The sequence below is a fragment of the Aegilops tauschii genome, chromosome 6 (assembly GCF_002575655.3).
Source record: "Aegilops tauschii subsp. strangulata cultivar AL8/78 chromosome 6, Aet v6.0, whole genome shotgun sequence".
NCBI lineage: Eukaryota > Viridiplantae > Streptophyta > Magnoliopsida > Poales > Poaceae > Aegilops > Aegilops tauschii.
Genome location: NC_053040.3, coordinates 127,638,865 through 127,710,953, shown reverse-complemented (window position 1 = coordinate 127,710,953; position 72,089 = coordinate 127,638,865). Strand labels below are relative to the sequence as shown.

The 72,089-nt window shown below is 44.4% G+C and overlaps 1 protein-coding gene across 2 annotated transcripts; it reads left to right on the top strand.

The window, feature by feature from the left end:
* The first annotated feature begins 21,275 nt into the window (after positions 1-21,275).
* Positions 21,276-26,636, top strand: LOC109781670 (uncharacterized). 2 transcript variants are annotated; one of them, XM_020340263.4, is made up of 5 exons: positions 21,276-21,907; positions 23,501-23,581; positions 24,100-24,162; positions 24,271-24,330; positions 26,054-26,636. In XM_020340263.4, exons 1-5 carry the CDS (start codon positions 21,524-21,526, stop codon positions 26,219-26,221), a joined length of 756 nt encoding a protein of 251 aa, XP_020195852.1. In that variant the 5' UTR covers positions 21,276-21,523; the 3' UTR covers positions 26,222-26,636. The 2 variants fall into 2 exon arrangements, with proteins under 2 accessions (XP_020195852.1, XP_020195851.1); XM_020340262.3 differs by having other exon boundaries at positions 24,100-24,330.
* The last annotated feature ends 45,453 nt before the right edge of the window (positions 26,637-72,089 follow it).

The following is a 72,089-nucleotide window of genomic DNA, read 5'->3' as shown; positions in this document are numbered from 1 at the left end:
GAAAGTATGGACTAAACGGACACATTGTCATATATCGACAATCACTCCAACATGTCGTGCCATCCATCCAAGTCACGGAGATAGTCCCCGAGCCTAGTGAAAGGCTTCAGGTCGAGACGCTGAGAGGCTACCCGTGTTCGGACGTCTTCCCACGACATTTCTCCTTCTTCGTAGAACATCCCTGTTTTTCCGACGACCTCCTTCATGATGATTTAGGCAAGTTCGCGCTGGATGTGATAGAACTCAGCTCAAAGTCGATGATCCTCGATATCTCCTACATTCTTTACCCATTGCAGAATATGGGCATCACCGGATGTAGGTGACATGCGAAGGTTCTGGTGATCCCGTCTGTACTCCAGCATATGGTGTAGGACATAGAATCCATCATTAAGAGAATCACTCGGTTGCTGGATGCAGCAGAAGTCGGTCTTATGGCCGAAGGCGGGCCTGCCGCCCCTTCTCTTCTTGTCCTTGACCTCTCCACCCCGTGCGTCGTAGTAAAACATAGCATTGTCGAGAACATCCTTGATGTGGGTGTAATCCTTTTTGTTAATGTTCTTCGACGAGTCCAAGTAAATAGCATGGGAGTATAGGGGGTAGAGGATGATGAGGACGGCGCGCCCGCCGCTGCGCAAAATAAGTACACCTCAAATTAATTAGCCTCCACCATGCAAATGAATGATTGAAATCGAAGGAAGGATATCCGCGCGGATGACTTACACGGGATGATAAGGCACGAGAATCGCCTCCTTGTCCTTATTGGCGAGCATGAAATTGACGATGTATTCCCTCGCGTGTTCACGGTGCTTTGCGCAGACTCCCAAGAAGCCCTCGTGCATGAAGTACGCGTCAGCGGCACAGATATGAGGTATCTGCTCAACCCCGATGATGTAGTTCATGTGCAAGGCATAAAGGCGGACAAACGTAAAATCCAGCTTCTTCACGTGAAACATGTCGAATATGTAATCGAATCAAAGGAAGAAATTATCCGTGGGGAAGAAGTCAACATACGACAATTGCCGTGGAACGTTAACCACGTAGAGTGGGTATCCTGGATCTTTCGAGGCGATGAGGCCTTTCTCTATCCGCAACACATCGTCATGAAGTCTCCTTAGATCGCCGAATCTGGCCCCTAGCGCTGTTGCAGGTAGGATTGGTTGACCGGGGATATGCCATTTATCCACACCGGGGATATCTATACGGTCTTGAACCCGAGGCTGCTGAGGCGGCTGGATCATAGAATCAGCTTTCTCGCCTTTCCTCGGTCTCTTCCTAGGCTTCTTTGCCGGAAGGTCGTCTATAATACATTGAGCCTCCGGAGGCGGCAATTCAGGCACCGACTCATGACGCTCAAACCCTGAGTAGGCGCCAGTATAGACATACTGTTGAGTGCCATCGTCATCCTCATCATCATCCATGGCGACGTCATCGGTGACTAATGGAGCCTCTTCCTTACCCCGTCCTCTATCACCCAACCCGACACCCGACGCTAATTGGGTAGGTGGGGTGTTGATGTTCATACCTTGCTGAGGCTGCGTGCTCGTGGGTGTGCTCCCGGCCGCCTCAAGACGAAGCAGACTCTTTGGCCACAACAGGACCCACCCATTGCAACAATCACCAAGCCGCCGCGGGGTCTCATCATCATCCCCCACTAGTACCAGAGGAGGCAAATTCTCGTGGCCCGGTTTGACACTGGCCACGAAAACCTTGAAGACGTTCGGGGGATCGGTCGGCTGTGGAACAATGGTTCCTTTGGCTTCATTATCGTCACCTTCCCCACGTCCACCTTCTGGTTGCCGATGGTGTACAATATGGTGCATGGGGTTTCGTCGGCCTGTAAAGAAAAGTCTGCGACATGAGACATCCGAAAGGCAACGAAAACGGGAGATTATACATTTATTGAAGGGGGCCGGTGTGAAAGATACCGTGAGGGCGTCGAGCTCAGCCAAAGACGAAGCATCGCCGAGCACGTCCGGTGCCGGAGCAGGTGCGGGAGCCGGTGCGGGAGCAGGTGCTGGTGCAACGCTAGTCGAGCTGCTCCCCAAGAAGTCAGCAAGCGGAAAGTCTGCTGCATTTTTTTTCTGGATTTTGCCTGGTCCAATTGAAAACGGCCGGAACCAAGGAAGTAGACATATCTACAACCGCCTGTTTTGCGGCAGCTACCGCTGTTGCGACTGTCTGAGATGATTTCTTCTCAACCTTCTTGTCGATGTTTTCTTCAGTTAACCTCGTCTTTCCTTTCTCTCCTCCGTGGTCTCACGGTAGTACTTCTTCCACCTGGCGCCGTCTCCGACACCGTGCACGCGTCCATACGACGGTCGAGTCTCCACTGGGAGCTGTTTCAATATGTTCAACGCCCGGTTGAATGGAGTGTCCCACTTGGGCCTCGCCAACGCCTCAGACGGAGAGTCGCTTTCGGCCGCAATCCTGTGTTGCTCTCTCTGCAAAAGGCACAAGGATCGTTTACAAATATAACCAACGTGCAGTCGAATTGATCAGAAACTAAAATTACCAGCAGTCTTATGAACTCCGTCGTGACCGCGTTCGTCTCGAAAACCTTCTTCACTGGGTCCCAACGGTGCCGGGCCCTGAGGACGTCACGCTCCTACGGGGCGGTGAACTCCGCCAAGGGGTCTGGGATGCCCAGACTCACGGCTTCCGCGTCCTCCTTGGCCCATATGGACCTCTTCCCGCCGTAACCACGGCTTCCGAGGTGGTGGGACCCAATGTTCCTCTATTGAAGCCCCTTCATGTACTTCGAATTTTTTTTGGCATCTTCGGCCTCGCAAGCTGCCTTGAATATTTCAAAGTGCTCTACCGTGATTGTCGGATTATCCTTTACAATCTCGGAGTAGGGTTCCTTTTTGTCGATCTTTGCTTTCACCCTTGCTTTCCAGGCGGCCAACGCGTCGCTAAGCTTGGACATGGCGTGTTTGTTTATCTTCTTCATTGCCGGGTCCTTATCTGGATCTTCATAATCCTTTTCATTCCGGCCCGGGAACAAGAATATCTAGTGCAGCTTCTTTAGGAGGGAGGGCCTCATATTATCTATCTTCTATAGTTTCTCATCGTTCATGGTGGCGGTTGTCCGTACGATGCAGCCTATTTGATTGTCGTAGCACGCGTGCGGTTGGCTTAAAATTGCCGTCGTCCACCTCCGTGACCACCAGTCTAGTAGTCATGAGTTTGTTAGGAAGCCGTTGCCTCTTTGCTTTCGGTTCTACACCGGCTCCGCTCCCCGAGGCAGCGCCGGTCTCAGTCTCAGCGCCGGTCTCGATGCCGGTCTGAGTCTCAGCGCCGGTCTCAGTCTCAGCACCGGTCTGCGTGTCGGTCTCAGTCCCCGATGTGACCGGTGGGCCCAGCAACAACATCAGTTGATCGTCGGCAAGGCTCAAAAATTCGCCTGCCGCCAGGTAGACGTCGTCGCAATAACCAAAACCCTGTCCTTCATTGTTGCTAGCCATGTTTCCTACGATTAAATCTAGTCAATTAATTATAGACCTAAAAATGAATAATGACATAAAAAAGGCCTATGTTTTGCAGGAACGTTGACTCCTTCCCGGTGCGGCAAATCCCGGGCACTCGATATGTCCTAGTTTGTAGCACAAGTCATGCCGAAATTCACGGAAAATTTCGGCATGACCTTTGCTAAAAAGTGGACAAATCGAGAACTTGAAATTTGCCGGAACGGAAATGAATCAATATTCCGGCAAAACATAGGCCACTCAGCTTCATTCCCTGGAAACAACAAAAGGCCACTTGGGCACAATCGAAACATGGGCAAACACAATTGAGGAATTTGCATATATCCTGACCATTTCAAAATTGCATGTCCTAGCGTTTGACACTTCAAGAAAATCTACACAAATCTCATGCTCTCTCAAACTCAATTCAAAAACCAAATATAGATTATATTTAGTTAACTACTGAACTAAACTTTACTCTAAACTAAACCCTACTGCCCTAATTAACATCTAGTTAAACAAACTCAATTCAAAAACTAAACCCTACTGAACTAATTAACATCTACATTGTCTGCTACTTAACATCTATTATTACCCTAACTAAAAAACATCTACTATTAACCATACTGCCCTAGTTAACTAGTACCATCACTACTACTAATTAACATCTACTACTACTACTAAAAATCATTATGTATGAACCCTAGTACTAATTAACATCTACTACTACTGCTAATTAACATGGCAGAGGAAGAAAAAGCAGAGAGAGGGGGGGTGGGGGAGGGGTGGGGGGCTTACAGAAAGGGGAGAGACGGTGGCGGGGAGGTGCTCGGCGGCGGAGGTAGGGGCGGCGAGGGCGGGCTCGGGATCGGGAGGCGGCGGTCGTGGGCGGGCTCGGGGGCGATGAGGTCGAGGACGGCGGCGGTGAGGTCGAGGGCGGCGACGGTGAGGTCAAGGGCGGCCCGAGAGGCGGCGGTGAGGCTGGGCGGCCTCGGGCGGCGGCGGTGAGAATGAGCGCGGCGTCGACGCCGGCAGGAGACGGCGGCGAAGTGGGGGCGACGGCGAAGTGGGGGAGACGGCGGCGAAGTGGCGGGGCGAGGGATTTGGGGGAGAAGTGGTGGCCGGGGGGAAACCGTTTTTGCGTTAAGTCAAAAATAATGGTAGCGCGTTTTAGCAAACGCGCTACTGCTATTCCTTCATCCTTTTTCCCTCTTTCGTTTACTTTTCTTTACATTTTATATTTTCCTCTCTCCTTTTTCTATTTCTTTCATTTGCATTTACTTTTTTATTTGTTTTTCATTTTATTTTATTTTCGTTAGCAGTAGCGCTTTACACATAAACGCGCTGCTATAAGAATATTAGCGGTAGCGCTGTTTTCCAAAGATCGCTACTACTAAGTGTAGCCCATCGGCTTAGTGGTTGGAATTTTAGTAGTAGCGAGTTTTCGTCGAGACACGCTACTGATATATATGCATCTGCAGCACGCTTATTTTACACTCGCTACTGCTGTCTAGCAGTAGCGGGCGTTTTTAACAAGCGCCACTGCTAAAGTTCTACGTATAACGTTTTCCCTAGTAGTGCATGTTTACTCATATCAATGGCATAATCAACTAGCGAGCAATAATAATATATCTCGGATGACAACACTTTCTCAAAACAATCATAACATGATATAACAAGATGGTATCTCGCTAGCCCTTTCTGAGACCGCAAAACATAAATGCAGAGCACCCCTGAAGATCAAGGACTGACTAGACATTGTAATTCATGGTAAAAGAGATCCTGTCACAGTCATACTCAATGTAAATTAATAGCAATGCATGTGAATGACAATGGTGCTCTCCAACTGGTGCTTTTCAATAAGAGGATGATGACTCAACATAAAAGTAAATAGATAGGCCCTTCGTAGAGGGAAGCAGGGATTTGCAGAGGTGCGAGAGCTCGAGTTTTGAAACAGAGATAAATAATATTTTGAGTGGCATACTTTCATTGTCAACATAACAACCAAGATATCTCGATATCTTCCGTGCTACACACATTATAGGCAATTTCCAAACAGAATGGTAAAGTTTTACTCCCCCACCACCAACAAACATCAATCCATGGCTTGTCCGAAACAACGGGTGCCGTCCAACTAACAACAATCCTGGGGGAGTTTTGTTTGCAATTATTTTGATTTGATTTGAGCAAGGGACTGGGCATTCCGGTTACCGGCCATTTTCTCGTGAATGATGAGCGGAGTCCACTCATCATGAGAATAACCCACCTAGCATGGAAGATATAGACAGCCCTATTTGATACCTGAGCTATTCGAGCATACAAAACAGAATTTCATTTGAAGGTTTAGAGTTTGGAACATACAAATTTACTTGGAACGGCAGGTAAATACCGCATATAGGAAGATATGGTGGACTCATATGGAATAACTTTGGGGATTATGGAAGTGGATGCACAAACAGTATTCCCGCTTAGTACAAGTGAAGGCTAGAAAGAGACTGCGAAGCGACCAACTAGAGAGCGATAACAGTCATGAACATGCATTAAGATTAATCAACAATGAGTGCAAGCATGAGTAGGATATAAATCACTGTGAACATAAATATCGTGGAGGCTATGTTGATTTTGTTTCAACTACATGCGTGAACATGTGCCAAGTCAAGCCACTCGAATCGTTCAAAGGAGGATACCACCCTATCATACCACATCACAACCATTTTAATAGCATGTTGGCATGCAAGGTAAATCATTATAAACTCCTAGCTAATTAAGGATGTCATGAGCAACTATAATCTCTAACTGTCATTGCAAACATGTTTCATTCATAATAGGCTGAATCAGGAATGATGAACTAATCATATTTACAAAAACAAGATAGGTCGAGTTCATACCAGCTTCTCTCATCTCACTCAGTCCATCATATATCATCATTATTGCCTTTCACTCGCACGACCGAACGGTGTGGATAATAATAATAGTGCACGTGCATTGGACTAAGCTGGAATCTGCAAGCATTTAATAAGGGGGAGAAGACAAGGTAATATGGGCTCTTGGTTAAATCAACAATAATGCATATGAGAGCCACTCAACATTTTCATCATGGTCTTCTCCTCTCGACCCCCAAAGAATAAGAAAAGAAATAAAACTATTTACACGGGAAATCTCCCAACAAGCAAAAGAAGAGCGAGAAATCTTTTTGGGTTTTCTTTTAATTACTACTACTACAGGCATGGAAAGTAAACTAGCTAAAAGCTACAACTAGTTTTTTTTTGGTTTTCCTCAAGGTTTTTCAAACACACAAGAAGAAGGCTTAGAAAAGAAAATAAACTAGCATGGATAGTACAATGAAAAAGTATGAGCACCAACAACTAGAATGAGTGTGTGAACATGAATGTAATGTCGGTGAGAAATACGTACTCCCCCAAGCTTAGGCTTCTGGCCTAAGTTGGTCTATGGCCACGGATCGAAGCTACTCTCTCTGGTGTACTGAGGAGGGTCCTCAGGGTGCCACTGGTTGGCGATCTCCTCCGGATCCCACTGATAAACAGACTATCGATAAGGGTCAAGTGGTGGCTCAGGCTCAAGCTCTGGGACTTGTGTCAGCCTCCAGTATGCATAAATGGTCTCGGGTAAGATGAGGTACGTGCCTGAAAGTATGTTAAACAAAGAGGGTGCATGCAAGGTAATAGTCTCATAGTGAGTTTTATCAAATATCAAATTATACTTAAGCATCTTCTTCTTATTTTTTAACAATAAATTCATGTGCTACCATACTCTTATAATCTAGAAAAATAGGGGGCATCAACTTTTCCTCTTTCTCATAATGCCTAATAGGTATCTCAAAGTGTTTAGCAAGGCGTGAAGCAAAGATGCCTCCGAAGATGGGGCCCTTTGTACGGTTTAGACTTAATCGTTTAGCAACAATAGCGCCTAAGCTGAAAGTTGTATCACGAAACAAAGCATGGCGCAAAATGACAAGATCAGGAGCACTAAGATTTCCACTGTTCCCGCGACCAATTAAGCATCTACTAGCAAATATCGCAAAGTAACGTAGAACAGGAAAATGTATACTAGTAATTCTTGCATCGGAAACTTTCCTCGTTTCCCCTACAACAATTCTATCAATAAATCCATCCACATCACTACGATGTGGTTCCTCGATGCTGCCCACAAAGGGTATCTTGCAGACCCAACAAAAATCATGGAGTGACATCTCCTTAACCTCATCATATAATTGAAACTCCACTGAAGGTGGTGATTTCTTAGCATGGAAATAAAAGTTTTGCACGAAAATATTAGTGAGTAGGAGATACTGTTCGCGCTGGTCGTGGACGAAATTGGTGAGGCCTGCATTCTCAGCCAAGTAATAAAAGTCATCGTAAATTCCGGCGGCTCTCAAGAACGCATCACAAGGCCATTCGCACGGCCAAACCTCCGCAGTGAGAGGAAGATTGTATTTGGGCTTTTTATTCTCCTCATTCTGCTTATCCTTCGAGCTTCGGCTCGAAGAGCTCCTCAACAATCTCTTCAACATTTTTGTTCTCTGAAAAATTTCTGAAATTTTTTAGTGACTCAAAATAAAAGTGAACCAAACTCAACAAGATTGATAGCAACTACTCCCACAGGTGCCTAGAGGCTATATCATGCATTAAAACTACTTTGGACCATATAAATTTGACACGCAAGCTCAAGAACAGGGTCACCTTGGCAGCAAAAGTTTGCAATAAATAAAGCACTAGAACAAAAACTAATTGGACCTTTGGAGGAGTCACATACCGAAGAACAATCCCCCAAAACAGTTTTGTGAATGAAGCTTTGAGCAAAGAGATCGAAAATGGCAGAAAGATGAGCTAGAACACGGGTTTGAGCTATGAGAGGATTTTTTCTGGAGGAAGACGAAGTGAGTGGGTGCTGGAATAAGTGAAGGGGGTCCACGTGGGGCTCACGAGGCAGGGGGCGCGCCCTGTGCCCACGTGGCCAAATGGTGGGCCCCCCTGGTGTGTTCTCAGTGCCAGAAATTCTTAAGTATTCTACAAAAAATCATATTTCATTTTCAGGACATTTGGAGAACTTTTATTTTCGGGGTATTTTTATTGCAAGGATAATTCAGAAAACAGACAGAAAATATTAGTTTTGCTTTATTTAATCTAAATAAGAGAAAGTAAAAGGAGGGTACAGAGAGTTGTGCTTTCTAACTTCATCCATCTCATGCTCATCAATAGGTATCCACTAACAAGGTTGATCAAGTCTTGTTAACAAACTCTTTTCGAATAACATGAAACCGAAGAATTTTCGAATAACACTATGTTACCTCAAATGGGGATATGCATGTCCCCAACAATAAGAATATCATATTTCTTCTTGACAGTAGGAAGAGGGAATTCAAAACCTCCAATAGTAATCGTTGAAATTTTTCCAATAGAATTGATATTGTGGACTTGAGGTTGTTTCCTCGGAAAGTGTACCGTATGCTCATTACCATTAACATGAAAAGTGACATTGCCTTTGTTGCAATCAATAACAGCCCCTGCAGTATTCAAAAAGGGTCTACCAAGGATAATCGACATACTATCGTCATCAGGAATATCAAGAATAACAAAGTCCGTTAAAATAGTAACGTTTGCAACCACAACAGGCACATCCTCACAAATATCGACAGGTATAGCAGTTGATTTATCGGTCATTTGTAAAGATATTTTATTAGGTGTCAACTTATTCAAATCAAGTCTACGATATAAAGAGAGAGGCATAACACTAACACCGGCTCCAAGATCACATAAAGCAGTTTTAACATAGTTTCTTTTAATGGAGCATGGTATAGTTGGTACTCCTGGATCTCCTAGTTTCTTTGGTATTCCACCTTTAAAAGTGTAATTGGCAAGCATGGTGGAAATTTCAGCTTCCGATATCTTTCTTTTATTTGTAACAATATCTTTCATATACTTAGCATCAGGATTCATTTTGAGCATATCAGTCAAACGCATACGCAAAAAGATAGGTCTAATCATTTCAGCAAAGCGCTCAAAATCCTCATCATCCTTTTTCTTGGATGGTTTAGGAGGAAAAGGCATGGGTTTCTGAACCCATGGTTCTCTTTCTTTACCGTGCTTCCTAGCAACGAAGCCTCTCTTATCATAACGTTGATTCTTTGATTGTGGGTTATCAAGATCAACAGCAGGTTCAATCTCTACATCATTGTTATTGCTAGGTTGAGTATCAACATGAACATCATCATTATCACTAGGTTCATGTTCATTACCAGATTGTGTTTCAGCATCAGAAATAGAAATATCATTGGGATTCTCAGGTGTGTCAACAACAGTTTCACTAGAAGCATGCAAAGTCCGATTATTTTTCTTTTTCTTCTTCTTAGAAGGACTAGGTGCATCAACATTAGTTCTCTGAGAATCTTGCTGAACTCTCTTAGGGTGGCCCTCAGGATACAAAGGTTCCTGAGTCATTCTACCCCCTCTAGTCATAACTCTAACAACATTATCATTTTTCTTATTATTTAATTCATTGAGCAAATCATCTTGTGCTTTAAGCACTTGTTCTATCTGAGTGGTAACCATAGAAGCATGTTTACTAATAAGTTTAAGGTCACCTTTAACTCTATACATATAATCACTCAAGTGTTCAACCATATAAGCATTACGTTTCAATTGTCTACCAACATAAGCATTGAAGTTTTCTTGTTTAACAATAGAATTATCAAACTCATCCAAGCATTGGCTAGCAGACTTATTACGAGGAATATCACCTTCATCAAATCTATAGAGATAATTTACCTTTACTACCCGTGTCGGGTTATTAAGGCCATGTATTTCTTTAATAGGTGGTAAATTCTTAACATCTTCAGCTTTAATACCCTTTTCTTTCATAGATTTCTTTGACTCTTTCATATCTTCCGGACTGAGAAATAGAATACCCCTTTTCTTCGGAGTTGGCTTAGGAGTTGGTTCAGGAAGTGTCCAATCATTATCATTACTCAATATATTATTCAATAGCAATTCAGCTTGCTCAACAATTCTTTCCCTGAAAACACAACCAACACAACTATCCACGTGGTCTCTAGAAGCATCGGTTAGTCCATTATAAAAGATATCAAGTATTTCATTTTTCTTGAGAGGATGATTAGGCAAAGCATTAAGTAATCGGAGAAGCCTCCCCCAAGCTTGTGGGAGGCTCTCTTCTTCAATTTGCACAAAATTATATATTTCCCTTAAGGCAGCTTGTTTCTTATGAGCGGGGAAATATTTTGCAGAGAAGTAATAAATCATATCCTGGGGACTACGCACACAACCGGGAACAAGAGAATTAAACCATGTTTTAGCATCACCCTTTAATGAGAACGGAAATAACTTGAGGATATAGTAGTAACGAATTTTTTCCTCATGAGTGAATAGGGTGGCTATATCATTCGATTTAGTAAGATGTGTCACAACAGTTTCAGATTCATAGCCATAAAAAGGATCAGATTCAACCAAAGTAATTAACTCAGGATCGACAGAGAAATCATAATCCTTATCAGAAATACAGATAGGTGAAGTAGCAAAAGAGGGGTCATATTTCATTCTAGCATTTAAAGACTTTTCTTTCAGCTTAGCTAACAGTTTCTTAAGATCATATCTATCTTTGCAAGCAAAAAGGTCTCTAGCAGTTTCTTCATCCATAACATAACCCTCAGGCACCTCGGGCAATTCATATCTAGGGGGAGAGTCTTCATCATCACTTTGATCAATATTATCTGTTTCAATAATTTCATTCTCTCTAACCCAAGCAAGTTGTTCATCAAGAAATTCACCTAATGGCACAATAATATCAAGCATAGAAGTAGTTTCATCATAAGAATCATGCATAGCAGAAGTGGCATCATCAATAACATGCGACATATTAGAATCAATAACAGGTGTAGGTGTCGCAAATTTACTCATAACAGAAGGTGAATCAAGTGCAGAGCTAGATGGCAGTTCCTTACCTCCCCTTGTAGTTGAGGGAAAACTTGGTTCTTTCATCTTTCAAGTTCCTCATAGTGATGAACAGATATAAATCCCAAGTGACTCAAAGAATAGAGTTATGCTCCCCGGCAACGGCGCCAGAAAATAGTCTTGATAACCCACAAGTATAGGGGATCGCAACCGTTTTCGAGGGTAGAGTATTCAACCCAAATTTATTGATTTGACACAAGGGGAGCCAAAGAATGTTCTCAAGTATTAGTAGTTGAGTTGTCAATTCAACCACACCTGAAAGACTTAATATCTACAGCAAAATATTTAGTAGCAAAGTAGTATGGAAGTAACGGTAACAGTGGCAAAAGTAACAGTAGTAGTTTTTGTAGCAATCGTAACAGTGGCAACGGAAAAGTAACTAAGCAAAGATCAATATGTGAAAAGCTCGTCGGCAATGGATCAATGATGGATAATTATGTCGGATGCAATTCCTCATGCAACAGTTATAACATAGGGTGACACAGAACTAGCTCCAATTCGTCAATGTAATGTAGGCATGTATTCCGAATATAGTCATACGTGCTTATGGAAAAGAACTTGCATGACATCTTTTGTCCTACCCTCCCGTGGCAGTGGGGTCCTATTGGAAACTAAGGGATATAAATGCCTCCTTTTAATAGAGTACCGGACCAAAGCATTAACACTTAGTGAATACATGAACTCGTCAAACTACGGTCATCACCGGGAGTGGTCCCGATTATTGTCACTTCGGGGTTACCGGATCATAACACATAGTAGGTGACTATTGACTTGCAAGATAGGATCAAGAACTCACATATATTCATGAAAACATAATAGGTTCAGATCTGAAATCATGGCACTCGAGCCCTAGTGACAAGCATTAAGCATAGCAAAGTCATAGCAACATCAATTTTAGAACATAATGGATACTAGGGATCAAACCCTAACAAAACTAACTCGATTACATGGTAAATCTCATCCAACCCATCACCGTCCAACAAGCCTACGATGGGATTACTCACGCACGGCGGTGAGCATCATGAAATTAGTGATGGAGGATGGTTGATGATGACGATGGCGATGGATTCCCCTCTCCGGAGCCCCGAACGGACTCCAGATCAGCCCTCCCGAGGAAGATTAGGGCTTGGCGGCGGCTCCGTATCGTAAAATGCGATGAATCCTTCTCTCTGATTTTTTCCTCCCTGAAAGTGAATATATGGAGTTGGGGTTGAGGTCGGTGGAGTCCCAGGGGGCCCATGAGGCAGGAGGCGTGCCCCGGGGGGCGCTCTGCACCCTCGTGGACAGGGAGTGGGACCCCTGATGCTGATTCTTTCGCCAATATTTTTCATTAATTTCAAAACGCGTCTCCGTGGATTTTCAGGCCATTCCGAGAACTTTTATTTCTGCACGAAAATAACACCATGGCAGTTCTGCTGAAAACAGCGTCAGTCCGGGTTAGTTCCATTCAAATCATGCAAGTTAGAGTCCAAAACAAGGGCAAAAGTGTTTGGAAAAGTAGATACGTTGGAGACGTATCAGCCACTATTTGAGATTTCAAAAACTGCTATGGTCCTAGCCCATTAATTCTAACAATCCTCCACCGGATCTCAAATACCCATTTAGAGATTTGCCTTCTCTCACCACTTGTTTAATATACCAGTGTTTCAGCAGAGACTGTTAAGTTGAACTTCTACCTAGAACTTTAAGCTGCATCCATTCACAACTTGACAATGGACCATGCCTTGAATTGCTAGTTTTGTGTGAACAGGTTTCACTCTAAATCTTAACCAGTACCTGACCGCCAGTAGGCTACCCCGCGGTTTGGAGCTTATACGTCATACTCCCTGGTCTCTTCGTGAGCTTACTAGAGATCACCCAAATCTCATAGACTGCGACGTTTAGAGCCGGAACTCATATAGGTGTGTTCTTTCAAGACTGCTCTCTAGGACAGCATCTTTGCTAAATATAGCCAATAGAACCACATTTAAGGCATGTTGCCAACCTGCCTTACAACTCTGAGCCTTATAGCTCTGAGAGTTTTGCATCTTCATTTAGAGACGGTCATTAGCTATTACTCTCCTCAGTTAACCAATAGCTTGTTCTTCCCAGATCCTAATTCACGGGATCTCCGATCACAAAGGTTGGGTTACTACTATGGTGTAACATCTATGGGTCTCATACCCATCTCCCTCGATGCAATATCTATCACATTTCGTGATAGTCCCTTTGTAAAGGGATCTGCCAGGTTTTTGTCTGTTTGAATATATGTAACTATTATTACTCCGGAGTTTCTCAACTTCCTGACAGACTTCAAACGTCTCTTCACGTGTCTTGATGACTTCGCATTATCTTCAGAATTGTTCACCTTCGCGATAACCGTTTGGTTGTCACAATTCATAAGAATAGCTGGTACAGGTTTTTCACCACAGGCAAGTCCATCAAGAGCTCACACAGCCATTCTGCGTGAACAGTAGCTGTGTCCAAAGCAGTTACTTCTGCTTCCATAGTTGACCTCGTCAATATGGTTTGCTTGCAAGACCTCCATGACACTGCGCCACCTCCATGAGTAAATACATACCCACTTGTTGCGTAGATTACATCAACATCGGAGATCCAATTTGAATCACTATATCCTTCTAGCACAGCAGGATGCCCTAAATAAGTAATTCCGTAACTCATAGTACCTCTCAGATAGCGCAAGACCCTTTCTAGTGCATGCCAATGATCATCACCCGGGTTGGACATGAACCTACTCAGTTTGCTCATAGCAAAAGAGATATCTGGTCTTGTAGCGCTAGCTAAGTACATGAGTGAACCGACAATTTGAGAGTATCTTAATTGATCTCTCGTTTCTTTCTTGTTCTTTCTGAGTGTCACACTGGGATCATAAGGTGTTGGAGAAGGCTTGCTATCGATAAAACTGAATCGGTTCAAGACCTTGTCAACATAGTGAGATTGCATTAACGTAATCCCACTCTCATCCTTAATAAGTTTGCTGTTTAGAATTACATCGGCTTCTCCCAGATCTTTCATGTCAAAACTTTTTGATAGATAAGACTTGACCTCATTAATTGCATTAATGTTTGGACCAAAGATCAGTATGTCATCCACATACAAACATAATATGACACTATTGCCCCCACCATGGCGATAGTAAACACACCTATCAGCCTCGTTAATGACAAATCCTGCAGAAGTCAGAGTTCTTTCAAACTTCTCATGCCATTGCTTAGGTGCCTGTTTCAGACCATACAAAGATTTTAACAACTTGTACACCTTTCTCTCTTCACCCTTTACCACAAACCCGTCAGGCTGATCCATATAGATTTCCTCTTCCAAATCTCCATTGAGGAAAGCTGTCTTTACATCCATTTGATGAATGATAAGACCATAAGAGGCAGCCAAGGAAAGTAACACTCGAATGGTGGTCATTCTAGCAACGGGTGAATAGGTGTCAAAGTAATCTTCGCCTTCTTTCTGAGTGTAGCCCTTGGCCACTAGCCGCACCTTGTACTTATCAATAGTACCATCAGGCTTTAGCTTCTTTTTGAACACCCACTTACAGCCCACATGTTTACAACCATATGGTCTATCAGTTAGTTCCCAAGTTCCATTAGAAAGAATTGAGTCCATCTCATTATGAACAGCTTCTTTCCAATCATCTACATCCGGAGATGCATATGCCTCTACAATCGTCTTGGGAGTGTCGTCCACAGGGTATACAATGAAATCATCACCAAAGGATTTTGCAATCCTTTGTCTCTTGTTCCTTATAGGAACTTCATTGTTATCCTTCTCAAGGACTTCCTCATGTGATTGTTTGAAATATTCATCAGTTGTACTAGATTCAGGAATTATTTCAGAAGAAAATCTAGCAATGCTATGCATATCTTTCATAGGATATATGTTCTCAAAAAAAGTTGCATCACGAGATTCCATTATAGTATCAACATGCATATCAGGTACTTCAGATTTTACCACTAAAAATCTATAAGCAATGCTCCGTTGAGCATACCCTAGAAAGACACAATCCACTGTCTTTGGTCCAAGTTTGCGTTTCGTAGGAATAGGAATATTGACCTTTGCCAAACATCCCCAAGTGCGCAAATAAGAAAGTGAGGATTTTCTCCCAACCCACTCCTCATAAGGGGTTTTCTCCTTATTATTGTTAGGAACTCTATTCAGGACATGACATGAAGTCAATAGAGCTTCCCCCCACCATGCCTTAGATAAACCAGCAGTGTCTATCATGGTATTCACCAAGTCAGTCAATGTGCGGTTTTTCCTCTCGGCAACTCCATTTGATTGGGGTGAATAGGGAGGCGTCCTCTCATGAATAATACCACGTTCCTCACAAAATTCATCAAATACTTTGGGAAAATACTCTCCATCACGATCGGACCTAAGACGCTTGATCGTTCTCTCTAGTTGATTTTCAACTTCAGCTTTATAGATTTTTAAAGTAGTCTAATGTTCATCTTTAGTTTGCAACAAGTAAACATAGCAAAATCTAGTCGCATCATCAATCAAAGTCATGAAATATCTCTTTTCACCTTCCTTAGTTGCACGATCTTTCCCGAAGTAAACTTCAGATCCACCGTGCCAATGCCACGAACAGAAGCATGTGACCCATTCCCCATTAGGATGGAAGACTCCCTTGCGACCTGATAAGAAGTAAACAGGCAGACGTCAGCACACACATGAACGTTAGCACCCGAATCAATCCACCACGAAGATGATTGAAATACTGAAAGCACAATAGGTAAATTACCATACCCATCAGTATTGCTAGTGGTCACCATGTTGACAGTCTTGGAGCTTGTTTTCCCTCTGCGGTCTGCACGTTCAGGGCATTCCTTGGAAAAGTGTCTGGGCTTCCCACAGGCGTAGCACTCTAGCTCAGCCTTGTTGAACTTCTTCTTCTTGAGGGTAGTATTCTTGGTAGGCTTTTTATGAAAATAGGTTTGTTCTTCCCTTTGTTCTTGTTCTGTGGGTACCTCTGCACCATATTAGCGGTAGGCTGAACCTCACCTCCTTTCTCAGTAGTGTCTTTAGCCCGAGCTTTTTCTTCAACATCAAGAGATGCAATCAGAGTTTCAACTGATATCTCCTGTCTCTTATGTTTCAGAGTTGTGGCGAAATTCCTCCATGAAGGAGGCAACTTTGCAATCATGCACCCAGCCACAAATTTGTCGGGTAGAACACACTTAAGGAGTTCAAGTTCCTTCACAATGCACTGTATCTCATGAGCTTGTTCAACCATAGAACGGTTATTCACCATCTTGTAGTCATGAAAACTCTCCATGATGTATAGTTCACTGCCTGCATCTGTTGCACCGAATTTTGCATTCAGTGCATCCCATAGAGTCTTTCCATCATCTATGTGCATGTACACATCACACAGACGGTCAGCAAGAACACTCAGAATACATCCCACAAACATAGTATTGGCTTCCTGGAATTTTCTCTGATCTTCGTCAATCATTCCCTCAGGAGCACCAACACTAACGTGGAAAACTTTCAGAGCAGTAAGCCAGAGCGTGGTCTTCACCTGCCACCTCTTAAAGTGCACACCGGTAAATTTATCCGGCCTCAGTGCATCAGCGAACTAGCCATAGTTAACTCAGGAAATTGCCTACAATTAGGTTTTTGGATTGTTGGAGAATTAGGCAAGTTCATGATTAATTGAGTAAATAATTCATGACTAGAACAGGTACTAGCATGCAACAATCTAGCAAACTAGAAGAACAACAAAACAGCAGCAGCAGCGCACATGAAACAACAGCTGTAGAGACAGACATGAACAGATGATGTTGGGCGTACTGTTCGTTAGGTATTGTGGGTGCGACGGTGTTGATGACGATGTTGGCGACGATCTGTTGCTGACGGCGATGAGTAGCACTGCCCAACTTGGACAGAAGACGACCCGTGATGATGAATTTGAGCAGTCGCGCAGAGCGCTTCCCAAAAACCTAATTCGTCCTCTCCCGGTGCAGGATCGCAAGGACGAACGGTTCCAGAGACCTGCTCTCCCACGCGCCGATGCACGCCGGCGTTTGGGATGAAGTAGACTACGACAGCGGCGCAAGTTGCGAGATGAGGCAAAACCCTAGGTGTTTTCGGTGTGTCTTTGGCCGCAACCGGTAGCTGTATATATATTAGGACCAGAGGCGGTATTGTGTCGCGATCACAATCCCAAATCGACTTGGTTTCTAATTCGTATACTTACCGGACAAGAAATCATAAATTTGTCTGCCAAAAAATAAAATGGCAAAAAGAAGTTGCGCCCCTGCAAGGAGACGGACCGGATTTCGGCGGACCATTCACGCGCGTATGGTCTTCCATTCACGCGTGTATGGACCTTTCTCTTCTCACACACCATTTAGAGTGGTGGAGAGAACCCACTATATAAAGAGGTCCAACTCTTCTTCAACTTCTGAGATGAGACTAAACTTTAGCACCACCACTTATCATTTTATAAATGGGTCACTATTTGAGATTTCAGAAATTGCTATGGGCCTAGCCCATTAATTCTAACAGACTTTTGGCGTACTGCTAATTTTTACTCCTTTTCTTTTCCTGGGGCAGGAGCATTGCTAGTATGATACTACTGCACTACATGCGCGGATCGAGCTGCCGATTACTGTAACAAACGCTGGGATCTGTGCGTGCGTCGTGCGGAATATAGCAGCGTTTGTCGATGCACGTGCTCCCTGTGCTCCACGGTCAACGCCAAAGACAGTACGAGAACAGGCATCCGCGACGGAAAGGTAGGAGTAGTAGTAGTACACTACAGTATAAGTACATACTAGTACACTGAAAATAAAAACTCTTGTCCGATGCAACATATTTCGTACTACTTCAGTGTAATATACGTACATCGATAGGCTCCTGGGATGAGGGTGGAGCATCAGTTTTCTTTGTGGAGATTGGCTCACTTGCGCCTCATTTCATTAGTTAACACAAGAGCAATGATCTAGCATCAGTTTTCTGGCTTCAGCATAAAGATAACTGAACCAACATTCACTTCAGTCCCCCTCTCTGACGATATGGTGTTACTGAGCACTTATTCAGGGGTCAATTATGCGTAATTATCTGAAGGTAAACACGCAATAAAGCCCACCGGGAGAAGCCTTGCCACCTGCAACGTTTGTGCCAGAATAAAAAGCACGATCATCATAGCGTGGCTTATCGAGAAAGGAATTGGTCTCGTGTGATTAGCCTCTCCGAGGTCGCATGTGAGAGCGTACGGCGCCCACTTACTATATAGGGGACTCCGCATTAGGCCAGCGTGACGGCGTCCGTGTCACCTTTGCCGATACTGAACTCGAACGGTCGACGTCGCCGTCCGCAGACAGCCGAAGCAGCACCGCACCGGCCGGTAACTCCGATAAACGTGCGGTTTTTGTCACGAGAATCACGGGCGCATCACACATAGTAGTATGTGCGATCTTTCTTGTGTGTGTTGGTGTGTAGTAGTGGAAGCGACATCTACGGACGGGCATCCCACTAACGTGCCTGCTCCTACCATCGTACACGGCGTCATCGTCTCGCTTTAACTAGCGTGCAAACCATATGCATTTCGGCTCTACCCTTTTCTGGGCCGCACCGGCGAGAGAAGGACGAGGAGTCCACGCACCATCTCCGCTCGAGATGCTTGGGAGGCCAACAGCTGGCGTCGATCGTTTGATCATACCAAGAGCCGTGTACTAGTATTTTCTTTACTTAGGATTTGTAAGTTCAAATTCGCCAGCTGCCTTCTAATTAGACGGCGCAACAATATCCATCGACGGTATAAAACGAGTCAACGTCTGAGCTGAACTCATTTAGTCATCAGCGACCACTACTACCTCTATCGTTTTGCCGTCTGCGTGTGAGCTTACTTGAAGGCTAGAGTGTTGGTGGGTTCTCAGGAAGTACCACACGAACTTTACGCACCCCTGCATCGCATCGTATCGCACCTACCGAGGTTTATGAGTCAGCTCAGCTGCCTTGCCCAGTTGCCCTGGTGCATGTGGCCGGCGGCCACTCGTTCTCGACCGACCGACCATCTGACGACTCCTGTCTTCTCACCCACGCCTCCTACAGCTACAGTTGTACGAGTACGTGCACACCATGCGTGATTGGTCGCCATGAATATTTCCATGCCCATGCTGCATGGCTGCGAGCCACCCCGAGCCATGCCCATGCGCGTACTGTAACAACAATTACTTGAACTGATATTCATGGAGCTACGGACGAATCGCACAAATAAACTGGCCACCAGAAAAAAGTTCAATTTTGACGAAGCAAAACACCTTGAATTCGTGCATGAATTGCAGTGTGTGCAGCTGCAACTTGCGCAGCGCTGTCAACGTCTCGTAACCTAACCCAACTTCACTCACAAGAAGTATTCTTTTTCGAGATAACAACAAGTATAACAAGTACGTATAAGTGAAAGCATGATCATCACCTCCTAGCTTGGCTGTTTTGTTCGTTCACCGGATAAAGCAGCACATCATATATAGTACTAGTAGTAGTACATCTACTATATCGACATGGACGGACCTAGCGACTGGAACTGGATGCTGCGTGCGTGCGTGCCCATCTGTGTCCAGCGGCGTCACTTCCACTTCGAGGCCGAGAAGAACGGGTCAGAGGAAGCAGCGATGGCGATCTGAGTTTTTGGGAAGTCCTTTCACGCGGTGGAGACCGGGTAGGGCATTTTCGTTCAGTCCTAGAACGCCAGCTGCGGAGGGTAAAAACGGAAAAGACCAGTGCGAGTGCGACCCACTTTAGTTCAATTTTGTATATACAAACATTGGACTGGTTTGAGATCCTTCGTTGTAGCCTAGTAGACCAGGACTGAAGTCGCCAGCTAGCTTGCTTGCGCAGGAACTGAGTAGAACCATCTCCCTGCAGCCGAGCAAGTGCCGATGCTTCGTTTGCAAGGATACTCCAGAGGCCCAGGGTAGATACAGAACCCTATTTTATAAGTTTTTTTGGTTCGATTCAATACGAGCTGAGTTAAATCGAATAATTCTCCTGCTCTAAACACAATCTATTTGTAGTGGACTGAACTTAAGGGGGAAATGCAACCTGCTTGGAGGGAGAGACCTGTGTGTGTTCTTCACACTGGAATTTCTTTTGTTTATTATTTTTATGGTGCGCTGGCGCTGCCATGTGGGCCCCTGGTGTCAGCGGAAGGAAGACAGAGAAGAGGCTTCCACCGGTGAGGAACACTGTTTGCCTGCCCGCTCGCGTTGCGTGCGTGGGAATGTGCGCAGTAACTTCACAGTCAGCAGCCAGCCAGCCAGCAGAACGAGAGAGAAAGAGAGAGGAGGGGCAGCTCCAGAAGCAAGCTCCCAGTTATTCTTCAAAGAAAAGAAAAAAATGAATTTCCTCTCCGAGGCTCAGGCGCTTTCCATCCATCCATCATCCTTCTCCTCGTCGCACGGAACCCGGAGCGGGTCACTGACACGCCGCCCCCGCCCGCAGCTCAAACTCCCATTCCGCCCCCCCCCTCCTGGCTTGCGTCCTACGCCTGGCGCTCCTTCCAGGTCCACCCCGGTGCGCTTGGGTCACTGACGGCCGGGCCCCACGGGGGGCGCGCCCGTCATTTCCGCGGTGGCCACCGTGCGCGGACGGAAGAAAGGCTCGGCTTCGGCTCCCATCCTGTCCTTGGTCGGACGGCGGCCACCTCGCCCCGCTCGCCGCGGTCACCCGCTGACGCGTGGGTCCAGATTCCCGTGGGGCCCGGCGTTCGGCGGGAGGGCAAGTTAGGTGCTGCGATGTGGCGGTGCGGGGCGGGGGCAGGCGAGGTGTGTGTGTGTGTCGTGTGTGCGGGGCGGGGCGGGGCGGGGTTGGGATTATTTTAGTCCGCGGTTTTATTCCGGCATTTAAAAGGCCCGGCCACCACGCCGTGGCCTTGGTTCGTCTCCACGCCCCCAATATTTCCCATTCCTTTCCCTGCCCTGCTCCCACCCACATCTCCACCTCCACCCTCCTCCTCCTCCCTCTCCATCCATCCACTCCACCGGCGCATCGGGGTGTCTCCGTCTCCGTCCGGCCGGCGTGATTTTCTTTGTCCCCGGGCCGCGACGCACGCGCGACATGGCCGCCGCAGCTGCTGCCGACGACGCGGTCGCCGCCGACATCATCTGCTCGCTGCGCGGGGCCGACCTGGCCGGGTGGACGCCGCCGTGGAGCAAGCGCGGGAGGCCGATGGAGGAGGCGAGGGAGCTGTCCTGGCCGGCCATGGCGCGGGGGAAGCGCTCGCGGCGCCGCTCTCCGGCGTCGTCGTCGGCGACGGCGGCGGGGGGTAAGGCGGCGAGGTGCGCCCGGTCCAGCCCGGCCTCGCCGCTGGACTACAGCGCCGGCTCCGCCTCCCTCCGCTCCGGCGCCTCCACCAGCGGCGGCGAGGACGGCGCCTTCTGCTCGCCGTGGCACCGCCGCGCGGCCACCGCGCCTGCGACTACAACGAAGACGACGACGAAGGTGCGTGCGCTCATATCCATCCATCCACCCATCCACCCCCCACGTCTCCCACGTCCCTGCCGCCGCCCCCCCGCTTCGCTTTGGGTTCTTCTCCCTCCCCCACCACCAGCGTCTCTCTCTCCTATCTCTGCGCTTTACTTTCTTTGGTTTCTTTTTGCCCTTTTCGATTTTTTCCCCTGCCGCATGACGAAACTGCCCCTACTGGTCAGCAGCTGCAGCAACCAGCAAAGATCCCTTCTTCCCTTCGTGATTTGAACACCGCCTTTTCCACCGTCTCCATCTCATCTGCTCCTCCTCATTTCATTCCATTCCAATCCCCTCTCGCTTGGCCATGTTCTGCTCCGGGGATCCGCATTGGTTCGATCCTACTACTTCGGTTCTTCCTCCTCCCGAATTCCCACTTCAGTTGCAAAACCATTGCCAGTCCCAGGAAAAAAGCCATAAAAGAAGAACCGAAATTCAGCATCTTTGCCCATAAGTGCGTGCGGATTTGCTTATGCTGGAGTGATGCACGCAGCAGTTGACTCCTAGTACGGGCGAAGGGTGGGGGGGTGGGGGGGGGGGGGGGGCAGTTCGGGGAACTCGCGGTGCAGCCGGTGGGTGCGGCCGGGGCTTCAATTCGGCATATCTCCACGCGACCATGCCCGTCCGTATCCCCGAGCTACCCCTCGGCTCCCCACAGCGCGGGGGCATTAAAGCGAGGGTCCTCATGAGGGGCAGCGTGGTCATTTTCCCACGTCCTTTATCCCCCGGTGCAATTGCTCGTGTGGTGGGAGCCTGCAGGGTGTGGTCCCCACCCCCTACCCCCCTCTTCTGGTGTTGAGTGTACGCAGAGTCAAAAGCGCCGAGTTAAAACCCGGGATCCAAGTGGGTGGCAGGATCGATGGCGTGCGTAGCATAGGCCACGCCGCTGCTACTCCCCCCGTGGCCGGCCGGCGCCGCCGTGCTTGTGAATTGTGATCGACGGGGCGTCCCGTCGGGTGGTTTTCTCATGTTTGCCTTTCGCGGGGAAGGGCGGGGGCCCGCCGTGGCAGTGGGCTTCGTGGATGGATGCCGATCGCCGAATAGGGACGGCGGCTTCTGTTATGGCGTTTGCGTCGTGTGGTGGTTGGTTGCGCCGGCCGATGGCGTTCCCTGCCTCACCAGAAATGGGCCATGTAAATGTGGTAACGTCGGTCGATACGGTCGAAGAAGAAGAAGTGACCGTATTAAAAAAAAACTTTTCTGTGATGGTTCGTCACTCTCACTCGCGTGCCTCATCATGCTGTTGCGTGATTGGCGAGCCGGGGTATTTCTTTTTTTGTGTGGAACGGGAGCAATATCATAAACATTTTTGTCAGAAAGGAAGTGTCTTCGAACTATTCATTTCAATCGAAAAATAGCAATATCTTTACTCCTAAGCATGCTTTGTGTTGTGTGTGTTGTGTGCGTCTCCCCTGTGATGCGTGATTCGGTCTCGTGTCCGTCCGTGATGTGTTGGGTCGAGGCAGCTGTTGTGGCCTGTGGTTCCATCCTCCAAGTTGGAGTGTGATTCGTTGCTCATTGATTGGTTTGGTTTGGTTGCTTACAACTGCTCACTACCCCTCTCTGCAGGTGGGTTCCATCAGACGGCCGCAGTTGACCTTCCAGGCCCCGCCTCCGCGGCCCGCCGGTCAGAGGCAACGGAAGAAAATGGTGAGCTCCTTCATCAAATAACAATTAGGGAATTACGTGGAAAAGTATTACGTGGTGTACATGCATATCATGCGTGCTGCACTCGCAGTGGAAAAGTATTACGACTGTACGCGCCTTGTTTTACCGGTCTCGCTCGGCAAAAAGAGAGGGCCTGGCCTTGACCCGGCGGAGAGTGCCACGCCACTAGTCGTCACAAGGAAAAAAGGCCGTCGTAGTGGTGGTTGAACTACATCAGTGTACGTACTACTAGTTTAGATTTTAGAATAAAGCAGCAGGGCAGCAGCACATCTCGGCCTGCCGCCCGAAAGGGTGTGATGAGGGCCGAATAAGAAAGGGGGAATCTTAGGGCCAAAGCCACAAAAGCTGTACGTACTGGCCAAAAAGACCTGCTTCATCACCAAGGCAGCCCCGTGACCAAAAAGCACAGGAATATAGCGCCAGAAATACATCATTTTGGGTCTGTTTCAGTGGCTTAATTTGTAGCAGCACTGATGATTGGTTGCTGCCGCGATATGCAGAGGCTGCCGGAGGTCCAGCAGCTGGTGCGGTCGCTCGCCGTGGAGAACGAGAGCCTACACGAGGTGATGATAAGATTTACCTATCTTTCTAAATATTTACGCATTTCGTCTAAGCTCGCTACAGCCAGATTGCTAACGAAAGCGTTGGAATTTTTTTTGGATTTTGAGCAGGAGATGCGGGAACTGCAGAGGGCTTGCTCCGAGCTGTCGAAAGAAAATGACAAGCTTGAGGTGAACTTTCTTATCTGTTTGTGCTGTGTTCTTTTTCTGTCCCAGATAGGGTGCGTGGGCCGCCACCGAACGGTATCTTTCGGGCGGAACGGCTTATGAAAATTGCATCCTGTTTTGTTCTAGTTCTAGCTTAAAGCATAAGTCTCGAGTTTTATATTGTTATGGCATGGGAGCTTTGTATGCCTCCCAAGTTAGTGGTCCATATGGTTCCCGTTGATCTTTTTGTAAGCGCTTTAGTTTGTAGGCTATCCCCTCCTAAAGATGCCGTAGGGTGTACAGGGTGTTGGGCTGGTGGCTGGTGTCTTTTTTTGAAATTTCATTTGCCATTTTGTTTCAGAAACGGATCACAAGGCTAATGGGATTTTTACATTGTTAGTAGGTGGAGGTTTCTCCTTTTCTTTATGAAAAACTTTTGGTACTAGACTGTAGGCAACCACAGATCTTTGTTTAAATGCCATGATTACTTGGCTAGACAAGTGTCCGATTTCTGATTAAAATGGCGCTATCATTTTCATTCACTCCCATGATTCTTTTTTTTGTACCAAACACGTCCTGGTCTTTTCACTCTTTCTTTCTTTGCCTACATTCATGTCCAGTCCTTGCTAGTAGAAGTAGATGCCTTCTTTGGACTATTAATACGCATACTAAGTGATAAATAAGGCCTGATCAAATTGTTAGCGACTAACTTTACATGACTTAACTGTAAGTCATCTCAAAGTCGGTGCTGATCTTGAGGAATTTATCTTATTTGGATTAAAAATGTTTTTCTTATTTGGATTAAAAATTCCCCAGAACAGAAAGCCCCCAAAACCAAATTGGGAGTTTTCTAAAAACGGCAATCATTCAGTATTGGCATTGTTTTAGGATGTTTGTGCATACAAATACAACACACTACCAATAAAAGATTTCTATGTTGTTAAGATACCAGATCCCACTTAACTCCATTTGGTTCAGTTCAACTGTAGTTGCAACCAACTGTGCAACTTGGATTTAAGGGTATTTCGGCCATTTTAAATAGGAGTTGGTGCTGGTCCCTCTTTACAATAAGAGAAAACTGGCAAAAGGAAAATTGGTAATGGAAGAGAGACTCTCCAGGAGAAACCTTGATAGTAACTTGTTCTCTTAAATAAGTTACCCCTTTTCATGCGTATCGTCACAAGTTCTCTTTGTAAAAAAACTTTTTGGGCCTATTGATGTGTATTTCATGCTGATTAATTCCTACACCTTGCGTGGTGATCTTGAGGGGGGTCCAGTGACCATCTTATTTTCTCAATTGTGGCATGTGTGGTAGGTGTGGTCCCCATCCCTATCCCTAGTACACGAGCCACGTTTGTTTGGTATGTTGTAGCTGGCTTGGCCTTTCCTGGTAGACACGCAGACGCGGTATTTGTAATAGGAAAAATAATGACTGCACATTATTAAAGCACTCAATGCATATACATCCAAGGAAGCTGTGGTTTATCCTTGTGCTGATCTTGTAGATTTGAGATGATGGGACCAATGCTTTTCTGGTAAAAATTAGTCAATGGTAGTCAATGAATGGCCCCAATTTCCTTTGCTATTTTATTCTTGCGTCGCTGTTTATGAATTCTTATGCACTATATATGCAACAGTTGTGAAAGATACATGTAAACATGATTTCTCCCCTTCCATCCTAATAATTATGTCTGTGCTGTGATATAGGCACATCTAACAAAAAATTAAAAATCTTTGCATTGTGCAGACAAGAATAGTAGAGCAATCCAACTCACGGAATGAAGCCACATTGAAGGAGCAGAAGGGAAAGCAGCAGCAGCTTGATCAGCAGCAGCAGTCCCCACATGACAGCTTCGCGCTACCAGATCTCAACCTTCCTGCGCAGGACGGTGCTGATGGGTCAGTCCCTTGTTGAGCGCTCCAGATCGCCACCGCGGCTTCGCTAACCGAATAACAAAGTGTACATAGAGGTAGCAGGCTTAGCTAGACGAGGAGGGGCACGGGACGGGAGTGCCATCCAAAGAAAAAGAATGGCGCGGATTTCATAAGTTTTTAGAATTTTTTACAGGGTCAGGTGTCACTATCCTGAGTGACAAGGTCAGGTTGTAGCTAAACGGAATGACTAATTTAGCTCATCTGCTAATTGTTTCTTACCTACCTACTAGTGCTTCTATATTTCATAGAGCTGAGAGGTGGCACAGCTCAAACCGACTCACACTGTGTAGCCGATTTAGATGCGTTTATTCATGTTGCTTTGTTACAAGTGATGATGAGAATGTTGCCTGTGCAGATTTGGTTACTGTATGAAGTAATTGGTAACTTGTTCCATCTTTCTTTTTCTGATTTTGGCGAATGGCCTTGCGTGTGTGTCATGGGTGAACATGGTTGTTGTAATACCAAATCAGGAAGTACTACGGAGTTTTTCTATTGAAATGCGGCGATTTCTGCGGCGGAAGCACCACGCTGAGCACTGCTAACCGGTACAGCGGCAGAACAGATGCAGCTGGACGATAAATTTCGCAGAAAATAGATGAAGAATGGGCATCGGCGTATCGCATTGATACTATCCCTTGTCAAGACTTGGCATCTTTCTTTGTCAGATCAATGGAAACTTGTAATGCCCTGCTAAACTGAACCCTCGAGCGAGAGCCTCGTCGATAGCGACCCACGAAGTATCGGCTCGTGCCGGCGGCGTAATTCATCCGACAGTTGGGAACCAGGGCAAGTTGGAAGGTGTAGATAGATAGAGAGCAGTTGGAGGATTGTGAGAGGATGCGTGCGGAATAGGTGCAGTTAGGCTAGGCGTCAGTGGACCGGGGACTTGTCGGCGTGCATGGTCGACACGCACCTGCACGGCGCAGCAAGCCGGCAACCGCCGACGAGGATGCACGGTTCCTCGCCGTGTCCATGGTGAAGATCGCCGCTGCCTGCTGGAGCTTGAAGATGACCACCATCCATTTGGACAGTCGGATCGCTCACAAACGGCGTCGTCAGAATGGTAAGATCTTGCTGGCTACCACAGTCGGGAGAGGCGGCGGCAGCGTGGCACGCACACCGTCGGCGTGTAGGTCGATGGCACCTGCCACGGTCAGCCTCCCCGAGGAGCGAGGGCAAGTGTATACGACGAAACACCGGCAATCAGCTTCACGGGGTCGCCTAGTCTTCTGTCTTGAAAAGAACAAGCATCGGCTTGCTTTCTTTGCGACCAAAAAAGGACAACATAGACCACATAATGACTCAACGTGCCTACTTCAATCAAGTATGGTTCATGACCTTCTCCGGGAGCAGGATAGATACACTACTCATTCCCGAAGGTAACAACACTCTGAAGACTTGGTGGGGTGCTACTCGCAAACACATCCACAAAACACACCGCCGTGCTTTCGACTCACTTGTGAGCCTAGTTTGCTGGAGCCTCTGAAAACAAAGAAACAACCGAGTGTTCCGCGATAATTCCAGTTGGATGATTGCCACGGAGCTAGTCACAAAGATTTTTGAAGAACTACATTTGTGGACACTCGCAGGAGGAAAAGGAGTTAGTGTGTGGTGTGAGTATTAGTGTGAGATAGCAGGAGTAGGAGTGGAGTGTCTTCCATGCCTCAGCCGACTTGTGGCTTCGATGCATCTAAACTCTTGTACATACGCTTTTTATCTTCTATAAAGCTACGGTACGCAATTTGCGTACTCTCGAAAAAAAGAAACAGAAATCTTATTCCTACGCAAATTTTGCGAAAGAAAATCTGGATAGTATTTTGTTTGGATAATGAGTGAGCAAAAATAAGGGCCTGTTTGGTTCATGACAAACTTTTTTTTTGCGAGTAGGTTTATGACTAACTTTGCCACAACTAGTGGCGAGTCCAATAGGGGGGCTTCAACAGGCTAGAGCCTACCCTCCAAATATACAAAATTTTTTTTTACTACTACACGTCCTAGCCCAACAAGTCAGCAACCCAATCTCTCATTCTCAGCAGCGTGATCAACACCAACAGCCGACAGGCAAGTAGCGGACAGCACAACAGCAAATATATAGTAGCAATTTGACAAATTTGGAGCTTATTTGAAGAAAAAGGATTAAGAGATAATGAGTATATTTTGCTAAATAAATTCAGAATTTGATTAAAATTTTATATATACTTCTTTAAAAGTATCTAGGGAATACTTCATGTTTCCACTAGTAATCTAGGAAAGTTTTACCTTGTTTGGAGCAAAAAAAGGACTAGGAGATAACGACTATTTAGGTAGATAGATTTAAACTTCCATTCAAAATTTTATATTAAAAAACCCAGAAAATGAGTACATATGTTTTCACTTAAATTAATTTAAGAGAAAGAAATATTATGCTCATGATCTTCACTTATATTTGTTTGAACTTATCAAAAGTAACACATGAAAATTAGTTCCAAAGTGATAGATATCCAAGAAGGATATAATAAAAACTTTTATGAAGATCATTGGACAAAATAAACTTGATTTCTAGTAATAGTTTTGAAATATGATGATGTGATATGTGAGTCATGTTGATGAGTAATTATGCTTTAGTAAGAATATTGGTGTTAAGGTTTGTGATTCCCTATGCAAGCACAAAAGTCAATAGTTGTGCAATGAAATTACATCCTACTTGTGGTGCATTATTCGGTGTTAATTATGCTCAATGCTCACTTATGAGATTATTCGTTTCTTGTTTGGTCGCTTCTCAATCTTTTGCTAGCCTTCATTTTGCACTAAGTATGATCACTATTTGTGCATTCAAAATCCTTTAAACCAGTTTTGCCATATGAGTCCACTATACCTACCTATATGCGGTATTCTTTTGCCGTTGTAAGCAAATTTGTATGTGCCATCTCTAATTTTCAAAATAAATTTCTCTTTTGTGTGCTCGTACCGCTTGCGAGGCGGTGAGGGGTGGCCAATATTTTCCATGCTAGATGTGTTATTCTCATGATGATTGTTCATTCACTTGTCATTGCACGAGAGTACGGCAAAGGTATTGCTTTGAACCATATAAAAGTCCAAATGTCCATGCTACAAAGAAATGAATATGAGATGACATTTAGGCAACATTCCACATCAAAAATTCTGTTTTTATCATTTACCTACTCAAGGGCGAGCAGGAATTAAGCTTGGGGATGCTGATACGTCTCCAACGTATCTATAATTTTTAATTGTTCCATGCTGTTATATTATCATTCTTGGATGTTTTATAATCATTTTTTGGTACTAACCTATTGACATAGTGCCAAGTGCCAGTTGCTGTTTTTTGCATGTTTTTTACATTGCAGGAAATCAGTATCAAACGGAGTCCAAACACCGCGAAACTTTTTGTGGATTTTTTATGGACCAGAAGACCACCAATGGGCCAGAGCAGCACCTGGGAACTTATGCTTATATACGTATGCCTTTTGGTTTATGCAATGCACCAGCTACCTTTCAAATATGTATGACTACTATATTCTCTGACTTTTGTGAAAAGATTGTTGAGGTTTTCATGGATGACTTCTCTGTTTACGCGAAGTCTTTTGATGATTGTTTAAGAAATCTTGATCGAGTTTTGCAGAGATGTGAACAAACCAATCTTGTCTTGAATTGGGAGAAGTGACATTTTATGGTTAATGAAGGCATTGTCTTGGGTCATAAAATTTCTGAAAGAGGTATCGAAGTGGACCAAGCTAAGGTTGATGCAATTGAGAAAATGCCATGTCCTAAAGATATAAAAGGTATTCGTAGTTTCTTAGGTCATGCTGGTTTCTATAGGAGATTTATCAAAGACTTCTCTAAAATTTTTAGGCCTCTTACGAGTCTTTTGCAAAAAGATATTCTTTTTGTTTTTTATGATGATTGTTTAGAAGCCTTTGAAACACTCAAGAACGCCTTAATTTCTGCACCTATTGTTCAACGACCTGATTGGAACCTGCCTTTTGAAATTATGTGTGATGCTAGTGATTATGCTGTTGGTGCTGTTCTAGGACAAAGAGTTGATAAGAAATTGAATGTTATTCATTATGCTAGTAAAACTCTAGATAGTGCTCAACGAAATTATGCTACTACTGAAAAAGAATTCTTAGCAGTGGTGTTTGCTTGTGATAAATTTAGACCTTATATTGTTGATTCCAAAGTTATTGTTCACACCGACCATGCTGCTATTAAATATCTTATGGAAAAGAAATATGCTAAACCTCGACTTATTCGATGGGTTCTCTTGTTACAAGAATTTGATTTACATATCATTGATAGAAAAGGAGCTGAGAACCCCGTAGCTGATAATTTATCTAGGCTTAAAAATGTGGCTGATGACCCACTACCTATTGATGATAGTTTTCCTGATGAGCAGTTAGCTGCAATAAATGTTGCTCCTAGTACTCCTTGGTATGCTGACTATACTAATTACATTGTTGCTAAATATTTACCACCTAGCTTTACTTACCAGCAATAGAAAAATTCTTCTATGATTGAAGACATTACTTTTGGGATGACCCACATCTTTATTGAGTAGATGGTATTATTAGACGTTGTGTACCTGAGCATGAACAGGGACAAATCTTACGGAAATGTCACTCCGAAGCTTATGGAGGGCATCATGCTAGAGATAGAACTGCTCACAAGGTATTGAAATCTGGATTTTATTGGCCTACTCTCTTCAAGGATGCCCGTAAGTTCGTCTGATCTTGTGATGAATGCCAAAAAATAGGTAATATCGGTAAGCGTCAAGAAATGCCTATGAACTATTCACTTGCTGTTGAACCATTTGATGTTTGGGGATTTGATTACATGGGACATTTTCCTTCCTCTAATGGGTATACACATATTCTGGTTGCTTGATTATGTTACTAAATGGGTAGAAGCTATTCCAACCAGTAGTGCTGATCACAACACCTCTATTAAAATGCTTAAGGAAGTTATTTTCCCAAGGTTTGGAGTCCCTAGACATTTAATGACTAATGGTGGTTCACACTTTATTCATGGTGCTTTCCGTAAAATGCTTGCCAAGTATGATGTTAACCATAGAATTGCATCACCTTATCATCCTCAGTCTAGTGGTCAACTTGAAATTAGCAATAGAGAAATAAAATTAATTTTGCAAAAGACTGTCAATAGGTCCAGGAAGAATTGGTCTAAGAAATTAGATGATGCACTTTGGGCTTATAGAACAGCACATAAAAATCTTACGGGTATGTCTCCTTATAAAATAGTTTATGGAAAAGCTTGTCATTTGCCTCTTGAGTTAGAACATAAAGCATATTGGGCAATCAAAGAACTCAACTATGATTTCAAACTTGCTGGGGAAAATAGGTTATTTGATATTAGCTCATTAGATGAATGGAGAACCCAAGCTTACGAAAATGCAAAATTATTCAAATATTAAGTTAAAAGATGGCATGACAAAAGAATCCAAAAGCGTGAGTTTAAAGTCGTAGAATATGTTCTTTTGTACAACTCTCGTTTCAGATTCTTTGCAGGAAAACTCCTCTCAAAATGGGAGGGCTCCTATGTTATCGAGGAGGTTTATCGGTCTGGAGCCATCAAAATAAATAATGCCGAAGGTACTAACCCGAAGGTTGTCAATGAGCAACGAGTAAAACATTATATCTCAGGTACGCCCATTAATGTTGAAAGTAATATTATCCAAACTTTGACACCAGAAGAACACATAAAAGAGTCCTTCCGGAACACTCCAGAATCGTGAAAATAAGGAGGTACGTGATACAGTAAGTAAATGGACTCTGAAAAATGCGCAAAAATATTTTTTGTCAGTTTTGGAATATTTATAGAAATAGAAAAATAAGAAACTTCCGGGAAGCGTACCCTGGTGGGCACAAGACACCAGGGTGCGCCAGGCTTCCGGACTCCGTTTTTCTACCGTATGCTTGTCCTCCAAGATAAAAAATCTTTATATACTTCCCGAACCTGTTAACCACCGTATCGCGGAGAAATCCTCCGTTCTCTTTGCTTGCTGTTTTCCACGCAGATCTGAAAAATATGTCGTCCCAAGACTCTGAGGGTGAGAGCTATGTTGCTGATTTCATCACAAACCCCAAATCCTATGGGGATGAGAGACACTATAGCTCGACCTCCGAAGAGGATGAAGATGAATCGGTTCCTCCCCGGTTCAAAACCGAAAGCATGGAGGCGTTATGCAAGAGGATAATAAAATTCGAGATAGATAATGACGAGTTGAGGATAGATAATTTTATTCTCCGTCAGAAGCTGGAGGAAGCGAAGGGCAAACCCTCTACCTTTTCACCACCACCACCACCATCTTCTTCACCACCAAAGGAGAATTGAGTGGGTATGGGCACTCCCCTTGGCTTCCGCCAAGCTTGGGGGAGGTGCCCCGGTATCGTATCATCCCACTATCTTTTTGCTTTTACTTATTTTAGTTCGATCTTTTGCTTTAGATGAATAAAAGTTTAGTTCAATCCTTTCTTTTTTGAGAGTTTTGCTTAGTGATCTATCCTTGTAATCGTGTGCAAGAAATATAATAAAGTTCAGTTTGAGTTTTTGCTTTCTTCACTTTCATGTTGCAAGTAAAAGAAAAGAAATAAGAAAGAAAAAGAGAAAGAAATAATGAAACAGACCATATACTAATCTTATGGTAGGTGATGACACCACATAAGGAAAAGTATAAGTAGAAAATTTTATAAGAGATTGACAAACATAGCATTAGTCAATGATGCAACTCATGAAAGAATTAACAAGGGAAGAGAAGATTCACATAAATATACTATCCTAGAAATCTTTTGTGATTGTGAGCCCTCATCAAAATATTATATGCCAAAATTGTTGATGTTGAACAAGGAAGACAACTTAATGATTTATGTTTGTTTATATTCACATAGAAGTCATATTGTCATAGATCCCTTAACATGTGGTGCTTGCCCCCTATCTTTGCTAGCCAAAAATTCCGCACTAAGTAGAGATACTACTTGTGAATCCAAAAACCCTTAAACCCAAATCTTATTTTCAAGTGTCCACCGTACCTACCTAGAGATTGATCAAGATCCCTCAAGTAAGTTGTCATCGGTGCAAAAAGGCAATAAAAATTGCTTCTAAATGTGTGTGATCATTTAGTGTAAGAGAAAATTGAGCGTTGCACGAACTTGTGATGGTGAAGAATAAAAGCGACAGACTGCATAATAAAGGTCGCTATCACAAGGGGAAATGTAACGTGACCTTCTGTTGCACTAAGGGATTAATCATACAAACAAATAAGCCCATGGCAACCTCTGCTTCCCTCTACGAAGGGCCTATCTTTTACTTTCATGCAAAGAGTCAAAGTTTTCCTTCTATTCCTTTTTATTTTTCTCCTTTGGAAAGCATCATGTGGTGAGGAAAGATCTAGGCACATATGTCCAGTTGAATATAGATAGCATGAGTTATTATTGTTGACATCACCCTTGAGGTGAATACGTTGGGAGGCGAAACTATAAGCCCCTATCTTTCTATGTGTCCGGTTGAAACGTTTTGCTCATGTGTACGCGGTGAGTGTTAGCAATCATAGAAGACTATATGATGGTTGAGTATGTGGACTTGCCTAAAGGCTCCGATACGTGACCCTTCCTGAAAAGATGATGAATTGTAGTTGCAAAGTTGACTGAGAACATAGTTTGTTGGTTTTTAATAGAGTTTTTGCTTTATACTTTAATAGTGTGATGAATTGTCACATATTCATGAGAAGTATATGATAAAAGTTCTATGATAAGAGTCTTATGTTTAAATTTGTTGTTGTTATAATAATGAACATGATGCTTCTATGTCCGTAGTTTGTTTTTATCGGCACCTCTCTCTCTAAGCATGTGGACATGTTTTTCGATTTCGGTTTTTGCTTGAGGACAAGCGAGGTCTAAGCTTGGGGGAGTTGATACGTCCATTTTGCATCATGTTTTCTTACTGTTATTTATGATGTTTTTATCCATAATAATGCTTTTTGGAGTAATTCTAATGCCTTTTCTCTCATAATATGCAAGGCATACTATAAGAGGGAGAATTCCGGCAGCTGGAAATCTGGACCTGAAAAAGCTACGTCAAGTTACCTATTCTGCACAACTCCAAACAAGTTGAAACTTCACGGAAATTTTTATGGAATATTTGAGGAATATTGGAGCAAATAACTACCAGAAGGGGCCCACCAGGTGGGCACAACCCACCTGGGCGCGCCAGGGAGCCCAGGCGCGCCCTGGTGGGTTGTGCTCACCCAGGCCCACCTCCGGTGCCCATCTTCTGGTATATAGGTCATTTTGACCTAGAAAAAATAAGGAGAAGAGTTTCGGGACGGAGCGACTTCGTCTCGAGGCGGAACTTGGGCAGGAGCACTTTTGCCCTCCGGCGGAGCGATTCCGCCGGGGGAACTTCCCTCCCGGAGGGGGAAATCATCGTCATCATCATCACCAACAACTCTCCCATCTTGGGGAGGGAAATCTCCATCAACATCTTCAACAACACCATCTCATCTCAAACCCTAGTTCATCTCTTGTGTTCAATCTTGTTACCGGAACTATAGGTTGGTGCTTGTGGGTGACTAGTAGTGTTGATTACATCTTGTAGTTGATTACTATATGGTTTATTTGGTGGAAGATTATATGTTTAAATCCAATATGCTATTTAATACTCATTTGATCATGAGCATGATTATCATTTGTGATTAGTTACTTTTGTTCTTGAGGTCACGGGAGAAATCATGTTGCAAGTAGTCATGTGAACTTGATATGTGTTCGATATTTTGATAGTATGTATGTTGTGATTCCCTTAGTGGTGTCATGTGAACGTCGACTACATGACACTTCACCATATTTAGGCCTAAGGGAATGCATTGTGGAGTAGAAATTAGATGATGGGTTGAGAGAGTGACAGAAGCTTAAACCCCAGTTTATGCACTATTCTGTAAGGGACCGATTGGATCCAAAAGTTTAATGCTATGGTTAGAATTTATTCTTAATACTTTTCTCGTAGTTGCGGATGCTTGCGGGAGGGTTAATCATAAGTAGGAGGTTTGTTAAAGTAAGAACAACACCTAAGCACCGGTCCACCCACATATCAAATTATCAAAGTAGTGAACACAAATCGAACCAACATGATGAAAGTGTCTAGATGAAATTCCCATGTACCCTCAAGAACGCTTTGCTTATCATAAGAGACCATTTTGGCCTGTGCTTTGCCTCAAAAGGATTGGGCTACCTTGCTGCACTTTTGTTACGACCATCATTACTTGCTTGTTACAAATTACCTTTCTATCAAACTACTCTATTACTTACAATTTCAGCACTTGCAGACATTACCTTACTGAAAACTACTTGTCATTTCCTTCTGCTCCTCATTGGGTTCGACACTCTTACTTATCGAAAAGAGCTACAATTGGTCCCCTATACTTGTGGGTCATCAGGGCGTTATTTGGTGTTAATTATGCTCAATGCTCGCTTATGAGATTATTCGTTTCTTGGTTGGCCGCTTCTCAATCCGTTGCTAGCCTTCATTTTGCACTAAGTATGGTCACTACTTGTGCATCCAGAATCCTTTAAACCAGTTTTGCCACATGAGTCCACTAGACCTTCCTATATGCGGTATTCTTTTGCTGTTCTAAGCAAATTTGTATGTGCCATCTCTAATTTTCCAAATAAATTTCTCTTTTGTGTGCTCGTACCGCTCACGAGGCGGTGAGGGGTGGCCAATATTTTCCATGCTAGATGTGTTATTCTCACGATGAGTGTTTATTCACTTGTCATTGCACAAGAGTAAGGCAAAGGTATTAGGGATGCCCAGTCCTGAAATGAAAAGTCAAATAATAAAATCCTTGGAAAGTGTTGGTATGGAGGGCACCCATGGATACGGTTAGCCATGGAAAGTGAAAGTATGGTGGGAAAAGGAATAAACTTTATTTTCCGTTTGGGAACCGCCTATGATATATCTAGCATGGAAAGTGTTGGGAGCTCTAAATCATTTTCGTTGGTGGGAAAAGTATGCCTCTCAAATTGTTTTTTATCTCTCAATTTTCGCTTTGAGCTCTGGCACCTCTACAAATCCCTACTTCCCTCTGCGAAGGCCTTTCTTTTACTTTATGCAATTTTTATTTTTAATTTGAGTCTCCATTTTCTCTTATAAAGCACTAACTAGGGGGCACTATGATCGTACTTGAGCATTGGGTGTAGTTAATATGCGAATGTGTGTTTCATGAATAGATCAACGATTGAGCATGATGGGCTAGGGATAACTTATTTTAGCATTGATATTTTGAAAGACATGGTTGCTTGTTGATATGCTTGAGTATTTAAGTCTCATGTCAAAACTAGACTATTGCTTTGAACCATATAAAAGTCCAAATGTCCATGCTATAAAGAAAAGAATATGAGATGACATGTTAGGCAGCATTCCACATCAAAAATTTTGTTTTTATCATTTACCTACTCGAGGACGAGCAGGAATTAAGCTTGGGGATGTTGATACGTCTCCAACGTATCTATAATTTTTGATTGTTCCATGCTTTTATATTATCATTCTTGGATGTTTTATAGTCATTTTATATCATTTTTTGGTACTAACCTATTGACATAGTGCCAAGCGCAGTTGTTGTTTGCATGTTTTTTACATCGCAGGAAATCAATATCAAACGGAGTCCAAACACCGCAAAATTTTTGTGGATTTTTTATGGACCAGAAGACCACCAATGGGCCAGAGCAGCACCTGGGGGGTGCCCCGAGGGGGCACAACCCACCAGGGCGTGCGTGGGGGCCCAAGCGCGCCCAAGTGGGTTGTGCCCACCTCGGTGGCCTTCCGCACCCCCTATTTACCTATAAATTCACAAATATTCCAAAAACCCTCGGGGTTAACCTAGATCAGAAGTTCCGCCGCCGCAAGGCTTTGTAGCCACCGAAAACCAATCTAGACCCTTTCCGGCACCCTGCCGGAGGGGGGAATCATCTTCGGTGGCCATCTTCATCATCCCGGCGGCCACTACGATGAGGAGGGAGTAGTCCACCCTCGGTGCTGAGGGTTTGTACGAGTAGCTATGTGTTTAATCCCCCCTCTCTCTCTCGTGCTCTTGAGATGTCACGATCTTGATGTATCGCGGGCTTTGTTAATATAGTCGGATCATATGGTGTTTTCCCCTCTCTATCTTGGTGTGATGAATTGAGTTTTTCCCTTTGAGATTTCATTGTTATCGGATTGAATACTTTTATGGATTTGAGAGCACTTAATATATGTCTTGCATATGAATACTCGTGGTGACAATGGGGTATCATATTGATTCAGTTGATGTATGTTTTGGCACTCAACTCGCGGATTCCCGAGGTGACATTGGGGTAATCTTTGCATCGGGGTTGATGCACGTTCTTGTCTTTGTATCTACGGTAGAATTCTTGGGGCACTCTTTGAGGTTCTTTGAGTTGGATTGAATATTATGAATCTGATCTTGCTTTCGTGTTATTTTAGTACGAACTCTAGGATAGATCGAACGGAAAGAATAGCTTTGTGTTATTTTAGTACGAACTCTTGAATAGATCGAACGTAAAGAATAGCTTTGAGGTGGTTTCATACCCTACAAAAGATTTCGTCTTATGTTCTCCGCTAGATAGGAACTTTGGAGTGATTCTTCATCGCACTTTGAGGGATGGTTATATGATTCAATTATATTAGCATTGTTGAGAGATTGCACTAGTGAAAGTATAGACCCTAGGCCACATTTTCAAGCATTGCAATACCGTTTTTGTGCCCGTTTACTATTTGCTACCTTGCTGTTTTTATTTATTCAGATTTAAAAATATATTTCTGCCATCAATATTACACTTTTATCATCATCTCTTCGCCGAACTAGTGCACCAATACAATTTGCTATTGTATTGGGTGTGTTGGGGACACAAGAGATTTTTGTTGTATTTGGTTGCAGGGTTGTTTGAGAGAGACCATCTTTATCCTACACCTCCCACGGATTGATAAACCTTAGGTCATCCACTTGAGGGAAAATTGCTACTGTCCTACAAAACTCTGCGCTTGGAGGCCCAACACGAGTCTACAAGAATAAAGTTGCGTAGTAGATGAGGGAGTCATGGACTAAGGGGTCCTCGGGCGTCCGGCCTATTAGCCATGGGCCGGACTGATGGGCTATGAAGATACAAAGACCGAAGACTCTACCCGTGTCCGGATGGGACTCTCCTTGGCATGGAAGGCAAGTTTGGCGACCAAATATGAAGATTCCTTTCTCTGTAACCGACTTTCTGTAACCCTAGCCCCCTCCGGTGTCTATATAAGCCGGAGGGCTTAGTCCGGAAGGGGATATAGTCGTACAGGCTACACTTCTAGGGTTTTAGCCATTACGATCTCGTGGTAGATCAACTCTTGTAATACTCATATTCATCAAGATCAATCAAGCAGGAAGTAGGGTATTACCTCCATAGAGAGGGCCCGAACCTGGGTAAACATTGTGTCCCCCGTCTCCTGTTACCATCGACCTTAGACGCACAGTTCGGGACCCCCTACCCGAGATCCACCGGTTTCGACACTGACATTGGTGCTTTCATTGAGAGTTCCACTATGCCGTCCCCAAAAGGTTCGATGGCTCCTTCAATCATCCACAACAATGCTGTCCAAGGGGAAACCTTCCTCCCCGGACAGATCTTCGTGTTCGGCGGCTTCGCACTGCGGGCCAACTCGCTTGGCCATCTGGAGCAGATCGACAGCTACGCCCCTGGCCATCAGGTCAGATTTGGGAGCTTGAACTATGTCGCAGACATCCGCCGAGACTTGATCTTTGACGGATTCGAGACCACGACAGCCGCTCCCTATCCCTACAATGAACATGATTTAAATCTGTCGTCGAACCATACTCAGGAAATTGCACCGGTAACCGCTCCGGCCTTAGATCTAGAGCAGACCGCGCCATCCGAGGACGGGAAGCTGAACCCCGCCACGGAGGCCACAAATTCCACGGCGTTGGAGTCGCACACAGACTTAACCTCATGTGATATCTGTGTCACCGGAACTCTGGACTCGTCTCCAGCTATAAGCTCCAAACCATGTGCGTTCGCGGACGCTGAGCTTGATCAGTTATCGATCTTCGAATTCAGCGCCGCAGACGTCTTCCGGCACTCGCCTTTAAGCGATGTGTTAAACTCATTAAGAAATCTGTCCTTAGCGGGGGACTCACAGCCGAACTATATCCGGTTTGAACTGGAGGCTGATGACGTGGAATTTCTCTTCCCACCCGCCACCCACTACATACCCACTGTCGAGGATTTAACCGACACGCTCGATTACGGTTCCGAAGACATCGACGGTATGGACGACGATGCAGATGAGGAGCATGGCCAAAACCCGCCGTTTACTGAACGCTGGACGGCCACTTCGTCGGACGATGTATACATGGTGGATACACCCAAAGAGAATAGCGACGAGGACTAGGAAAAGCCAGTCAAGGACGAGCCTCCCAAGACACAACCAAAGCGCCGGCGTCAGCGGTGCCGCTCTAAATCCCGCCGCAGCAAGGACAGCAACACCGGCACAGGAGACAATCACACTCCGGACGATGCCGAAGACAGAGAGGATCCCGACGAACAAACGACCGAACAGGACGATCTGGAAGACGGGCACGTTAGCCCTGAGGAACAGGCCATACACGAAGACTCGGAGGACAGTAACTATCTTCCGCTCTCCGAGGATGAGGAGAGCCTTGGCAATGAGGATTTCATCGTGCCTGAGGAACCCCTCGAACAGGAGCGCTTTAAACGCCGGCTAATAGCCACTGCAAGGAGCCTGAAAAAGAAGCAGCAACAGCTTCAAGCTGACCAAGATCTGCTCAATGATACATGGACCGAAGTCCTAGCCGCCGAGGAATACGGCCTTAGTGGCCCAACTAATAACTATCCAAAGCGGAAATTGCTACCTCAGTTCGGTGATGAGGTCACGACAGAACGACAACTCAAGCCGAACACCAGCCCGCCCCACCTCACCGTAAAGGCAGAGATAAAATAGCTCAGGGTTATACATATGACCTCCGGCAGGGCCTGGACAGCAGAGCAAGACATACTAGATTTATCTACGGATCACGAGGACGTGCCCCAACGCACGTCGACGACCATCTACTCGGTCGCGACAAGCCTAGTCATGCCCGGGCCGAAAACCGCAGACAGACTCCATCCGAGCTACGTCACAGTGTGTCCCAATATAGAGGCGCCACACATCCTCTTTGCTTCACAGACGAGGTAATGGAGCACGAATTCCCAGATGGGTTTAAACCCATGAATATTGAATCATACGATAGAACAACTGATCCCGCGGTATGGATCGAGGATTTCCTCCTCCATATCCACATGGCCCGCGGAGATGACCTTCACGCCATCAAATACCTGCCACTAAAACTCAAAGGACCAGCTTGGTACTGGTTAAACAGTCTGCCGGAAAACTCTATTGGCAGCTGGGAGGACTTGGAAGACGCCTTCCGTGATAACTTCCAAGGTACGTATGTCCGGCCACCAGATGCCGATGACTTAAGTCACATTGTCCAGCAGCCCGGAGAGTCAGCCAGGAAGCTCTGGACTAGGTTCTTAGTTAAAAAGAACCAAATCGTCGACTGTCAGGACGCGGAAGCCCTAGCGGCCTTCAAACACAGCGTCCGGGACGAGTGGCTTGCCCGCCACCTCGGTCAAGAGAAACCAAAATCCATGTCAGCCCTTACCGCTCTGATGACCCGCTTTTGCGCGGGAGAAGACAACTGGCTCGCTCGAAGAAGCAACAGCACCAGCGATCCGGCACTTCCGAAGTCTGAGACGGCAACGGCAAGCCATGACGCAGCAAGCACGAACGTCGCAATGATAACGACAGAGCGTGCGACACATCGGTCAACGCCGGATTCAGCGGTCCCAAACCCGGTCAACGGAAAAGGCTATTCAAGGCAAACAGAGATGGACCATTCAATTTAGACAAGATATTGGACCGGCCCTGCCAGATTCATGGCCACCCCGATAAGCCAGCTAATCATACCAACAGAAGCTGTCGGGTCTTCAAGCAGGCCGGCAAGCTCAACGCCGAACACAAGGGGAGGAGGCCGCCCGGTGATAGCAACGACGAAGAGACTCACCAACCAAATACCTGGGGTCAGAAGCAATTTCCCCCCGAAGTAAAAACAGTGAACATGTACGTGACACACAACGCTACAAGGGAGAAAGAGAAGCACTCCCCCCCGGACCGAAGATCATACTACGGCGATCTCAGCCGAAGTAGAACGCGGTCTTATTAAACCGCACACCTTGCTGGCCATTAAGCCACCGGTCTCCATTCAACAGGACCGACCAATTCCGGAGCAGACGTAGCAGTTCGGCTTCCGCCGCCCACCTCATATACCTGCGAAACCTGTATCGCGCATACATAACTATGCACTTAAGATACCCTGGGCATCGGCGGAAGCACAATACGGACGAGCCCGCAAGCACTCCCATAACCTTTTTTTTTTCAATTACCCTTTATTCCTCATTATCCTTTACCGCAGGTGACGCAAAGGCTAATCATCACAATGGGATCTGATACGTCCATTTTGCATCATGCTTTTATATTGATATTTATTGCATTATGGGCTGTTATTCCACATTATGTCACAATACTTATGCCTATTCTCTCTTATTTTACAAGGTTTACATAAGGAGGGAGAATGCCGGCAGCTGGAATTCTGGGCTGGAAAAGGAGCAAATATTAGAGACCTATTCTGCACAACTCCAAAAGTCCTGAAACTCCACGAAAGTTATTTTTGGAAATAATAAAAAATACTGAGCGGAAGAAATACCAGAGGCCCTGGCCACGAGGGTGGGGGCGCGCTCTACCCCCCTGGGCGCACCCCCTGCCTCGTGGGCCCCCTGTTGGCCCTCCGGTGCCCATCTTCTGCTATATGAAGTCTTTCGTCTGAGAAAAAATCAGAAGCAAGCTTTCGGGACGAGACTCCGCCGCCACGAGGCGGAACCTTGGCAGAACCAATCTAGGGCTCCGGCAGAGCTGTTCTGCCAGGGACACTTCCCTCCGGGAGGGGGAAATCATCGCCATCGTCATCACCAACGCTCCTCTCATCGGGAGAGGGCTAATCTCCATCAACATCTTCACCAGCACCATCTCCTCTCAAACCCTAGTTCATCTCTTGTATCCAATTCTTGTCCCTAAGTCTGGGATTGGTACCTGTAGGTTGCCAGTAGTGTTGATTACTCCTTGTAGTTGATGCTAGTTGGTTTAATTGGTGGAAGATCATATGTTCAGATCCTATATGCATATTAATACTCCTCTGATTATGAACATGAATATGCTTTGTGAGTAGTTACGTTTGTTCCTGAGGACATGGGAGAAGTCTTGCTATTAGTAGTCATGTGAATTTGGTATTCGTTTGATATTTTGATGAGATGTATGTTGTCTCTCCTCTAGTGGTGTTATGTGAACATCGACTACATGGCACTTCACCATTATTTGGGCCTAGAGGAAGGCATTGGGAAGTAATAAGTAGATGATGGGTTGCTAGAGTGACAGAAGCTTAAACCCTAGTTTATGTGTTGCTTCGTAAGGGGCTGATTTGGATCCATATGTTTCATGCTATGGTTAGGTTTACCTTAATACTTCTTTTGTAGTTGCGGATGCTTGCAATAGGGGTTAATCATAAGTGGGATGCTTGTTCAAGTAAGAACAGCACCCAAGCACCGGTCCACCCACATATCAAATTATCAAAGTACCGAACGCGAATCATATGAACGTGATGAAAACTAGCTTGACGATAATTCCCATGTGTCCTCGGGAGCGTTTTCCTTCATATAAGAAATTGTCCAGGCTTGTCCTTTGCTACAAAAAGGATTGGGCCACCTTGCTGCACTTTATTTACTTTTTGTTACTTGTTGCTTGTTACAAATTATCTTATCACAAAACTAAATGTTACCTATTATTTCAGTGCTTGCAGAGAATACCTTGCTGAAAACCGCTTATCATTTCCTTCTGCTCCTCGTTGGGTTCGACACTCTTACTTATCGAAAGGACTACGATAGATCCCCTATACTTGTGGGTCATCAAGACTCTTTTCTGGCGCCATTGCCGGGGAGTGAAGCGCCTTTGGTAGGTGGAATTTGGGAAGGAAAAATTTATATAGTGTGCTGAAATTTATTGTCACTTGTTACTATGGAAAGTAATCCTCTGAGGGGCTTGTTCGGGGTATCTTCACCCCGACCAGTAGATCAAAGAGTTGCTCCTCAACCTACTGAACCTACTGAAAATGAAAATGTCTAATTTGAAATTCCTTCGGGTATGTTGGAAAAACTACTAGCTAATCCTTTTACAGGAGATGGAACATTGCATCCTGATGAGCACCTAATATATGTGGATGAAGTTTGTGGATTATTTAAGCTTGCAGGTATGCCCGATGATGTTGTCAAGAAGAAGGTCTTCCCTTTATCTTTGAAGGGAGATGCATTGACATGGTATAGGCTATGTGATGATATGGGATCATGGAACTACAAACGATTGAAATTGGAATTTCATCAGAAGTTCTATCCTATGCATCTTGTTCATCGTGATCGTAATTATATATATAATTTTTGGCCTCACGAAGGAGAAAGCATCGCTCAAGCTTGGGGGAGGCTTACATCAATGTTATATTCATGCCCCAATCATGAGCTCTCAAGAGAAATGATTATTCAAAAAATTTATGCTCGGCTTTCTGATAACAATCGCACCATGCTTGATACTTCTTGTGTTGGCTCTTTTATGATGAAGACTATTGAATTCAAATGGGATTTATTGGAAAGAATTAAACGCAACTCTGAAGATTGGGACCTCGACGAAGGTAAGGAGTCAGGTATGACACCTAAGTTTGATTGTGTTAAATCTTTTATGGATACCGACGTTTTCCGTAAATTTAGCACTAAATATGGACTTGACTCTGAGATAGTAGCTTCTTTCTGTGAATCTTTTGCCACTCATGTTGATCTCCCTAAGGAGAAGTGGTTTAAATATCATCCTCCCATAGAAGTAAAAGTAGCTACACCTTTTAAAGTTGAAGAAAAAACTATCACTTATAATGATCCTATTGTTCCTACTGCTTATGTTGAGAAACCACCTTTCCCTGTTAGAATAAAGGGTCATGCTAAAGCTTCAACTGTGGTTCGTAAAAGCAATATTAGAACTTATACACCTCCTGAGCAAGTTAAAGTTGAGCCTAATATTGCTATTGTTAAAGATCTCTTGGCTGATAATACCGATGGGCATGTTATTTATTTCCATTATGAGACTGCTAGAATTGCTAAACCTTGTGCTAAAGATAAACATAGACCTGTGGTAGGCATGCCTGTTATTTCTGTTAAAATAGGAGATCATTGTTATCATGGCTTATGTGACATGGGTGCCAGTGCTAGTGCTATACCTCATGACTTATACAAAGAAATTATGCATGATATTGCACCTGCTGAGTTAGAAGATATTGATGTCACAATTAAACTTGCTAATAGAGATACTATATCACCAATTGGAATTGTTAGAGATGTTGAAGTCTTGTGTGGGAAAGCTAAATATCCTGCTGATTTTCTTGTTCTTGGTTCCCCACAAGATAGCTTTTGTCCCATTATATTTGGTAGACCCTTCTTAAACACTGTTAATGCTAAGATAGACTGCGAAAAGGATGTTGTTACTATTGGTCTAGGTGATATGTCTCATGAGTTTAACTTCTCTAAATTTCATAGACAACACCATGAGGAAGAATTGCCTAGTAAAGATGAAATTATTGGTCTTGCTTCTATTGCCGTACCTCCTAGTGATCCTTTAGAACAATATTTGCTAGACCATGAAAATGATATGTTTATGAATGAAAGAAGGGAAATAGATGAAGTATTCTTTAAATAGGGACCTATTCTGAAACACAACTTGCCTGTTGAAATCCTAGGGGATCCTCCTCCACCCAAGGGTGATCCCGTGTTTGAGCTTAAACCATTGCATAATACACTTAAATATGCTTATCTTGATGAAAAGAAGATATATCCTGTTATTATTAGTGCTAACCTTTCAGAGAAGGAGGAACAAAAATTATTGAAAACTCTGAAGAAGCACCATGCTGCTATTGGATATACTCTTGATGATCTTAAGGGCATTAGTCCCACTCTATGCCAACACAAAATAAATTTGGAGAAAGATGCCAAACCAGTTATTGATCATCAACGACGTCTGAATCCTAAGATGAAAGAAGTGGTAAGAAAGGAAATATTAAAGCTCCTTCAGGCAGGTATAATTTATCCCGTTGCTGATAGTCAGTGGGTAAGTCCTGTCCATTGTGTCCCTAAGAAGGGAGGTATTACTGTCGTTCCTAATGATAAAGATGAATTGATTCCACAAATAATTATTACATGTTATAGGATGGTAATTGATTTCCGCAAATTAAATAAAGCTACTAAAAAGATCATTACCCTTTGCCTTTCATTGATCAAATGCTAGAAAGATTATCCAAACACACACATTTTTTGCTTTCTAGATGGTTATTCTGGTTTCTCTCAAATACCTGTGTCAGCTAATGATCAATCTAAGACCACTTTCACTTGCCCTTTGGTACTTTTGCTTATAGACGTATGCCTTTTGGTTTATGTAATGCGCCTGCTACCTTTCAAAGATGCATGATGGCTATATTCTCTGACTTTTGTGAAAAGATTTGTGAGGTTTTCATGGACAATTTATCCGTTTATGGATCCTCTTTTGATGACTGCTTAAGCAACCTTGATCGAGTTTTGTAGAGATGTGAAGAAACTAACCTTGTCTTGAATTGGGAGAAGTGCCACTTTATGGTTAATGAAGGTATTGTCTTGGGGCACAAAATTTCTGAAAGGGGCATTGAAGTTGATAAAGCTAAAGTTGATGCTATTGAAAAGATGCCATGTCCCAAGGACATCAAAGGTATAAGAAGTTTCCTTGGCCATGCCGGTTTTTATAGGAGGTTCATTAAGGACTTCTCAAAAATTTCTCGGCCTCTGACTAATTTATTACAAAAAGATATACCTTTTGTCTTCGATGATGATTGTATAGAAGCATTTGAAATACTTAAGAAAGCATTGATCTCTGCACCTGTTGTTCAGCCACCTGATTGGAATTTACCCTTTGAAATTATGTGTGATGCTAGTGATTATGCTGTAGGTGCTGTTCTAGGGCAAAGAGTTGATAAGAAATTAAATGTTATTCAATATGCTAGTAAAACTCTAGGCAATGCTCAAAAAAATTATGCTACTACTGAAAAAGAATTCTTAGCAGTTGTATTTGCTTGTGATAAGTTCAGACCTTATATTGTTGATTCTAAAGTAACTATTCACATGGATCATGCCGCTATTAAAATATCTTATGGAAAAGAAAGATGCTAAACCTAGACCTATTAGATGGGTTCTCTTGCTACAAGAATTTGATTTGCATATTATTGATAGAAAGGGAGCTGAGAACCCCATTGCAGACAACTTGTATAGGTTGGAAAATGTTCTTGATGACCCACTACCTATTGATGATAGCTTTCCTGACGAACAATTAAATGTCATAAATGCTTCTCGTACTGCTCCATGGTATGCTGATTATGCTAATTATATTGTTGCCAAATTTATACCGCCTAGTTTCACATACCAGCAAAAGAAAAAGTTCTTCTATGATTTGAGACATTACTTTTGGGATGACCCACATCTTTATAAAGAAGGAGTAGATGGTGTCATTAGACGTTGTGTACCCGAGCATGAACAAGAACAGATCCTACGCAAGTGTCACTCCGAGGCTTATGGAGGACACCATGCTGGAGTACAACTGCACATAAGGTATTGCAATCCGGTTTTTATTGGCCTACTCTCTTCAAGGATGCCCGTAAGTTTGTCTCATCTTGTGATGAATATCAAAGAATTGGTAATATAAGTAGATGTCAAGAAATGCCTATGAATTATTCACTTGTTATTGAACCATTTGATGTTTGGGGCTTTGATTATATGGGACCGTTTCCTGCCTCTAATGGATATACACATATTTTAGTTGCTGTTGATTATGTTACTAAGTGGGTAGAAGCTATTCCAACTAGTAGTGCTGATCATAACACCTCTATTAAGATGCTTAAAGAAGTTATTTTTTCGAGGTTTGGAGTCCCTAGATATTTAATGACGATGGTGGTTCACATTTTATTCATGGTGCTTTCTGTAAAATGCTTGCTAAGTATGATGTTAATCATAGAATTGCATCTCCTTATCACCCACAGTCTAGTGGTCAAGTAGAATTGAGTAATAGAGAACTCAAATTAATTTTGCAAAAGACTGTTAATAGATCTAGAAAGAATTGGTCCAAGAAACTTGATGATGCATTATGGGCCTATAGAAATGCATATAAAAATCCTATGGGTATGTCTCCGTATAAAATGGTTTATGGAAAAGCATGTCACTTACCTCTCGAACTAGAACATAAGGCATATTGGGCCATTAAAGAGCTCAACTATGATTTCAAACTTGCCGGTGAGAAGAGGTTATTTGACATTAGCTCACTTGATGAATGGAGAACCCAAGCCTATGAAAACGCCAAATTGTTTAAAGAAAAAGTTAAAAGATGGCATGACAAAAGGATACAAAAGCGTGAGTTTAATGTAGGTGATTATGTGTTATTATACAACTCTCGTTTAAGATTTTTTGCAGGAAAACTTATCTCTAAATGGGAAGGTCCTTATGTTATCGAAGAGGTCTATCGTTCCGGTGCCATAAAAATCAACAACTTCGAAGGCACAAATCCGAAGGTGGTAAACGGTCAAAGAATCAAACACTACATCTCAGGTAATCCTATAAATGTTGAAACCAATGTTATTGAAACCGTAACCCCGGAGGAATACATAAGGGACACTTTCCGGAACGTTTCAGACTCCGAAAAGGAATAGGTATGTGGTACGTTAAGTAAACTGACTCCAAAACAGTTCTAATGGCAATTTTTCTTCGTTTTGGAATATTTAGAAAAATATAAAAATAAGAAGCCGTCCGGGAAGGACACGAGGGCTCCACGAGGGTGGAGGGCGCGCCCCCTACCTCGTGGGCACCTCGTGTGCTCTCCGGACTCCATTTTCTTGCACGTTACGTATTTTGGTCGGTAAAAATTCATTATATAATCTCCCGAGGGTTTTGACTCCCGTATCATGCAATCATCCTCTGTTTGTGTTTCGAGCTGTTGCTGCTGCAGATTATAGCAAGATGTCTTCTCAAGAGTCAGTCGGGCAGAGCCGGGTGTCTCATCCGGCATCGAGATCAAGGACAAACAGCAATGCTGACCACTTTGGGCCAGCAACGGAGGAAGAGATGGAGGTTGATTTGAAGAGGATAGATGCCATGGAGGAGGATCAAGAAGTCACTTCTCGCTTCCGAGCTGGATTCACAATGGGGGAACTGCAGAGCTCGGCTATTCCAAACTCGGTTATCCCTTCCAATGTTAGATTTCTTTCTTATGAAAATATGAAGAAGAGTGTCACTTGTTCTCCCGCAGCTATGCAACACCCTTGGGTGCAAGGAGCTTTGGCCATTACAGGAAAGCTTCGAAAGGAAATAATGGACCTCAAGCAGCAAGTCAACAAGCTCGAGGAGGAGAATCGTATCCTGAGGGTATGGGCACTCCCCTTGGCAACTGCCAAGCTTGGGGGAGGTGCCCCGGTATCGTATCACCATCACATCACATCTCTTATCTTTACTGTTTTTCTTAGTTCGACCCTTTGAGTAGTATCTTGATCTAGTAGAGTAAAAGTTTTGGTATGCTTTAGTTTTGAGTTTTGCTTTATGATCCCTTTATGTAATCGAGTCCGTGAGCTATATATCATAAAGATTAGTGTTGAGTCAAGGGCTTGATTATTTTGCTATGATCTTGAGTGAATAAAAGAAAATAGAAAAGAATAAAAATAAACAAAGAGATCATATTAATCTTATGGAGAGTAGTGACTTCACATAGAAAGAGTATGATGATTAAAAATTGTTGAGAGTTGACAAATTTAGTTTTGGTCATCGTTGCAATTAATAGGAAGTAATAAGGAAAGAGTGGTTTCACATATAAACATACTATCTTGGACATCTTTTATGATTGGGAGCACTCATTAAAATATGACATGCTAAAGAGTTGATGTTGGACAAGGAAGACAACGTAATGGGTTATGTTTTCTTATATCTGAAAGTATATTGTCATGAATCATCCAACATGTTGAGCTTGCCTTTCCCCCTCATACTAGCCAAATTCTTTGCACCAAGTAGAGATACTACTTGTGCTTCCAAATACCCTTAAACCAGTTTTGCCATGAGAGTCCACCATATCTACCTATGGATTGAGTAAGATCCTTCAAGTAAGTTGTCATCGGTGCAAGTAATAAAAATTGCTCTCTAAAAATGTATGATTGATTGGTGTGGAGGAAATAAGCTTTATACGATCTTGTGATGTGGAAGAAATAAAAGCGACGGACTGCATAATAAAGGTCCATATCACAAGTGGCAATATAAAGTGACGTTCTTTCGCATTAAGATTTTGTGCATCCAACCCTAAAAGCGCATGGCAACCTCTACTTCCCTCTGCGAAGGGCTTACCTTTTATTATTATCCTCACCTTATGCAAGAGTCATGGTGATCTTCACCTTTCCTTTTTACATTTTATCCTTTGGCAAGCACATTATGTTGGAAAGATCCTGATATATATATATATATATATATATATATATATATATATATATATATATATATATATATCTAATTGGATGTAAGTTAGCATGAACTATTATTGTTGACATTACCCTTGAGGTAAAAGGTTGGGAGGCGAAACTATAAGCCCCTATCTTTCTCTGTGTCCGATTAAAACTCCGTAACCACAAGTATTGCGTTAGTGTTAGCAATTATGAAAGACTAAATGATAGTTGAGTATGTGGACTTGCTAAAAAGCTCTGACATAGACTCTTTCTGATGTTATGATAAATTGCAATTGCCTCAATGACTGAGATTATAGTTTGTTGGTTCTCAATGAAGTTTCTGATTCATACTTTGCATTGTGAATAGATTATTACTTGAGCATAAGAAATCATATGACAATATCCATATATGTTGCTGTTATAAGATTAATCATGATGCCCTCATGTCCGTATTTTATTTTATCGACACCTCTACCTCTAAACATGTGGACATATTTATCGTTATCGGCTTCCGCTTGAGGTCAAGCGAGGTCTAAGCTTGGGGGAGTTCATACGTCCATTTTGCATCATGCTTTTATATCGATTATTGCATTATGGCCTGTTATTACACATTATGTCACAATACTTATGCCTATTCTCTCTTATTTTACAAGGTTTACACAAGGGGGGAGAATGCTGACAGCTGGAATTCTGGGCTGGAAAAGGAGCAAATACTAGAGACCTATTCTGCACAACTCCAAAAGTCCTGAAACTACACGAAAGTTATTTTTGGAAATAATAAAAAATACGGAGCGGATGAAATACCAGAGGGGGCCCACACCCTGGCCACGAGGGTGGGGGCGCGCCCCTGCCTCATGGGCCCCCTGTTGGCCCTCCGGTGCCCATCTTCTTCTATATGAAGTCTTTCGTCCGAGAAAAATCAGAAGCAAGCTTTCGGGACGAGACTCCGCCGCCACGAGGCGGAACCTTGGCGAAACCAATCTAGGGCTCCGGCAGAGCTGTTCTGCCGGGGACACTTCCCTCCTGGAGGGGGAAATCATCGCCATCGTCATCACCAACGCTCCTCTCATCGGGAGAGGGCTAATCTCCATCAACATCTTCACCAACACCATCTCCTCTCAAACCCTAGTTCATCTCTTGTATCCAATTCTTGTCCCTAAGTCTGGGATTGGTACCTGTAGGTTGCTAGCAGTGTTGATTACTCCTTGTAGTTGATGCTAGTTGGTTTATTTGGTGGAAGATCATATGTTCAGATCCTATATGCATATTAATACTCCTCTGATTATGAAGATGAATATGCTTTGTGAGTAGTTACGTTTGTTCCTGAGGACATGGGAGAAGTCTTGCTATTAGTAGTCATGTGAATTTGGTATTCGTTCGATATTTTGATGAGATGTATGTTGTCTCTCCTCTAGAGGTGTTATGTGAACGTTGACTACATGACACTTCACCATTATTTGGGCCTAGAGGAAGGCATTGGGAAGTAATAAGTAGATGATGGGTTGCTAGAGTGACAGAAGCTTAAACCCTAGTTTATGCGTTGCTTCGTAAGGGGCTGATTTGGATCCATATGTTTCATGCTATGGTTAGGTTTACATTAATACTTCTTTTGTAGTTGCGGATGCTTGCAATAGGGGTTAATCATAAGTGGGATGCTTTTTCAAGTAAGAACAGCACCCAAGCACCGGTCCACCAACATATCAAATTATCAAAGTACCGAACGCGAATCATATGAACGTGATGAAAACTAGCTTGACGATAATTCCCATGTGTCCTCGGGAGCGTTTTCCTTCATATAAGAAATTGTCCAGGCTTGTCCTTTGCTACAAAAAGGATTGGGCAACCTTGCTGCACTTTATTTACTTTTTGTTACTTGTTGCTCGTTACAAATTATCTTATCACAAAACTATCTGTTACCTATTATTTCAGTGCTTGCAGAGAATACCTTGCTGAAAACCGCTTATCATTTCCTTCTGCTCCTCGTTGGGTTCGATACTCTTACTTATCGAAAGGACTACGATAGATCCCCTATACTTGTGGGTCCTCGTATTCGTACACTCACCTAAGGGCTATTTCCATCAACGAATCCCCTCACCGAGGACATGCGGCGCAGACGTGCGACAGGAGGTCCAAAATAACTTTTTGTAGACTGCACTCTTTATTTCGAGCATGTAATGTGCCTTTTTCCTCCGCCTTCGACCCCGGGCATGTCAAATAGGTGGGGTTGCGGCTTTGTTATCTATAATATAAATATTGGCATATCACTCAGGTCCCAGTAAACATAATCCACATCCAACATTCGTTTTTTCAAAAAAAAAAACTGAATTCGGCTCCTGTGGTTGTTTCACACATATACCTCGGCATAACTTGCCAAGGGCTTGGTATGGGAACAAATGAGTTGCTGACATGTCCGAACAGCTTTATAGCGTACTTCGGCGTCGTGAGTTTGGCCTTATATGCACCAGCTCCGAATCATGTCTTGGGTCAATAGTTGGGTTGCCCGGCTCCTGTGCTTGCTACCTTACGTTCCGCTCTATCGGCTAGGGTAGTAAAAGGAGAACTACTGCAATTGTGCTTCCGGTTCATCTGGTCAAGCACCTTAGTAGAGAAAGCCGAAAACTGACTGTCATGATGCGGCGAGAGCTGGTCAACCACTCGATTACTTATCGGAATCTTTCGCGATTCCCTCCGTATTATACGAAGGACCTTTTTCTTCAGGTCATACATGTAACACACCATATTGGAATAAGCCGTATACATACCAGGGGCTGTACCATAGTCCCCCCATAAAACTCCTATGGCTAACTGAAAGTGTTAACGCCCTATAGTCCAATTGCCTAGTTCACCGCATTGACACCTCCTTAAAGGACCAAGACGTTGGGTTAAGAGTGATCAAATGCTTTTCCGAACACCCCCGCACTTTATGCGAGGGGGCTGAAGCCGTTGACTGGAAAACTTTCAGATTAATACAATAACGGCCGAACAGGAGGAACAAAAGTTTTAGGCGAAACTAACATATATAGCCTTATCATAATATTGTCTTTTACAAATTCCCAAACATTTCACTCGAATATCATGTTTTTCGAGCATTGACCCTCTATCAAGCGGGCACCCTCCAGGACGTCCTCGAAATAATGATCTGGTGCATGGTGGTCCTTGCCCTTAGGTGGACCCTTCGTGGCAACATCTTTGGCCTTCATCTTCGCCCATTATGTCTTGACACGGGCAAAGGCCATCCGTGCACCTTCAATGCACGCCGACCGCTTAACGATGTCGATACGCGACACCGCATCAGCAAGTCGCCGCACCAAACCAAAATAAGTATCCGGAATTGGCTCGTTCGGCCACAGCCTGGCCACGGCGTCCTTCATGGCAGAACCGGATAGTCTATGGAGCTCAGCCCATTGGGTCATCTGTTCGTTCAGCAACAGTGGGCGTTTTGACGCACTGAACTGCGACCAGAAAAGCTTCTCTGTTGCATACCCTTCTTGCGGTTGGTAAAACTGCGCCGCATCGGAAGCACTCTTCGGCAAGTCCAACAACGCGTCTGGAGAACTCCACACTTTATTAAGTGGAGCATAATTCGGATCGCTGAACTTAGTTTTCAATAAAAAGGGCTTACCAGCCGCGATCTCCCCAGCTTGTCGGATCTCCTCCCAGGCCGCTCTAGATTCGGACCGCGCTTCTTTCGCCTCTCGCAAGGCCTTGTCAAGATCAACCGTTTTTGCTTTATTATCCTTCTCGAGGATTTCACAGCGGCTAGCGACATCCTTTAGCTCACGCGCCATCGTGGATATTCTCTCCTCACATTGGCGCCGAGCAGCCTGTTCGGCCTTTAACTCGGCAGCTGCCCTCTCGGCAGTCGCATTACCAATTCGGACCTGCTCCTTGGCCCGGGCCAGCTCAGCCCGAAGGATCTCAATCGCAGCGGCACCATCTACAGTCATGCATATTTCAGTATACAATATTTCGCGTTATGCTTATGTTACAAAGCATGTGCTCGTAAGGACTGCCCCAAACATATACCTTGCGACTCGTCAAGGCGCCTGTTGATAAGCGTAAGGTCATCTTCTGCCACATCAAGCTTCCACTCCAGATCGACAACTTCTGTAGTCCGGGCGGACGCCAGGGAAGTGACAGCCTGCGTTTCAATTTATCATATTATTTCCTGGACATATATTGTTGATCCTCTGATCGCCTCCCTCGGGAAGCCAATCCGAGTCTTAGGGGCTACTACCTATACACAGGTACAGTTTGTGAATAAAACACAATCGGAAATTTTACAGTACAAATCTCGAAGCCTCTTAGCAGGCTCGTGCAGGCTTCATTTAATCCGCTCCTCGCGGACAGAACATTTTCAACCACCATACCCATCAAGGTACGATGCTCGCCCGAGACGGACGCGTGTTGCAGCATGTTCGTCAAGGTATCCGGCGCTTCTGGACCTTCGGAAGCTGCGGTAGGAGTATGGCCTCCCTTCGAAGGGATCCGTTTATCCGCCTCTAGAGTCATCTCCGGCTGTAAGCCAGACAGTCCGGGGCCTTTATCATTGGCCCCCGGGCTTTGGGCTACTGAAGTATTACCTTCGGGTTGCGTCTTCACCACCCCTCGCACCATTTGTTGATTAGGAGAGACCCTCCGTGACGACACCTCAAAGTCGTCCGCCCTATTGGGCGAGGAGACCAGTGGAGGCGTCTCGCGCTCCATCATCTCTGGGAGAAGGTCCCCCGAGGAAGAGGATTGTTGAAGATTGTGTGCTGAGCTGCAAAAAACATATATTCTAGATGTTACCTCGGTCACAGGAAGGGAACGGGATATGTTTAAAATACCCTTGTTCACTTACGATTTGGCTAAAGGCTTGGCCTCACTGTGGGACTGTGCGATGACGTCGTCCTCCAAGCCCGAGCCGCCCGATAGGGGCCTCTTGCCTCGCTTAGGAGCCTTTTCCTCCCAATCTTCGGAGGCGGCCCTTTTCTTATCATGGGGAGAAGAGATGTTGACTTCTCCCTTGTCTTCGGACGATGGAATTTTGATTCCCCCGGACATAATGTCTGATATACCTTTGGAAGGGAGGCCACCTCTGGCCCTCCCCCTCTCCGCCTTGTCCTCCTTCATAGGCGTCTGATATGGTGCTGGGGCCAGCATCCTTGTTAATACGGGATCCGCCGAGTCTTCGGGGAGGGGGGCCGAACACTTGATTCGCTCCGCTTTCTTTACCCAGCCCTGGAAAATGATAAGTTTTACTCAGTATTGCATTGCGGCATACATAACTACAAAGTGTTCGGGAGTTGAGCACTTACCGAGGTATCTGGATGGTTGCGGTCGAGGCCGATGTCCTCGGTGGTGTCCGGCCACTATTTTCGTTTCCCGAAAAACAAGTTCCACATCCCTTTGTGCGTAGTGCCGAAGAAGTGTTGGAGGGTTCGTGGTCCTTCCGGATGAAACTCCCACATGCGGAGAGGCCTACGCTGGCATGGCAGGGTTCGGCGGACTAGCATTACTTGAATCACGTTGACAAGATCAATGTCCTTCTCAAGGAGGGTTCGGATGCGGCTCTGTAAAGTCTGCACTTCATCAACTGATCCCCAGTCCAGCCCCTTATTAATCCATGATACCAGCTGTAATGGAGGGCCAGAACGGAACGCAGGTATAGCTGCCCACTTAGTGCCGTAGGGTTCTGTGATGTAAAACCACTCCCGCCCCCATTGGTTGGAAGTTTCGGTGAAAGAACCTTTAGGCCAAAGAGCATTGGTAAGCTTTCTCACTAAGACGCCGCCGCACTCCGCCTATTTCCCGTCAGGCACATTCGGCCTCACACTAAAGGTCTTGAGCCATAAGCCGAAGTGTGGGGTAATTCGGAGAAAGGCCTCACACGTAATGATGAACGCCGACACGTGAAGGAAAGAATCTGGGGCTAGATCGTGGAAATGTAGTCCGTAATAAAACATGAGCCCCCGGACGAAGGGGTGAAGAGCGAACCCTAGCCCTCGGAGGAAGTGAGAGATGAATACGACCCTCTCGCCGGATCTGGGAGTCGGAACAACCTGCCCTTGAGCAGGAAGCCTGTGGGGGATCTCTGCGGTCAGATATCTGGCCGCCCGAAGCTTCACCATGTCCTCCTCTGTAATAGAGGAAGCCACCCATCGGCCTTGCGGGCTGGGTCTGGACATGATGGGGAAGCTTGAAGCAATGGAATCAAGCCTTGGGTGTTAGAACTCGAGGTTGCGGAGGCTGAGGAGAGGTTGGGCGTAAATAAAGACGGCCCTTGGCTCCTTTATAAAGGCAACGGGTATCGCACGCCACCTCCTAAGCCTAGAAACCCGCCTATTCCTAAGGAATCTTTCCAATGGAACGGTTGGGTTACCCACACTCGTATTAATAAGAATCCCGTGATAAGGGGACACGATCTCTGCCTCGACAAAACGTGCCAATAAAACCCCTGCCTCGAAACGTGGAGCGGCGGGACGGGAAACGGTTCAAAATAATGGCCGGGCGAGTGTGATGTCACGGCGGTTTGGACTCGTAAAATATTATATCTTCTTGTGGTGATTGTGCTGCAGATCCGGACACGTTCGTTGCATCTGAAGACTATCCTGGAGAATTCGGAGAAGAGGAACCCGCCTTGCAATGCTAAAGACAATCTGCGAGCCGGACACCTCGTCATTGAAGCCTGGTTCAGGGGCTACTGAGGGAGTCATGGACTAAGGGGTCCTCGGGGGTCCGGCCTGTTAGCCATGGGCCGGACTGATGGGCTATGAAGATACAAAGACCAAAGACTCTACCCGTGTCCGGATGGGACTCTCCTTGGCGGGGAAGGCAAGCTTGGCGACCAAATATGAAGATTCCTTTCTCTGTAACCGACTTTGCGTAACCCTAGTCCCCTCCGGTGTATATATAAACCGGAGGGCTTAGTCCGGAAGGGGATATAGTCGTACAGGCTAGACTTCTAGGGTTTTAGCCATTACGATCTCGTGGTAGATCAACTCTTGTAATACTCATATTCATCAAGATCAATCAAGCAGGAAGTAGGGTATTACCTCCATAGAGAGGGCACGAACCTGGGTAAACATTGTGTCCCCCGTCTCCTGTTACCATCGACCTTAGACGCACAGTTCGGGACCCCCTACCAAAGTTCCGCCGGTTTTGACATCGACAGTAGACATCACCCCCTTCCTTCTTTCAGAGGGGGAAAGGGGGAAGGAGAGGGAGAGGGAGAAGGAAAGGGGGGCCGCGTCCCCTCCCCTTGTCCAATTCAGACTCCCCATGGGGGGGGGGCACCCCTTTGTGGGCTGCCCTCTCTCTCCCCTATGGCCCATGAGGCCCATTACTTTCCCCGGAGGGTTCCGGTGACCCCTCGGTACTCCGACAAATATCTGAAACACTCCGAAACCATTACAGTGTCCGGATACTATCATCCAATATATCAATCTTTACCTCTCGACCATTTCGAGACTCCTTGTCATGTCCGTGAACTCATCCAGGACTCCGAACAATCTTCGGTCGCCAAAACACATAACTCATAATACAAATCGTCATCGAACGTTACGCGTGCGGACCCTACGGGTTCGAGAACTATGTAGACCTGACTGAGATGCATCTCTGATCAATAGGCAACAATGGAACCTGGATGCTCATATTGGTTCCTACATATTCTATGAAGAGCTTTATTGGTCAAACCGTAATGACAACATACGTCGTTCCCTTTGTCATCGGTATGTTACTTGCCCGAGATTCGACCGTCGGTATGCTCATACCTAGTTCAATCTCGTTATCGGCAAGTCTCTTTACTCGTTCCGTAATGCATCCTGTAACTAACTCATTAGTCACATTGCTTGCAAGGCTTATCATGATGTGCATTACCGAGAGAGCCCAGAGATACCTCTCCGATACTCGGAGTGACAAATCCTAATCTTGATCTATGCCAACCCAACAAACACCTTTGGAGATACCTGTAGAGCATCTTTATGATCACCCAGTTACGTTGTGACGTTTGATAGCACACAAGGTATTCCTCCGGTATTCAGGAGTTGCATAATCTCATAGTTAAAGGAATATGTATAAGTCATGAAAAAGCAATAGCAATAAAAATTAACGATTATTATGCTAAGCTAATGGATGGGTCTTGTCCATCACATCATTCTCTAATGATGTGATCCCGTTCATCAAATGAAAACACATGTCTATGGTCAGGAAACTTAACCATCTTTGATTAATGAGCTAGTCTAGTAGAGGAGTACTAGGGACACTATGTATTATCTATGTATTCACACATGTATCAAGTTTCCGGTTAATACAATTCTAGCATGAATAATAAAAATTTATCATGATATAAGGAAATATAAATAACAAATTTATTATTGCCTCTAGGGCATATTTCCTTCAGTCTCCCACTTGCACTAGAGTCAATAATCTAGATTACATTGTAATGATTCTAACACCCATGGAGTCTTTGTGTCGATCACATTTTGCTCATGGAAGAGGCTTTGTCAACGGGTCTGCAACATTCAGATCCTTATGTATTTTGCAAATCTCTATGTCTCCCTCCTTGACTTGATCACGGACGGAGTTGAAGCGTGTCTTGATGTGTTTGGTTCTCTTGTGAAATCTGGATTCGTTTGCTAAGGCAATTGCTCCAGTATTGTCACAAAAGATTTTCATTGGACCAGATGCACTAGGTATTACACCTAGATCGGATATGAACTCCTTCATCCAGACTCCTTCATTTGCTGCTTCCGAAGCAGCTATGTACTCCGCTTCACACGTAGATCCCGCCACGACACTTTGCTTGGAACTACACCAACTGACAGCTCCACCATTCAATATAAATGCGTACCCGGCTTGTGACTTAGAGTCATCCGAATCAGTGTCAAAGCTAGCATCGACGTAACCATTTACGGCGAGCTCTTTGTCACCCCCATAAATGAGAAACATATCCTTAGTCGTTTTCAGGTATTTCAGGATGTTCTTGACCACTGTCCAGTGATCCACTCCTGGATTACTTTGGTGCCTCCCTGCTAAACATATAGCAAGGCACACATCAGGTGTGGTACACAGCGTTGCATACATGATAGAACCTATGGTTGCGGCATAGGGAATGACTTTCATTTTCTCTCTATCTTCTACAGTGGTCGGGCATTGAGTCTGACTCAACTTCACACCTTGGAACACAGGCAAGAACCCTTTCTTTGACTGATCCATTTTGAACTTCTTCAAAACTTTATCAAGGTATGTGCTTTGTGAAAGTCCAATTAAGCGTCTTGATCTATCTCTATAGATCTTGATGCCCAATATATAAGCGGCTTCACCGAGGTCTTTCATTGAAAAATTCTTATTCAAGTATCCTTTTATGCTATCCAGAAATTCTATATCATTTCCAATCAACAATATGCCATCCACATATAATATTAGAAATGCTACGGAGCTCCCACTCACTTCTGGTAAATACAGGCTTCTCCAAAAGTCTATATAAAACCATATGCTTTGATCACACTATCAAAGCGTATATTCCAACTCCGAGAGGCTTGCCCCAGTCCATAAATGGATCACTGGAGCTTGCACACTTTGTTAGCACCTTTAGGATCAACAAAACCTTCTGGTTGCATCATATACAACTCTTCTTTAAGAAATCCATTAAGGAATGCAGTTTTGACGTCCATTTGCCAAATTTCATAATCATAAAATGCGGCAATTGCGAACATGATTTGGACATACTTAAGCATCGCTACAGGTGAGAAGGTCTCATCGTAGTCAACTCCTTGAACTTGTCGAAAACATTTCACAACAAGTTGAGCTTTGTAGACAGTAACATTACCATCAGCGTCAGTCTTCTTATTTAAGATCCATTTATTCTCTATGGCTTGCCGATCATCAGGCAAGTCAACCAAAGTCCGTACTTTGTTCTCATACATGGATCCCATCTCAGATTTCATGGCCTCAAGCCATTTCGCGAAATCTGGGCTCATCGTCGCTTCCTCATAGTTCGTAGGTTTGTCATGGTCTAGTAACATGACTTCCAGAACAGGATTATCGTACCACTCTGGTGCGGAACGTACTCTGGTTGACCTACGAGGTTCGGTAGTAACTTGATCTGAAGTTTCATGATCATCATCATTAGCTTCCTCACTAATTGGTGTAGGCATCACTGTAACTGATTTCTGTGATGAACTACTTTCCAAAGAGAAGGTACAACTACCTCATCAAGTTCTACTTTCCTCCCACTCACTTCTTTCGAGAGAAACTCCTTCTCTAGAAAGGATCCATTCTTAGCAACAAATATCTTGCCTTCGGATTTGTGATAGAAGGTGTACCCAACGGTCTCTTTTGGGTATCCTATGAAGATGCACTTCTCCGATTTGGGTTCGAGCTTATCAGGCTGAAGCATTTTCACATAAGAATCGCGACCCCAAAATTGAAGAAACGACAGCTTAGGTTTCTTGCCAAACCACAGTTCATATGGTGTCGTCTCAATGGATTTAGATGGTGCCCTATTTAACGTGAATGCAGCCGTCTCTAAAGCATAACCCAAAACGATAGTGGTAAATCGGTAAGAGACATCATAGATTGCACCATATCTAATAAAGTACGATTACGACATTCGGACACACCATTATGCTGTGGTGTTCCAGGTGGCGTGAGTTGCGAAACTATTCCGGAGAACGGAGTCTTAGTCATCTTGCCCATGAGGCATCAAGTGATTCCAAAAGCCCATCTGCATGGAGTTTCTTCATGCGCTTTACACCAATATGACCTAAGCGGCAGTTCCACAAATATGTTGCACTATCATTATTAACTTTGCATCTTTTGTCATAAATATTATGAATATATGTATCACCACGATCGAGATTCAACAAAAATAGACCACTCATCAAGGGTGCATGACCATAAAAGATATTACTCATATAAATAGAACAACCATTATTCTCTGATTTAAATGAATAACCGTCTCGCATCAAACAAGATCCAGATATAATGTTCATGCTCAACGATGGCACCAAATAAGAATTATTCAGGTCTAAAACTAATCCCGAAGGTAGATATAGAGGTAGCGTGCCGACGGCGATCACATCGACCTTGGAACCATTTCCGACGTGCATCGTCACCTCGTCCTTAGCCAATCTTTGTTTAATCCGTAGCCCCTGTTTCGAGTTGCAAATATGAGCAACAGAACCAGTATCAAATACCCAGGCGCTACTACGAGCATTAGTAAGGTAAACATCAATAACATGTATATCAAATATACCTTTCACTTTGCCATCCTTCTTATCCGCCAAATACTTGGGGCAGTTCCGCTTCCAGTGACTAGTCCCTTTGCAGTAGAAGCACTCAGTTTCAGGCTTAGGTCCCGGGAGCAGCAACAACTTGCTTGCTATTCTTCTTGAAGTTCCCCTTCTTTCCTTTGCCCTTTTTCTTGAAACTAGTGGTCTTGTTAACCATCAACACTTCATGCTCCTTCTTGATTTCTACCTCGCAGCCTTGAGCATTGCGAAGAGCTCGGGAATCATCTTGTTCATCCCTTGCATATTATAGTTCATCACGAAGCCTTTATAGCTTGGTGGCAGTGATTGAAGAACTTTGTCAATGACACTATCATCTGGAAGATTAACTCCCAGCTGAGTCAAGCGGTTATGGTACCCAGACATTCTCAATATGTGTTCACTGACATAACTGTTCTCCACCATCTTGCAGCTATAGAACTTGTTGGAGACTTCATATCTCTCAACTCGGGCATTTGCTTGGAATATTAACTTCAACTCCTAGAACATATCATATGCTCCATGACGTTCAAAACGTCTTTTAAATCCCGATTCTAAGCCGTAAAGCATGGCACACTAAACTATCGAGTAGTCATCAGATTTAGCTTGCCAGACGTTCACAACGTCAGCAATTGCTCCTGTAGCATGCCTTGCACCTAGCGGTGCATCAAGGACATAATGCTTCTGTGCAGCAATGAGGATAATCCTCAATTTACGGACCCAGTCCGTGTAGTTGCTACCATCATCTTTCAACTTAGCTTTCTCTAGGAACCCATTAAAATTCAAGGGAACGGTAGCACAGGCCATTGATCTACAACATAGATATGCAAAAAACTATCAGGACTAAGTTCATGATAAATTTAAGTTCAATTAATCATATTGCTTAAGAACTCCCACTTAGATAGACATCCCTCGAGTCATCTAAATGACCACATGATCCATATCAACTAACCATGTCCGATCATCACGTGAGATGGAGTAGTTTTCAATGGTGAACATCTCTATGTTGATCATATCTACTATATGATTCACATTCGACCTTTCGGTCTCCAGTGTTCCGAGGCCATGTCTGTACATGCTAGGCTGGTCAAGTTTAACCCGAGTATTCCGCACGTGCAAGACTGTCTTGCACCCGTTGTATGTGAACGTAGAGCTTATCACACCCGATCATCACGTGGTGTCTCGGCACGACGAACTGTCGCAACGGTGCATACTCAGGGAGAACACTTATACCTTGAAATTTTAGTGAGGGATCATCTGATAATGCTACCGCCGTACTAAGATAAATAAGATGCATACAAGATGAACATCACATGCAATCAAAATATGTGACATGATATGGCAATGATCATCTTATGCCTTTGATCTCCATCTCCAAAGCACCGTCATGATCTCCATCGTCACCGGCTTGACACCTTGATCTCCATCGTAGCGTCGTTGTCGTCTCGCCAACTATTGCTTCTACAACTATCGCTAACGCATAGTGATAAAGTAAAGCAATTACATGGCGTTTGCATTTCATACAATAAAGCGACAACCATAAGGCTCCTACGAGTTGCTGATAAATTTTACAAAACATGATCATCTCATACAATAACGTATATCACATCATGTCTTGACCATATCACATCACAACATGCCCTGCAAAAAAAAGTTAGACATCCTCTACTTTGTTGTTGCAAGTTTTACGTGGCTGCTACGGGCTTCTAGTAAGAACCATTCTTACCTACGCATCAAAACCACAACGATGTTTCGTCAAGTTTGTTGTTTTAACCCTCAACAAGGACATGCCGTAGTCAAATTCGATTCAACTAAAGTTGGAGAAACAGACACCCGCCAGCCACCTTTATGCAAAACAAGTTGCATGTCTGTCAGTGGAACCGGTCTCATGAGCGTGGTCATGTAAGGTTGGTCCGGGCCGGTTCATCCAACAATACCGCCGAATCAAAATAGGACGTTGGTGGTAAGCAGTATGACTATGATCGCCCACAACTCTTTGTGTTCTACTCATGCATATCATCTACGCATAGATCTGGCTCAGATGCCACTGTTTGGGAACTTAGCATGCAATTTCAAAAATTTCCCTACGATCACGCAAGATCTATCTAGGAGATGCATAGCAACGAGAGGGGGAGAGTGTGTCCACGTACCCTCATAGACCGAAAGCGGAAGCGTTATCTGAACGCAGTTGATGTAGTCGAACGTCTTCGCGATCCAACCTATCAAGCACCGAATGTGCGGCACCTCCGAGTTCTGCACACGTTCAGCTCGATGACGTCCCTCTAACTCTTGATCCCGCAAAGTGTCAAGGGAGAGTTTCGTCAGCACGACGACGTGGTGACTGTGATTGTGATGTGATCCGCGCAGGGCTTCGCCTAAGCACTACGACAATATGACCGGAGGAGTAAACAATGGAGGGGGCACCGCACACGGCTAAGAAACAATTGATGTGCTTTGGGGTGCCCCCTGCCCCCGTATATAAAGGAGGGAGAGGGGAGGAGGCCGGCGCGCCAAGTGGGGAGGAATCCCACTTGGACCCCTAGTCCTATTCGGGCCCCCCTTCCTTCTTTCGGAGGGGGAAAGGGGAAGGAGAGGGAGAGGGAGAAGGAAAATGGGGTCGCGCCCCCTCCCCTTGTCCAATTTGGACTCCCCATGGGGGGGTGCCACCCCTTTGTGGGTTGCTCTCTCTCTCTCCCCTATGGCCCATGAGGCCCATTACTTTCCCCGGAGGGTTCCGGTAACCCCTCAGTACTCCGATAAATATCCGAAACCATTCCAATGTCCGAATACTATCGTCCAATATATCAATCTTTACCTCTCGACCATTTCGAGACTCCTTGTCATGTTCGTGATATCATCCGGGACTCCGAATAATCTTCAGTGTTGACGATGGACTTGGCGACATACGCTGAAGCTAGAGCCAGGCTTGCCACGCCTGAATCAGATTCCTCTTCAGACTCCACCTATGCCTCCTCAGATGCAGACTCTTCCTTTGAATCCATCTCCTTGCCAAAAACGCACGAGCCTTGTTGGATGAGCTCTTCTTGTGTGATGAAGACTTCAACAAAGACTTGGAAGAAGACTTTGAGGATTTCTTCTTCTTCTTCTTGTCATCAGAATCATATTCCTTGCTCTTCTTCTTCCTCTTGGTCTCATTGTTCCACTGTGGACACTCAGAGATGTAGTGACCAGGTTTCTTGCACTTGTGGCATGTTCTCTTCTTGTGATCACGAGAGGAAGCTTCATCGTTTCTAGAGCTGGATCTTGAAGACTTTTTGAAGTCTTTCTTCTTAGTGAACTTCTGGTACTTCTTCACAAGCATAGCAAGCTCCTTTCCAATGTCTTCAGGATCCCCAGAACTGCAGTCAGATTCTTCTTCAGATGAGGAAACAACCTTTGCCTTCAAAGCGCGAGTTCGGCCATAGTTGGGACCATAGATATCTTTTTTCTCAGATAGCTGGAACTCATGTGTGTCGAGCCTCTCAAGTATGTCACACGGATCGAGAGTCTTGAAGTCAGGGCGTTCTTGAATCATCAAGGCCATGGTGTCGGATGAGCTGTCAAGCAATCTCAGAAGCGTCTTGACGATTTCGTGCTTGGTGATCTCAGTAGCGCCGAGTGCATGATGCTCATTTGTGATATCAGTGAGGCGATCAAATGTGAGCTGGACATTCTCATTGTCATTTCTCTTGAAGCGGTCTAAGAGATTGCGAAGAACACTGATCCTTGAGTCTCTCTGGGTTGAGACGCCTTCGCTGACCTTGGAGAGCCAGTCCCAGACTAGCTTTGCAGTTTCCAGAGCACTCACACGACCATACTGTCCTTTGGTCAGATGACCACAGATGATGTTCTTGGCAGTCGAGTCCAGTTGAATGAACCTCTTGACATCAGCAGCTGTGACACCTTCACCAACCTTGGGAACGCCGTTCTTGACGACATACCAAAGGTCAACGTCAATGGCTTCAAGATGCATACGCATCTTATTCTTCCAGTAGGGGTAATCAGTGCCATCGAAGACAGGGCACACAGCGGAGACTTTGATTATCCCTGCAGTCGACATAGCTAAAACTCCAGGTGGTTAAACCGAATCACACAAAACAAGGGAGCACCTTGCTCTGATACCAACTAAAACTGCTAGTTATCGACTAGAGGGGGGGGGGTGAATAGGCGATTTTTTATGGAAGTCATCAAAACACGGGGGCTTTGAAGACAAACAGTAGAACAAACCTATTTATATGCAGCGAAAGGTAGACTACACTAGACAAGCCATAGTCAAGTAAGCAATGAAGTGAAAGCACGAAGACTATTATCAGCTAGGTAGAATGGATCAAGATGGAAGATAGTATGAAACCAAACAACAATAGTCTTCACACAGTGAAGTCAATCAGATCATGCAAGCAGGCAATGACTTCATGAAGACAAACTGTAAGTAAAGAGAGGTAAGAGATAGAACCAGTTGCTTGGTGAGGACAAGGATTTGTTGGACCAGTTCCAGTTGCTATGACAACTGTACGTCTGGTTAGGGAGGTTGAGATTCAACTCAGAAGACCGTGTCTTCACCTTATTCCCCTTGAGCTAAGGACACTTAGTCCTTGCCCAATCACTCTGGTAAGTGTTCAAGGTAGACTTGCAAACCTTCACAGACTTTGTTCACCAGCAATCCACAATGACTCTTGGATGCTCAGAACGCGACGCCTAACCGACTGGAGGATTCACAGTCCTCAAGTGTACAAGTCTTCAGATCACGCGGACGGAAAGACTTCAGTGATGCCTAGCACTCTTTGGCTCTGGGTGTTTTCGGCTTTGTCCTCGCAAGGATCTCTCTCTCAAATGCTTCGGAGGTGGGTTGCTCTCTGCTACCTCTTGAGCATGCGTTGGTTTTCCCTTGAAGAGGAAAGGGTGATGCAGCAAAGTAGCGTAAGTATTTCCCTCAGTTTTTGAGAACCAAGGTATCAATCTAGTAGGAGGCCACATGCGAGTCCCTCATACCTACACAAGCAAATAAGAACCTTGCAACCAACGCGATAAAGGGGTTGTCAATCCCTTCACGGCCACTTGCAAAAGTGAGATCTGATAGAGATGATAAGATAATATTTTTGGTATTTTTGTGATAAAGATTGAAAGTAAAGAATGCAAAATAAAATAGATTGGGAACTTATATGATGAAGATTAGACCTGGGGGCCATAGGTTTCACTAGTGGCTTCTCTCAAGATAGCATAAGTATTACAGTGGGTGAACAAATTACTGTCGAGCAATTGATAGAATAGTGCATAGTTATGAGAATATCTAGGCATGATCATGTATATAGGCATCACGTCCGCGACAAGTAGACCGACTCCTTCCTACATCTACTACTATTACTCCACACATCGACCGCTATCCAGCATGCATCTAGAGTATTAAGTTCATAAGAACAGAGTAACGCATTAGGCAAGATGACATGATGTAGAGGGATAGACTCAAGCAATATGATATAAACCCCATCTTTTTATCCTCGATGGCAACAATACAATACGTGTTGTTTCCCCTTTTGTTACTGGGATCGAGCACCGCATGATTGAACCCAAAGCTAAGCTATTCTCCCATTGCAAGAAAGATCAATCTAGTAGGCCAAACCAAACTGACAATTCGAAGAGACTTGCAAAGATAACCAATCATACATAAAAGAATTCAGAGGAGATTCAAATATTGTTCATAGATAATCTTGATCATAAACCCACAATTCATCAGATCTCGACAAACACACCGCAAAAAAGAGTTACATCGAATAGATCTCCAAGAAGATCGAGGAGAAATTTGTATTGAGATCCAAAGAGAGAGAAGAAGCCATCTAGCTAATAACTATGGACCCGAAGGTCTGAGGTAACTACTCACACATCATCGGAGAGGCTATGGTGTTGATGTAGAAGCCCTCCGTGATCGATTCCCCCTCCGGCGGAGCGCCGGGAAAGGCCCCAAGATGGGATCTCATGGGTACAGAAGGTTGCGGCGGTGGAAATAGGGTCTCATGGTGCTCCTAGATGTTTTCAGGGTACGTGGATATATATAGGAGGAAGAAGTAGGTCGGTGGAGCTACGAGGGGCCCACGAGGGTGGGAGCGCGCCTAGGGAGGCAGGCGCGCCTCCCTGCCTCATGGCCTCCTCGTTCGTTTCTTGACATCCACTCCAAGTCCTTTGGATCACGTTTGTTCCAAAAATCACGCTCCCGAAGGTTTCATTCCGTTTGGACTCCGTTTGATATTCCGTTTCTGCGAAACACTGAAATAGGCAAAAAAACAGCAATTTGCATTGGGCCTTGGGTTAGTAGGTTAGTCCTAAAAATAATATAAAAGTGTATAATAAAGCCCATTAAACATCCAAAACAGATAATATAATAGCATGGAACAATCAAAAATTATAGATACATTGGAGATGTATCACTCTCAAATGACAAAAGCCGTGTACTAACTCTAAGCAGCCACCAATTTATGGTGTAGGGGGTGGGCTATTTATAGCCAGGAGGCAACCCGACCTGATTTGTCCAAAATGACCCTGGGTCACTAAGGAATTGACACGTGTCCAACGGTCATATTTCAAACACACGCGACAGCTTGACTTGGGCTACATTGTCTTCGCTCGAAGACATAGGAGTTGGTTGAGCATCACATCAGTCACTCTAACTTTGTTCACTTGGACCCCACTTAACAGTGCGGTGGTTCCTATGACTCAAGAAAGAAGAAAAGGAAACTACGAAACAACTATGTCTTCGCACTCCATAGTCTTCATGCGATGTCTTCTCATGTCATAGTCTTCAATGTGAATATCTTCACAGACGACCATTGTCTTCAATGTCTTCACACATTTTTAGGGGTCATCTCTGGTAGGTAAACCGAATCAATATGGACTACCTGTGTTATCCTGCAATTCTCATAAACACATTAGTCCCTCAACCAAGTTTGTCGTCAATACTTCAAAACCAACTAGGGGTGGCACTAGATGCACTTACAACATCCCACACAGTCGCTCCAAGGAAAATGTTTCGTTCACAGGTACATCACACACAATTTTTCCCGTTAAATCGTTTGTGATAGCGTTGCCATTGCACACGATATTGACAATTTTATCGTTTGCGTCATTGAATGCATCACACACAGTCCGTAGAAGAAACTGTGTGGCAAAGGCTGTCCATCACACACATTTTTTATGTGGTAAACATTTGCGCAAGGTGGCCTAACGCAAACAATTTTCAAGAGGATGTCGTGTGTGCAGTGGAGATTGATCGCACACGTAGTGGATCCTAGAAATGTTTCTGATCTCCACGTCTATCGCAGATGGTTCGCTTTTGCAAACCGTGTGCAGTTTAATCTCTAATTAATCCCTAATTTAAAAATCACATGTTTTGAATTTGAAAGTATGCAATCACTTATTTCATATCCAACCATGTTTATTACAAATATAGGTTCAACCACGAGTGCATAATTCGATGCACAAGTACATATACTGAAGAACTACAGAAGCACCAAGTAAAGAATGATGAACCACAGTTGTACTGAAGACTGTAAAGAGAGAGGCGAAAGACATTTTGGTTGTTGGAGAAGGTGAAGCGAAATGCCCATATTGTGCCCTCCTCCATGCGTAATGCGCGCACGACTCTAGGCCAACCCCTTGGCTGCCCGTCCACCCTTCACTATATTCATGACGACTTCTCGATGCTCATTGTAGTCTGGATGAAATACTTTAACCTTCATTGAGTGTCCACCAATCATGTACTTTGCGAGGTAATCTTGAGTGAACTGCTTCGGGAACCACTGGGAACGAAAAAGATTCAGACATTGTTGTCTAACAACTCATTATGGGCAGTAAAAAAAGAAGGCTGCAGAGTTTGTAGATACCATCCTACAGCTCACTGTTGTGTTGGATAGAGCATAAACAAATAATTTGCTTGCCACCATTCGTATCTTTTTGCTAATAGTCCTTATCAGTTTCCTCACTTGATGCTTGTTCATGCATATCTCATTGCCCCATACGCAAAAAGGGTCGATGCGTGGATCCGTGCCAAGGGCATATGTACCTACAAGCAACAAGTCAATATTAGAAGCTAACAAGTGTCCAGGCCTGGATCTATATGCACTAAATTATGGAACAACGGGGGGAGTACAAGCCAAGGGATGAAGCTAACCTCAGCGAAAAATGGTGGCCACTCCCGTTGTTGTCCTGCATAAGTAGTGGAAAGGCATGATAAGTACAACAACCTTAACATCAAACAAATATAGCAAAGGTAAACAACATCATCTCCAAATGATAGCTTGAATGTGTTGGTTTCAGCATGCTGTTAAAGCAGATATAAAATTGAAGGCAATGTTACCGACAGCAGGCTTAACAGCCATCAAATATTGTAATTCAAACTGGTATTGTTGAAAATGAATAGAACGTAGGTAATGCTTAAACATCACACTGGATAAATGTGTAAAACTGAAATAAAGGGCATGTGTTAACTACACCAGGAATAACTGGAACCAAATATAGCCGTTCAAACTGGTATTGATGTAGTCGAGCGGCACAGTTCCGACTTGCACATAATGAACAACACATTGTGAATGACTGAAATAAACAAGGCATAAATGACTAGTATAACAACCAAATATAGCCATTGAAAACTGGACAGAGTCTCACTGCAACCAACCTAACAAGCAAATACAGATAAAAAGGGCATATGCTTGAAAACTGGACAAATGCTCACTGCAACCAACCTAACAAGCAGATAAAGATAAACAAGGCATCTGCTTGATAACTGGACAAATGCTAAAAAAGCAACCTAACAACCAAATAAGATAAACAAGGCATCTGCTTGATAACTGGACAAATGCTAAAAGAAATCAACCTAACAACCAAATACAGATAAACAAGGCATCTGCTTGATAACTGGACAAATGCTCACTACAACCAAACTAGGAACCAAATACATATAAACAAGGCATCTGCTCGATAACTGGAAAAATGCTCACTCCAACCACAACCAAATACAGATAAACAAGGCATCTACTCACTATAAACAACCAAATATAGCGATTCGTGAAACTGATGTGGAGAATTCATACTTAAACATCACATAGCCTATTGAACAATACATTTTTGCATAACTGAAATAATTAAACACGGCACAATTAAAGCACCGCACGGCAAATGCTACTACAACAAAGGGTACGGGTTGGCAAGCTAGAAAAGGTAAGATTTGCTGATAGAATGTTGCCTCACATTTCATGGACGGGATCCTTCCAGTTGGAAGAGCACAGACCCATGGTGCGCTCTCTTATGTCACAAATGGGCTGTTTCACCTTGGAAGAACCTTCGTGGGTGCCCTCCTCATGGTCGTGGTCATGGTCGATGAGATCTGACTTGGCAATTGAGGATCCCAAGCCGCCGCCGTAGAACATGTCCTTCAGAAATGACAAAATGGGCTCGATGGCGTATAAAGCTCGCAAATTCTTGACCGCTTGGCAGAGGAGATCAGCGACAGGGCCGTCGAAGAGATCGACGGCGGTTGAATCAGAGGGGCTGGGGATGGACCACTTAACCTGTGACATGGCCCGCGTGAAGCCGTCGGTATGGATGAGCTTGATGTCGTAGCCAGCTTTCCCGAGATACAGTAATACGCTAGCCCGCTGACATGAAGCCTTTGGCATGGCAACATAGTCAACGTCTTCGCCGACTTCCGCGGCGACATGTTGCTCCGGGATCGACAGGTCGGGGCGAATGGCGGCCACCTCGCCAACATCCGCCGGAGAGGCCGTGATAAACCACTTCTTGGCCGACCGCTCGTCGGGCTCCCGGGGATACGTGATCGAGCTTAGGCTGCGACATTCTGGAGCAGGGGATGTGGATCTGGCGGGGAGGGACTGAGGGAGTCCTGGACTATGGGGTCCTCGGGCGTCCGACCTATTAGCCATGGGCCGGACTGATGGGCTATGAAGATACGAAGACCGAAGACTCTACCCGTGTCCGGATAGGACTCTCCTTGGCGTGTGATACGTCTCCAACGTATCTATAATTTTTTATTGTTCCATGCTATATTATATTCTGTTTTGGATGTTTAATGGGCTTTATTATACACTTTTATACTATTTTTGGGACTAACCTATTAACCGGAGGCCCAGCCCGAATTGCTATTTTTTTTGCCTATTTCAGTGTTTCACAGAAAAAGAATATCAAACGGAGTCCAAACGGAATGAAACCTTCGGGAATGTGATTTTCGGAACAAACGTGATCCAGAGGACTTGGAGTCCAAGTCAAGAAATCAACCAGGAGAGCACGAGGCAGGGGGGCGCGCCTACTCCCCTGGGCGCGCCCTCCACCCTCATGGGGCCCATGTTGCTCCACCGACGTACTTCTTCCTCCTATATATACCTACGTACCCCCAAACTATCAGAGACGGAGCCAAAAACCTAATTCCACCGCCGCAACCTCCTGTACTCGTGAGATCCCATCTTGGGGCCTTTTTCGGCGCTCCGCCGGAGGGGGCATTGATCACGGAGGGCTTCTACATCAACACCATAGCCTCTCTGATGATGTGTGAGTAGTTTACCTCAGACCTTCGGGTCCATAGTTATTAGCTAGATGGCTTCTTCTCTCTCTTTGGATCTCAATACAAAGTTCTCCATGATTCTCGTGGAGATCTATTCGATGTAATCTTCTTTTGCAGTGTGTTTGTTGAGACCGATGAATTGTGGGTTTATGATCAAGTTTTTCTATGAACAATATTTGAATCTCCTCTGAATTGTTTTATGTATGATTGGTTATCTTTGCAAGTCTCTTCGAATTATCAGTTTGGTTTGGCCTACTAGATTGATCTTTCTTACAATGGGAGAAGTGCTTAGCTTGGGTTCAATCTTGCAGTGTCCTTTCCCAGTGACAGCAGGGGCAGCAAG

Excerpts from the sequence above, each read along its gene's own strand:
- LOC109781670 (XM_020340262.3), top strand. The coding sequence starts at position 21,524 with ATGGCCGCCGCAGCTGCTGCCGACGACGCGGTCGCCGCCGACATCATC. Across the intron at positions 21,908-23,500 it reads CAACGAAGACGACGACGAAG|GTGGGTTCCATCAGACGGCC; the intron begins GTGCGTGCGCTC and ends CCCTCTCTGCAG. Across the intron at positions 24,331-26,053 it reads AAGAAAATGACAAGCTTGAG|ACAAGAATAGTAGAGCAATC; the intron begins GTGAACTTTCTT and ends TGCATTGTGCAG.